Genomic DNA, 64,468 nt, shown 5'->3' on the forward strand with positions numbered 1-64,468 from the left:
TACAATATCTGTCAAAAATCAGTGATTAGTGCAACTCTGATGTTGAGTATGTTACTAGTTCGCGCCATTTTTCGTTGTTTGTGTGTTATTGTTCTTAACTAGGATGCACACAAACAACCAAAACTTGTGTAGAGATGGTGCACTTCGCGAGAAAAAATTGGTAATTGTGTCACGGGTTCCACTGTCGCAACAAACTTGAACTGCAGCTAGCTTCATACAATAACAAACCCTGCCGGTCTCAGCTGATAGGCATTGTTTTTATTTATTTGGAAAAACTGTTGCACATTTCTTTTTCCAAACAAACGAAACGAATTTCTACACTTGCGCCGTGAGCTGTTGTAATTGGTAATGGAATTCAATAAAGTTGGACTTGGTAGAATGTCCATGTGAAAACATTTCTCAAATCATTGCGGTGTGGACGGTTAAATGTAACATTACGAAGTTGCTCGCACCAACTTTAGCACGCAGCTGGAGAAGTAAAAGAAGAAAAGACTAGCCAAGACAAAAAATAAAATACATGTGTTTGATAAACGTTTTTAATGAAATTTTAATATTTATAAATGATTTAAACGTAAACTAAACAAAATACATAACAAAGCTGCTAGTGAACCAGTGCTTGACCGCTAGTGAACCAGTGCTTGTGCAAAAGGCGTTGTGTGTTTTTTTTCCTCTTGGAGAAAATAGTTTTAGATTATTGATTATTTACCATCGCACTGTTGTTTGTATTGTATATTCTAGGGCAATAGCCTTGTCATGGAGGAATTTAAATCCATAACCGCTACCACTTCGGTGGTAAAAATTTCGGCGTGTCTTGAGAAGATATTTAAAAAAATTGTTGAAAGTCGTGAGAAAAAAATTGCCGAGCACAATATTAAAGAAATCGAATTTCTTAAATCACAATGCAAGGCAGAGAATAATATACAGCTGGGGCTTATGAGCTGCCAGACATTTGTTCGCCTGGTGGAAGATGGTGTACTAGAGGCCAGCAATGTTTTGCCAATGTTGCTGTCAATGCTACCCAATTCTAGGTAAGTGGAAAGTTATTCACGTGCTTGAGTGTTTTAAATCGAAAGAGTGCTAACAGTGTACATTATCAGAAGTCTACAGAGAGTTAGATAAAACACAACTGTTTGATGCCTTACAATATAATCTAATGTACAATTGGAAGTGATGGCTGGTTTGTTGATCAATTATTTGGAATAGCCATTAGCAAAACTTGTTTACCAGTAGAACAGGAAAACCATAACAATATCCCTTAGAAATAACATTTTGCAAAAATATCCTATAGAAATGAATTGTTGACAAAATTTCCCATAGAAATGAAATTTTGACAAAATTTCGAATAGAAATGAAATTTTGACAAAATTTCCTATAGAAATGAAATTTTGACAAAATTTCCTATTGAAATGAAATTTTGACAAAATTTCCTATAGAAATGAAATTTTGACAAAATTTCCTATAAAAAATAAATTTTGACAAAATTTCCTATAGAAATGAAATTTTGACAAAATTTCCTATAGAAATGAAATTTTGACAAAATTTCCTATAGAAATGAAATTTTGAGAAAATTTCCTATAGAAATGAAATTTTGAGAAAATTTCCTATAGAAATGAAATTTTGAGAAAATTTCCTATAGAAAGGCAATTTTGACGAAATTTCCTATAGATATGAAATTTTGACGAAATTTTCTATGGAAATAAAATTTTGACAAAATTTCCTATAGAAATGAAATTTTGACAAAATTTCCTATAGAAATGAAATTTTGACAAAATTTCCTATAGAAATGAAATTTTGACAAAATTTCCTATAGAAATGAAATTTGGACAAAATTTCCTATAGAAATGAAATTTTGACAAAATTTCCTATAGAAATGAAATTTTGACAAAATTTCCTTTAGAAATGAAATTTTGACAAAATTTCCTATGAAATGAAATTTTGACAAAATTTCCTTTAGAAATGAAATTTTGACAAAATTTTCCATAGAAATGAAATTTTGACAAAATTTCCTATTGATATTAAATTTTGACAAAATTTCCTATAGATATAAAATTTTGACAGAATTTCCTATAGAAATGAAATTTTGACAAAATTCCTATAGAAATGAAATATTGACAAAATTTCCTATAGAAATGAAATTTTGACAAAATTTCCTATAGAAATGAAATTTTGACAAAATTTCCTATAGAAATGAAATTTTGACAAAATTTCCTATAGAAATGAAATTTTTACAAAATTTCCTATAGTAATGAAATTTTGACAAAATTTCCTATTGAAAATGAAATTTTGACAAAATTTCCAATAGAAATGAAATTTTGACAAAATTTCCTATAGAAATGAAATTTTGACAAAATTTCCTATTGAAATGAAATTTTGACAAAATTTCCTATTGAAATGAAATTTTGACAAAATTTCCTATTGAAATGAAATTTTGACAAAATTTCCTATAGAAATGAAATTTTGACAAAATTTCCTATAGAAATGAAATTTTGACAAAATTTCCTACAGAAATGAAATTTTGACAAAATTTCCTATAGAAATGAAATTTGGACAAAATTTCCTATAGAAATGAAATTTTGACAAAATTTCCTATAGAAATGAAATTTTGACAAAATTTCCTATAGAAATGAAATTTTGACAAAATTTCGTATTGAAATGAAATTTTGACAAAATTTCGTATAGAAATGAAATTTTGACAAAATTTCGTATAGAAATGAAATTTTGACAAAATTTCCTATAGAAATGAAATTTGAAAATTTCCTAAAGAAATGAAATTTTGACAAAATTTCCTATAGAAATGAAATTTGGACAAAATTTCCTATAGAAATGAAATTTTGACAAAATTTCCTTTAGAAATGAAATTTTGACAAAATTTCCTATAGAAATGAAATTTTGACAAAATTTCCTTTAGAAATGAAATTTTGACAAAATTTTCCATAGAAATGAAATTTTGACAAAATTTCCTATTGATATGAAATTTTGACAAAATTTCCCGTAGAAATGAAATTTTGACAAAATTTCCTATTGAAATGAATTTTGACACAATTTCCTATAGAAATGAAATTTTGACAAAATTTCCTATAGAAATGAAATTTTGACAAAATTTCCTATAGAAATGAAATTTTGACAAAATTTCCTATTGATATGAAATTTTGACAAAATTTCCTATAGATATAAAATTTTGACAGAATTTCCTATAGAAATGAAATTTTGACAAAATTTCGTATAGAAATGAAATTTTGACAAAATTTCCTATAGAAATGAAATTTGGACAAAATTTCCTATAGAAATGAAATTTTGACAAAATTTCCAATAGAAATGAAATTTTGACAAAATTTCCTATAGAAATGAAATTTTGACAAAATTTCCTATAGAAATGAAATTTTGACAAAATTTCCTATAGAAATGAAATTTTGACAAAATTTCCTATAGAAATGAAATTTTGACAAAATTTCCCGTAGAAATGAAATTTTGACAAAATTTCCTATTGAAATGAAATTTTGACACAATTTCCTATAGAAATGAAATTTTGACAAAATTTCCTATAGAAATGAAATTTTGACAAAATTTCCTATAGAAATGAAATTTTGACAAAATTTCCTATTGATATGAAATTTTGACAAAATTTCCTATAGATATAAAATTTTGACAGAATTTCCTATAGAAATGAAATTTTGACAAAATTTCCTATAGAAATGAAATTTTGACAAAATTTCCTATAGAAATGAAATTTTGACAAAATTTCCTATAGAAATGAAATTTTGACAAAATTTCCTATAGAAATGAAATTTTGACAAAATTTCCTATAGAAATGAAATTTTGACAAAATTTCCTATAGAAATGAAATTTTGACAAAATTTCCTATTGAAATGAAATTTTGGAAAAATTTCCTATTGAAATGAAATTTTGACAAAATTTCCTATTGAAATGAAATTTTGACAAAATTTCCTATAGAAATGAAATTTTGACAAAATTTCCTATAGAAATGAAATTTTGACAAAATTTCCTATAGAAATGAAATTTTGACAAAATTTCCTATAGAAATGAAATTTTGACAAAATTTCCTATAGAAATGAAATTTTGACAAAATTTCCTATAGAAATGAAATTTTGACAAAATTTCCTATAGAAATGAAATTTGGACAAAATTTCCTATAGAAATGAAATTTTGACAAAATTTCCTATTGAAATGAAATTTTGACAAAATTTCGTATAGAAATGAAATTTTGACAAAATTTCCTATAGAAATGAAATTTTGAAAATTTCCTAAAGAAATGAAATTTTGACAAAATTTCCTATAGAAATGAAATTTGGACAAAATTTCCTATAGAAATGAAATTTTGACAAAATTTCCTATAGAAATGAAATTTTGACAAAATTTCCTATAGAAATGAAATTTTGACAAAATTTCCTATTGATATGAAATTTTGACAAAATTTCCTATAGATATAAAATTTTGACAGAATTTCCTATAGAAATGAAATTTTGACAAAATTTCCTATAGAAATGAAATTTTGACAAAATTTCCTATAGAAATGAAATTTTGACAAAATTTCCTATAGAAATGAAATTTTGACAAAATTTCCTATAGAAATGAAATTTTGACAAAATTTCCTATAGAAATGAAATTTTGACAAAATTTCCTATTGAAATGAAATTTTGACAAAATTTCCTATAGAAATGAAATTTTGACAAAATTTCCTATAGAAATGAAATTTTGACAAAATTTCCTATAGAAATGAAATTTTGACAAAATTTCCTATAGAAATGAAATTTTGACAAAATTTCCTATAGAAATGAAATTTTGACAAAATTTCCTATAGAAATGAAATTTTGACAAAATTTCCTATAGAAATGAAATTTGGACAAAATTTCCTATAGAAATGAAATTTTGACAAAATTTCCTATTGAAATGAAATTTTGACAAAATTTCGTATAGAAATGAAATTTTGACAAAATTTCCTATAGAAATGAAATTTTGAAAATTTCCTAAAGAAATGAAATTTTGACAAAATTTCCTATAGAAATGAAATTTGGACAAAATTTCCTATAGAAATGAAATTTTGACAAAATTTCCTATAGAAATGAAATTTTGACAAAATTTCCTATAGAAATGAAATTTTGACAAAATTTCCTATAGAAATGAAATTTTGACAAAATTTCCTATAGAAATGAAATTTTGACAAAATTTCCTATAGAAATGAAATTTGGACAAAATTTCCTATAGAAATGAAATTTTGACAAAATTTCCTATAGAAATGAAATTTTGACAAAATTTCCTATAGAAATGAAATTTTGACAAAATTTCCTATAGAAATGAAATTTTGACAAAATTTCCTTTAGAAATGAAATTTTGACAAAATTTCCTATAGAAATGAAATTTTGACAAAATTTCCTTTAGAAATGAAATTTTGACAAAATTTTCCATAGAAATGAAAGTTTGACAAAATTTCCTATAGAAATGAAATATTGACAAAATTTCCTTTAGAAATGAAATTTTGATAAAAATTCCTATAGAAATGAAATATTGCCAAAATTTCTTATAGGAGTGAAATTTCCAATAGAAATGAAATTTTGACAAAAGTTCCTATAGAAAGAAATTTTGACAAAATTTCCTATAGTAATGAAATTTTGACAAAATTTCCTATAGAAATGAAATTTTGACAAAATTTCCTTTAGAAATGAAATTTTGATAAAAATTCCTATAGAAATGAAATATTGCCAAAATTTCTAATAGGAATGAAATTTCCAATAGAAATGAAATTTTGACAAAATTTCCTATAGAAATGAAATTTTGACAAAATTTCCTATAGAAATGAATTTTGACAAAATTTCCTATAGAAATGAAATTTTGAGAAAATTTCCTATAGAAATAAAATTTTGACAAAATTTCCTATAGAAATGAAATTTTGACAAAATTTCCTATAGAAATTAAATTTTGACAAAATTTCCTATAGAAATGAAATATTGCCAAAATTTCTTATAGGAATGAAATTTCCAATAGAAATGAAATTTTGACAAAAGTTCCTATAGAAAGAAATTTTTACAAAATTTCCTATAGTAATGAAATTTTGACAAAATTTCCTATAGAAATGAAATTTTGACAAAATTTCCTATAGAAATGAAATTTTGACAAAATTTCCTTTAGAAATGAAATTTTGATAAAAATTCCTATTGAAATGAAATATTGCCAAAATTTCTAATAGGAATGAAATTTCCAATAGAAATGAAATTTTGACAAAAGTTCCTATAGAAATGAAATTTTGACAAAATTTCACATAGAAATGAAATTTTGACAAAATTTCCTATAGAAATGAAATTTTGACATAATTTCCTATAGAAATGAAACACGGTTTCCGTATCCACCACATGAACAAATAGAAAGCTCCCTTAGCCTCAAATCAGTGGTCTGAAGGCTTCAGTAGCGGGATCATTATTCTCTATTTTCCAGGCGTCGGAAACTATAAGGTACTCAACTCCAGGTAAATCCAGATTCTTCAGCATCAATTTAGAGATTCCATCGGGGCCCAAGGCCTTGGATGTTTTGGCGCCACGAATGTTATTTGTAACTTCGCCCACGGTAAATTGTGATGGCTGTCCATCGGCTAGGAGACCACGGATACGGCGAATGGCTCTCCCCATTGCCCTGCCACTCTCTGGAAGCACAATGAATTGACGGTTGAACAATCTGGCGCATATCTTCGGATCATTCACGGTTACGTCGCCAAAAGTGACTGAGGTCCTGTCATACCGTCTACTGGGGTTCGAGAGTGACTTAACAGTAGACTACAGCTTGCCTTAAACGGTGCTTAATTTACATTGCTCCAAGTGTTCCGCCTATGTTCGTTGTCTACTCTGTTTATTTCCAGATTAAGCTCGCTGATTCTGGGGTTAGTGGGGTCCATACAACGAATCCCGTCACGCTCGTCTGCGAGTACCACTGCCTGAGCCGAGAAATTGGGCCGCACTTGGGGTATTCGACCGGCTGGTATAAAGCCAGCGGCTGCTGCGTTAATGATATCTCGAAATTTCCTCTCGGTCACTAGCACATCCGAGGGGAGTGGCAGTTCACTGAAGCGGCGATTGGTATACTCTCTGAAGCCAGCCGATTCTTTTGATTGATAAACGTCCGGCGCTCAGAGGTTATGAAGTCGAGTGGTCGGTCGATGGTGAGAATTATGGGGAGGTGGTCGGACTCCAAAGAGATGATGGCTTCCCAGGATACGTCACTCAGGCGTTAAGGGGATGCAATGGAAATGTCTTGCGAGCTGCTGCACTTCCACGTAATCCTAATGGGGGGCATCCTCATTAACCGAGCAAAACGTGGAGTCTTCAATCTGCTCTGCCAAAGCCATGCCACGCTGGTCGTTACCTAGGGGAAAATGCCAAGAAATGTGATGCGCATTAAAGTCTCCTAGAACTAGACGATTATTGCCAGATAGACACCCACTTATGTCGGGGTTGTAAGCTTGGCCATTAATTGGCACACAGCTACCAACCGGCGGTATGTACATGTTGTATAGCTTTATCTCCGCAGTACCGGACCTGACTTCTATCCCCATTCACTCCATGTAAGGGTCACTCACTAGCGCCAGGCGCAGGCGAGATGGGTCTATATTGCACGGAATGGTGTATTACGAAGGCCAATCTCCCACCTTCATTCCTTGAGCGATCCTTACGTAGTACTTATTGTAGTATCCTTGACAACTGTGCAAGTTGCAGATGTTTGTCAGCTTTGTGTCGTGGATCTTCCGACTCATAAAATCCACAATCTCGTCGATCTTACCAGGGGCACCGTTGCAGTTGAGTTGCAAAAATGATACAATTCCCGGCACTGGCCTGGCAATATTGTGGTTGGGATGCTGCTGTTGCGTATATTGCCGCACGGGAGAGGTCGCGGGGGTCACATAGCCCGGTGACGAGGACGCTTGTGACCCAATGCTGGCTATGTTCGCACAGCACCTTGCAACATATTCAGTTCAGGCACGGGATAGTTGTGGGCACCACACAGGCTGGAACATTGAGGTCCGATCTATGTGGTGTTCATAGCTGTCATGAGAAGCTTAGCTGCGAGCTACCGGGTGTGTCCACAGGTTGCGAATAGTAGAATGCTCCATACGGAGTTGCTGCAACACCAGTTGCGGACAATCAGCGGTATCGAGCGGAGAGTTTCGGATCGGCGGCACCGGTTCTTGCACAAATCCTAAGTGCCTACGATGCTCGATATGACAAGGCGGGTTATTAGCCCCTTAAAATATCAATGGCCACCCTGTTCCGGCGGCAATCGGTCCTTTGGACCGGAACGAACCAGCTAACCTACTTGACGAAATCGCCACCTCCACATGAAAATGTGGTTACAACTACTTCTACTACATATTCAGTATGACTATACTTCCGTAGTGATGTGAGGCCAGAGCAAGATCGGTAATGTACCCACTCCATGCACCGGTTACACCTCACCGACACCAACCGATGATGGAGACGGTTGTGGCAAAGCGAACAGAACCAGGGTCCGGGGTTCTTTTCTACTCCGGCACGGACCACAAGCGAGCGGAGAAGGCACACCGGGACGTGCCTCTCCCATGACGGAAAAAGACGAACACGTACACTGAGGCGGCAGTCCTTGCCGATGAAGGATTCCATCTGGTCAATCCGGTGCGTACAACCAGCTGTCATGGCTGTCTTTGTTGTGTGTTGTTGTTTGACTTTTGTTTGTTTGCTCGCAATAATTTAATAGACATTCTTGCTGTGAAGTCAGTACTAGGCTTTATTGATAAGTCGTTCCCTGCCAATCTTTTGTCCTTGCTTACACATTGGTTTGTTTCTAAGACATTTCAAGAAGAAAGTTTAACTCAAATTGTTATGTAAAATATTTTTATCGAAACTTTTTGTCAACATTAAGCAATAATAAAAACGCACTTATCCCCAAATTGTCTTCTCAATGAAATGAATTGTTTGTACAAAACCTATTCAACAAAATGCAAATGAACAAAACATGGCAGGATTCAAGGATAAACATCAGCATAAATTACTTCACATTTCCTATAACGCCTTCCTGCAACTTCAACCTCTACCAACTCACTTCAGTTCTCCGGTTGTTTAGATTGATACCCATGTTCGTATGTGGCCAATAAACTCGAGCCTGCAAGATAAACAGTTCCATAGCGTTTAAGTAGTAGCTGCCATTCCAACTACCACGACTGGGAGTTCCTTTTACAATTTGTTACTGCATTCTCTCTGCCTGTTGTATTCGAATGGTGATTTCTCTTATTTGCCTATGGGCTTTGGTTTTTTGATTTTGCGTTTTTTGCAAGTCTACGACTACAACACGAGGTGCTTCCTACTACGCTCGTGTTTTATGGATAGAGTTTCCGTTTGCAACTACCTGGCATACCTTGACCAACAATGGTCGTTGGCTTTTCCCAAGTTAATTGTTTATGTGTTAGCCTAGCATGTATGTTTGAAAGAGTGTGTGTATTTGTGTGTGTGTGTGTCAAGTCCTCTAAAGAACAAAAACCCCACATAAGCAACCATACACATAAGTAGGTCGTAAAGTACAATTGTTGGAATTAGATTTTCAATATATTTAAAAAAAAAAAATTGGCCAGAATGTGAAAATTGCCATGCATCTAACCAAGCACATGCATACATGTCTGCAACAATGTTTTGAAATAGAGTATTAAGTCAAAATAAAAAAAAATGCTTTTCGAAAAATATTTGCACAAAAACTCTTAAAAATTATTAAAATTCTATACTTGGAAAATTTTTGACTTAATACCTTATTTTATAACAACTGCACTTCAAAATGTACAAAAACATATTTTGAATGTTTGCCTGATGTGTGGACTTTCATGCTAGAAATGCATGCGTATAAACTATTCCTTTTTGGGCATACAGCACCGAGGTGATTTATGAGGAAATGTTAACTTGTATCATTAATTATGCACATTGGAAAAATAAAATAAAACCTTAATAAAAAAAAATAACAAACAAACCAAAATGGATATGGTATAGCATGGAATGACAAAATCAAAGCTAATTTTGTCAAAATTTCATTCCTATAGGAAATATTTTCAAAATTTCATGTCTATGGGAAATTTTGTCAAAATTTCATTTTTATGGGAAATTTTGATTTCATTTCATTTCAATAGGAAATTTTGTCAAAATTTCATTTCTAAAGGAAATTTTGTCAAAATTTCATTTCTAAAGGAAATTTTGTCAAAATTTCATTTCTATGGGAAATTTTGTCAAAATTTCATTTCTATGGGAAATTATGGTAAAATTTAATTTTTATAGGAAATTTTGTCAAAATTTCATTTCTGTAGGAAATTTTGTCAAAATTTCATTTCTAAGGAAATTTTGTCAAAATTCCATTTCTATGGGAAATTTTGTCAAAATTTCATTTCTATAGGAAATTTTGTCAAAATTTCATTTCTATGGGAAATTTTGTCAAGATTTAATTTCTATAGGAAATATTGTCAAAATTTCATTTCTAAAGGAAATAATGTCAAAATATCATTTCTATAGGAAATTTGTCAAGATTTCATTTCTATGGGAAATTTTGACAAAATTTCATTTCTATGGGAAATTTTGCAAATATATCGTTTCTATAGGAAATTTTGTCAAAATTTCATTTCTATAGGAAATTTTGTCAAAATTTTATTTCTATAGGAAATTTTGTCAAAATTTCATTTCTATAGGAAATTTTGACAAAATTTCTTTTCTATGCGAAATTTTGGCAAATTTTTATTTCTACGGGAAATTTTGGCAACTTTTCATTTCTATGGGAAATTTTGTCAAAATTTCATTTCTATAGGAAATTTTGTCAAAATTTCATTTCTATAGGAAATTTTGTCAAAATTTCATTTCTATAGGAACTTTTCTCAAAATTTCATTTCTATAGGAAATTTTGTCAAAATTTCATTTCTATAGGAAATTTTGTCAAAATTTCATTTCTATAGGAAATTTTGTCAAGATTTAATTTCTATAGGAAGAAATGAAATTTTGACAAAATTTCCCATAGAAATGGAATTTTGACAAAATTTCCGTAGAAATAACATTTTGACAAAATTTCCTATAGAAATGAAATTTTGACAAAATTTCCCATAGAAATGAAATTTTGACAAAATTTCATTTCTATAGGAAATTTTGTCAAAATGTTATTTCTAAGGAAATTTTGTCAAAATTCCATTTCTATGGGAAATTTTGTCAAAATTTCATTTCTTGGGAAATTTTGTCAAAATTTCATTTCTATAGGAAATTTTGTCAAAATTTCATTTCTATAGGAAATTTTGTCAAAATTTCATTTCTATAGGAAATTTTGTCAAAATTTCATTTCTATAGGAAATTTTGTCAAAATTTCATTTCTATAGGAAATTTTGTCAAAATTTCATTTCTATAGGAAATTTTGTCAAAATTTCATTTCTATAGGAAATTTTGTCAAAATTTCATTTCTATAGGAAATTTTGTCAAAATTTCATTTCTATAGGAAATTTTGTCAAAATTTCATTTCTATAGGAAATTTTGTCTAAATTTCATTTTTATAGGAAATTTTGTCTAAATTTCATTTCTATGGGAAATTTTGTCAAAATTAAGTTTCTATGTATATTTTGTCAAAATTTCATTTCTATAGGAAATTTTGTCAAAATTTCATTTCTATACGATATTTTGTCAAAATTTCATTTCTATACGAAATTTTGTCAAAATTCCATTTCTATAGGAAATTTTGTCAAAGTTTTATATCTATAGGAAATTTTGTCAAAATTTCATTTCTATTAGGAATTTTGTCAAAATTTCATTTCTATAGGAAATTTTGTCCAAATTACATTTCTATAGGAAATTTTGTCAAAATTACATTTCTATAGGAAATTTTGTCAAAATTTCATTTCTATAGGATATTTTGTCAAAATTTCATTTCTATGGGAAATTTTGTCAAAATTTCATTTTATATAGGAAATTTTGTCAAAATTTCATTTCTACAGGAAATTTTGTCAAAATTTCATTTCTATAGGAAATTTTGTCAAAATTTCATTTCTATAGGAAATTTTGTCAAAATTTCATTTCTATAGGAAATTTTGTCAAAATTTCATTTCTATAGGAAATTTTGTCAAAATTTCATTTCTATGGGAAATTTTGTCAAAATTTCATTTCTATGGGAAATTTTGTCAAAATTTCATTTCTATGGGAAATTTTGTCAAAATTTCATTTCTATGGGAAATTTTGTCAAAATTTCATTTCTATAGGAAATTTTGTCCAAATTTCATTTCTTAGGAAATTTTGTCAAAATTTCATTTCTATAGGAAATTTTGTCAAGATTTTATTTCTATGGGAAATTTTGTCAAGATTTGATTTCTAAGGGAAATTTTGTCCCAATATCATTTCTATGGGAAATTTTTGGCAAAATTTCATTCCTATGGGAAATTTTGGGGTGGACAATGCACCAGTAATGCCCCGTTTGACTCTCTTCTCAACGTTTCTGAGTGCCTGGGGATTGCAAACATCTCAGCCGGAAAGAAATGAAAACTCTAGGAATGCAACGAAAATCCCTGCCCCGAAATGTGGAACGTTCCCAAGAAGGGTGGGACTACCACAGACCAAAGCTCCCACCCCACCTTCAGATTGCAGTCGGTGAAAGTTCAGGCGGGCGCATAGTTCGTCGCTCCGCCAATGCAGCGTAGACATCTCACTCCAGCAGCCTTCCGCATAACAAACGAATGCTCGAAATCCAAAAAACGCCATGTTCTTTACTCCTTCAGTCTGAAGGCCCTCTCCAAAGCCGCGGACACCATGTACAGGTGCAAAGGTCACAGCACAAATATCATATTCAATGCTACTCTGGGAGCACTGAACACGCCATACTTCCTTCTTCTTGTGAAAAACATCAGCTCTGTCTTTCTACACCCAAAGAAATTTGTTAGTAAAAATAGCAAAAATGGGTGCTGAAAAGGCAGAAAGTCTGCTGGGACAGCAGTAATTTTTTGCTAAAAGTAAACATCTGCTGTTTTTAGACGGTAAAAAGTTGAAATTACCCGTAAATTTCACAAAATACTTCAAACATTGGATGTATGTGAAAATAATTTCGAATATAACTATCCGAGACAAAAATCACCAAAGCTCCCTACATGTGAGACTATGAACTAATTTTCTAAAAAAGGAAGCGGACCTAATTTGGAAGTGCCACCTTTTTGCATGTGGCCATGGTAGGCACATTTCTCTCCAGAATAAATTGTTTTTTTTTTTAATAAATGACCATATTCGACTGAACGAATTTGGAAGGTTCATCTTTCACATTTCTCTCCAGGGCAAATTTGTTTTTTGATAAATGGCCATATTCGACCTCGTTAGGAGATCTTTGTAGATCTTTTTGGACTAATAACCTACATGACTGGATGGAGTATCTCGAGTTCTGTCTGCTGACCAAATTTGGAAGGGCCATCTTTTTCCTTGTGGCCATGGTGGCGACATTTCTCTCCAGGATAATTTTTCTTAATAAATGGCGATATTCGACTTCGTTGGGAGATCTTTTTGGGTTAGTGTTTTACATGACCGGATAGAGCATACCTACAACTGCTGACCAAATTTGAAAGGGCCAAATTTGGAAACTTTTTCAAAAAAAATTTCTTTTGGCTATAGAAAATTAGTTCAAAATCTCCCTTGTAGGGGGCTTTGATGGTTTTTATCTTGGATAGTTATATTGAAATTTGTTTTCACATATAAAGGTTGATTTTTTAAGAGCTATAGGAAAGTTAAAAAAACACATAAAATTCAGAAAAATGCATACAATCTTTATTTGAATATTGACCGTGCTATCGGTCAATATAATTCGATGTTTGAAGATTATTTCATGCAAATGTTGATCGTGACTGCGCCTCAAATGGTCCATCCGCTTAGTCCAATTTTGGCATATTCTTCCAACATTTCGGCCGGTATGTCACTAATAAAAGCTTCATTGTTGTCTTCCAATGCGGCAATTGAAACGGGGTTGTCTGTATAGACATGAGCTTTAACATAGCCTCACAAAGAAAGGCGTTAATCGTACGATCTAGGCGGTCAATTAACCGGTCCCGAACGTGAAGTGAAATGTTCAACGAACTCGCCTCTCAAAAAGTTCATTGTTACGCGTGTTGTGTGGCATGTATCACCGTCTTGTTGAAACCACATGTCATGCAAGTCAAGCTCTTGCATTTTGGGCAAAAAAAAGTTGGATATCATTTCATGGTAGCGCTTATCATTCACAGTTACAGTACAATTCGCATCATCTTTGAAGAAGTACGGTCCAATCATGCCTCCAGCCCATAAACCACACCAAACTGTGACTTTTTCTGTATGCTTTGTTAATTCTTTCAATGATTCTGGCTGATCTTCACTTCAAAATTGATAATTCTGCTTATTTAGATACGCCTTGAGCTAAAAAATGAGCTTCATTGGTTCGTAGAAGAAGCGGGCGATGAACTTTCTCAACGCATTTTTATAATAAAATTCAGAAATCTGCAAGCATTCATGGTTAAATTATAGATAAAACTGAAGATGAAGACAGTGAAAAAAAAACACGAAACGTGCGTAAGCTGTTTAAACAAGTGTCGCCAAAAAAATAATAGCTCAAAAATCACCCTTTATGTCCAAGAAGGCTGTCAAAGTGAAGTCGCCTGTCCCCAAGTTCATCCTATGTAACCCACCACGTGGGCAGGAAACTGAATTGGAAGTGTCACATTCAGGAGCGTACTGAATGATCACAGATGTTGGACACTATGTAGACGGGCCGTAGGCTCGAAATGGGGCGTGAATCCGTAAATGGTCCACTGGCTCTACAGGATCGTGATTAGACCAATACTTACTTACTCCTCAATAGTTTGGTGACGTGCTATGGAGAAAAAGTGCAACATAAGGACCATACAACAGGTTCAGCGATGAGGACTACGCCCACTAGGGCACTGTAGACTATTCTTGATATCCGACCCATTGACATACTGATTAAATGTGATGCAGCCACTGCGGCTATGAGACTTAAGGCGATGGGAGAATGGTTTAAGGATGGGAGCAGCTCATTCCATCGCAGTATAATCGAAGCGACGATAGGAAGCCTGTAAGGAAGGGAAGAGGATTCCGATCGGATACCTGAGACGAACCTTGAGGTCGAGTGCGAGGCACTGCTGCCGGCGTCACAGTCTTGGATTTATGGAACCCTAGTATTGCCATATGGAAGATCATGTTACACGGATGGATCAAAACTAGAGGACAGAGTGGGCCTGGGGGTCTATATAGTGAGAACCCAGGGACTGAGTTTTAGACTGCCGGACCATCATACGGTCCTGCAGGCAGAGATCCGAGCGATCACATAATGCGTGAGGTGGTGTGGTGTTAACGCGTGGACGTCGAGTGTGAACATCTTTACCGACAGTAAAATTGCCATAAGGACAAAAACAACCAGGACGATAAGATCACGAACCGTCTTGCAGTATAAGAAGGAGATTAACGCCTTCTCTGAGGATGGCAAAATCAGTATCGTTTGGGTGCCGGGCCTTAACGGAGTAAGGGGGATTAAAAGGGCAGATCATTTGGCGTTGATAGCTAGAGGATTGCCGCCAATAAACTTGGTTAACTCGAAGCCTTTAGGGTCTACACAGTCCGAGTTAAAGGCGTGGGCGACGAACGCGCATGCAACCCTGTGTAACAGCGTAACGGAAATCCTATAGGGGGATCCAGATCGTGAGCAGACGAAGCTATTACTGAAAGGAAGTAAGAAGGAGGTCAGTATAGCTAAGGATATCATGACGTGACACATAGGACTACGAGCTCACTTATGTAAAATCGGTGAAGCTAGTGACACGTGTAGGGCAAGCGGCGAAGATGATGAGGCGTTGGAGCATTTCCTTTGTCATTGCCCGGTTTTCGCGTCTAACAGTTACTGGCACTTATGTGAGAACAAAATACCAGACATAAACCAACTAAGGGCAGTGGAATGGAAAACAATTTCGGATTTTGTTAGTAGTCCGCAATTCCTAACATGGATTTTCTTTTTCGAGGTAACTTTTTTTTTTTGTTAAGAGTGCACAACAAGCCTATTACTGGTTTAGATGTATGTCCATAGTGTCATGGGGCGGATTAATATCTGCACCCTCTTTCCAACCTTAACATTTCTCCCTTTCTAGCAGCCAAAAATATTGTTTGTTATTATTAAATTTTTGTTTTATCAAGGTTCGATAAAGAATTTTATCTTAAGAATACAGTATACCAAATGGGTTAATTTCCACACTACATTAAATATTAATTTTCCTTCACGATTTATGGTAAAGAGTTTATGTATATACATATATAAATACATTTTTTTTGTAATGAAACGTGTAACATACATATGTATGTGAATAACACAACTAAATGAATTTGTAACATTTGTTTACACCTCCATGAAGAATGATGAGGGCGATATTTACATTTGGTCTAATGTTCGTTATGGTTCTTAATAGACTGTTAAATTCAAAAACCGGAAGTGCCATGATGCAAATTGCCACCCAAACTAATTGAGATTGCGGCACGATTTTTTTGCAGCCATGACCATGTTGATACCCAGCTACGAGTACCTATTCATTTTTGTAAATTCCTAGTAATTTAACAAAAAACCATGGTACGACATATCATAAAAACTCTTTAATTCGACGTTTATGAATCTTTTTGGAAAAAGTAAATGTGCATTAAAATGATGAATACTGTGAATAGGAGTAAGACCATGGGCCAAGCAGAAGTTTTGCACTAAACAACAAAATGAAAGAGTTATAAACCGTGAAAAATACACGGAACAAATTCAAGATAGACCTAAGATACACCAAAACGAGGCAGCTTGCGTGCACTAGAATGGAAAACTACTAAAAAGTATCCTCAAAAAAAAAGCAGAAAGAACGGATTGTTGTTCTGGTATCATATGCGACTAAAGAACAACTCCTGGGTGTTCCTGAAATTTACAGTAGCTCAGGGGAGGAACAAGTCCTTGCTTGCCTAGATAAATGAAGTCTCGCCAGCTTGGTCGTGGTTACGCGCTTTTATATATGAATGGAGCGTGCAATCCCGTGGAGCAGATTTTAGGTCGAGATGGAAAACTTCAATACTAAAAGGTATCTTCAAAACAGGGCAGAAAGAACGGATTGTTGTTCTGGTATCACATGCGACTAAAGAACAACTCCTGGGTGTTCCTGAAACTTACAGTAGTTCAGGGGACGAACAAGCCCTAGCTTGTCTAGAGAAATGGAGTCTTGCCAGCTCGGTCGTGGCTATGAGCTTTCATACAACAGCATTTAATACTGAAAGACTCAAAGGAGCGTGCAATCTCGTGGAGCAGATGTTAGGTAGAAATAGAAAACTACTGAAAGGTATCCTCAAACAGAGCAGAAAGAATGGGTTGCTGTTCTGGTATCACATACAACTAAAGAACAACTCCTGGTTGTTCCTGAAACTTACAGTTGCTCAGGCGAGGAACAAACCCTACCTTGTCTAAAGAAATGAAGTCTCACCAGCTCGGTCGTGGCTAAGAGCTTTCATACAACAGCATTTAATACTGAAAGACTCAATGAAGCGTGCAATCTCGTGGATCAGATGTTAGTTAGAGATAGAAAACTACTGAAAGGTATCCTCAAAACAGAGCAGACAGAACGGATTGTTGTTCTGGTATCACATGCGTCTACAAAACAATTCCTGGGCGTTCAGAGAAGGAACAAGCTCTAGCTTGTCTAGAGAAATGGAGTCTCGCCAGCTCGGTCATGGCTATGGCTAGCTTTTATACAATAGCATTTGGTACTGAGAGACTCAATCTCAATCTCATGGAGCTTAGGTCGAGAGCTCCTGTTCCCAGCGTGCCGACACCGCATATTAGAAGTCTTGTTGGGAGGGGTTTTTGACTGCAAGTTTGGAAGCACATCGGGGCCACAACGATTCATATTAAACAGATTTAAAAAAAGAATGGTAGGCAATTGATAAATCCAAGTTCGATGTAGGCGAGATTGTTTAGAAACTGCTGCCCAAAGAGGAAGTAGAGAGTATCAAAGAAGAACAGCTAAGAAAACTAATGGAATGTCAGCCAAGATTCGACTACAAAGAGCTGTAATAGTTGGCATGATATATCTCGGCCATATTGAGCGAAAAGTTTTTGACTTCACCATACCAAGTGGATGGCAAAAGCTTTTTACTGTCTGAAAATACAACTCTTCCGTGGCCAGTTTAAGCTATCTTCAAGAGGTCCTAGAAGCACTTTGTGTTTTTATAGTTCTAGTTTACTGTTAAGTCTGGTTTAACATCCCTAGAGCGTGTTTAGCAGCAAGAATTTCGAAAAGGTCCGAAATTCCTAGAAAAGGTCTCCCAGGCCTAATTACAAGCGAGACTCACCTGATGTTCAAGAGATTAAACATTAAAACCTAATTTCTGGAAAAAGATCCTGCAACTTAGCCGCAGAACACCAATTACATGGAGGGGCAAAGGATGGTAAACAACTTGAAAGTTATGAATAACATGACAGTGCGAGGAGTCAAGCTCATCAATCAATTACTAATAAAGGGCGGGCAGCAAATTCAAATGGCTCGGAACCCATATTATGTTAGTCCCTTGAATAAAGGAGGAGTGCCCTCTCGCCTCTTCATGCCGTCTTCGAGAGTGAACTAAACTCTACCGTATATTAGGGTGTGTCTCTTTGGCACTGTCTTGCCATGGCGTCCGAAATCCAGGCTTATATTTACGGTGCGCCCTCTCCCACATCGTACCGTCTTCCAGTGAACTCGAATAGTGCTGGGTGCTAGGGTGTGCCTCCCAGCCACCAAACCGCGTATTTTACAGTATAATAGAGCGTGCCTCCTTGTTACCGTCCCCAAACCCCGCGTTTTATGTTTGCAGAGTGCCCTATCGCCTCCTCGTGCCATCGTCTCCAGTGAGCCGGAATAAGGCCATGTATAAGAATGTTCCTCCTTGCCACCAAACCTCGTATCGTACCGTATATTAGGGTGCCACTGTGCCCAATACGCATTTTATGTCCACGCAGTGATGTGACTTCTTTTGTTGCCGTGCCTGAATATCTTGTTGATCTCCTAATGCCTAACCGTGTATTAGGGTGTGCTCACTTGCAAACCGACCCATCGAACTCCTCAGCGACCGTACTTCCAAAACACACCCCAAACCGTCCAGCTTTAAGACTCCATTAAGCAAATCTAATATATAACAAGTAAAAGAGTGCTAAGTTCGGACGGGACGAATCTTAGGAACCCACCACAATGGATTCTGCTAAAATATGGGAGCTATATCTGGTTATAGACTGAATTGGACCTTACTTGGCGCAGTTGTTGAGAGTCTTAGCAGAAAACTATATGCAAAATTTCAGCCAAATCGGATAAAAATCGCGGCTTGTAAGCGCTCAAGAAGTTAGATCGGGAGATCGGTTTAGATGGGAGCTATATCATGTTCTTGACCGATTTGGACCGTACTTGGCACAGTTGTTGGAAGTCATAACAGAACACTTTGTGAAATTTCAGCAAAATCGGACAAAACTTGCGGCTTGCAGGGCCGCAAGTAGTCAAATCGCGAGATCGGTTTATATAGGAGCTATATCCAAGTCAGAGCTTATAAGGCCCATTTGCAATCCACAACGACCTACATCGATATAAAGTATTTGCGCAAAATTTCAAGTGGCTAGCTCTTCGCGTTCGACCGCTATCGTGATTTCAACAGACGGACGGACAAACGGACATGGCTAGATCAACTCAGAATGTCGAGGCGATCAAGAATATATGCTTAGTGGGGCCCTAGATCAATATTTCGAAGTGTTAAAAACGGAAGGACTAGATTAGTATACTCCCATCCTATGGTGGTGGGTATAAAAATGAATTTGTATTTTTTTGTATGTATCTTTGTTTGTTTGAGAGTTCCGTATTGACACAAAAACGGCGGAACCGATTTTCTTGACATTTTCACAGATGGTGCATGATACCGTGATGAAAATAGCGTACTACATTTTTGTTATCTGAAGGGCACGCGGACCCTCCCCCTTGCCCTAATTTTCAGAAACGCCAGATCTCGGAAATGGGTATGCGATTTAAACGAAATGTTGTGTGCTGTCTTAAAATAACTCAAAAACAAAAATTTGGTATCCAAATTTTGGATGGGGCACCTAGAGGGACCACCCCAACCCCCAAAACACCCCTAAATCGGACACATGTACCGGCCATGACAATATGGGACTCAAATGAAAGGTATTTGCGAGTAGAATACGAATCTGATATCCAAATGTGAGACCAAGTTTCTGGGGGTCTCTTCCCCAAAAACTCCCTCCAAAGAGGACAAATTTACTACTACAGCAATATGGGTCTCAAATGAAAGGTCTTTGGGAGTAAAGCAAGAATTTGATTTCAATATTCGGGAAAAGAGCCTATGGGGTCACCCCACCTCCATAAAACCACCTTAATAGGACGTATTTGCTGACCATTGGAATATGAGACTCAAATAAGAGGAATTTTAGAGTAGTACACGAATCTGATATATAATTTCAGGGCGAAGTCACTCAGTGCCCGCCCCATCCCCAAAACCAAAACACCCCCAAACCGGACATGTTTGCCGACTATGGAAATATGGGGCTCAAATAAAAGGTATTTGGGAGTAGACTACCAATCTGATATCAACATTCGGGACCAACTTTCTAGGGGACGTCTCACCCCCATAACAACCCCCAACTAGGACGTATTTGCTCACTATGACAATTTGGGTCTTAAAGAGAGTGGAGGCCCATATCCCAAACCGAACTTATTTGCTGATTTTTGTAATAAGTGGTTTAAATGAAAGGTATTTGAGATTGAAAAACGAATTCGATATCCAGTTTTGAGGCCAATGGTGATTTATTTTCAGGGCTATGTATTTGGAGGCCACGGTATCGCAGAGGTTAGCATGTCCGCCTATGACGCTGAACGCCTGGGTTAAAATCCTGGCTAGATCATTATCAAATTTTCAGAGGTGATTGTCCCCTCCTAATGCTGGCGACATTTGTGAGGTACTATGCCATGTTAAAACTTCTCCTCAAAAAAGGTGTCGCACTGGGCACGCCGTTCGGGCTCGGCTATAAAAAGGAGGTCCCTTATTATTGAGCTTAAACTTGAATCGGACTGCACTCATTAATATGTGAGAAGTTTGCCCCTGTTCTTCAATGGAATGTTCATGGGCAAATTTGCATTTGCATGTATTTGGGGGACCACCCCACTACTCCACTACTACTTGACTTCTTGAGCCCCTAGAAACCGCGATTTGGCTGAAATTTTGCACACAGTGTTCTGTTGTGACTTCCAACAACTGTGGCAAGTACCGTTCAAATCGGTCAAGAACCTGATATAGCTCCCATATAATCTGATCTCCCGATTTGACTTCTTGAGCCATTGGAAGCCTCAATTTTCATCTGATTTGCCTGAAGTTTTGCGCATAGTATTTTGTTAACTTCCAACAACTGTGTCAAGTACGGTCAAAATCTGTGAAAAACTTGATATAGCTCCCATATAAACTGATCTCCCGATTTGACTTCTTGAGCCATTGGAAGCCTCTATTTTCATCTGATTTGGCTGAAATTTTGCACATAGCGTTTTGTTGTGGCTTCAAATAAGTGTGCCACGTACGATCCAAATCGGTATATAATCTGATATAGATCTCATATAAACTGATCTCCCGATTTGATTTCTTGAGCCCCTGGAAGCCGCAATTTTTGTCCGATTTGGCTGAAATTGAGCATGTGGTGTTTTTTTATGACTTCCCACAGTTGTGCCAAGTACGGTTCAAATCGGTATATAACCTGATATAGTTCCCATATAAACCGATCTCCCGATTTGACTTCTTGAGCCCCTGGAAGCCGCAATTTTCATCGGATTTGACTGAAATTTTCCACATAGTGTTAAGTTATGACTTCCAACAACTGTGCCAAGTACGATACAAATCGGTCAAGAACCTGATTAGCTCCCATATAAACCGATCCATGGTGATGGGTTCCCAAGATTTCGGCCGAACTAAGCACGCTTTTACTTGTTTTATAAAACTTTTCATAAATTGTAATTTTTTTTTTGGTATTTTTTTACGAGTTGCATAGTGTAATTATAAGTTTGATTCCCTTTAAAGCCATAAATCATTTCAAACAGAGTTTGCGTAATATAAACAAGTACAAATACTTCTGTTCCTTTTGATTGACTGTAATAGTGCTTGCATTCTGTATTCTCCGATATCAATCAGAAATATTTTGCATAATTTTTCCATTTCGTTCATTCACTTTTTCTTTGTTCAGAGCAATTGGCGCCTGACATTGAACTTGAAATTTTTGTTGTTTTAGAAAATTTCAAGGACCACCTGCGGTCGTCACTTTATAGCTGTGGGTAATAGAAAAAAAAATTATTTACAATAGTCCTTGACTATAAACTCAAATAGGTGGCTAAGCACAAAGAACCTACACAATAGGTACGAGGAGTCAGCAGGAGTCAGCAGCAATGGTTGCTGCTAGCTTGTGATATCGTCGTAACAAAGAAATCAAAAGCTAATTGCATAATAATGAATGTCCTCCAGAAGCCGGCATTATGGCTAGCTGGCTGGCTAACTGGCTGGATGGCTGGCTGGCAGGCTGCTTCTATACTGATACGGCGTCTATAATAAAGAGTAAACGCATATTAAATGCTGATGTGCCTCTGCACTGCTGGTACTTATTTCATGAACTAAAAAGTATAAAGCCCAGAATGGCAGTAAAGTGGTACTTTATAATGATGGCTTTCTTCCCGTAACACTTAAAATGCAATTATTTCTTTTAGCATTTGCTGCGTTTTTCTCTCTCTCTCTCTTTCATGGCACTTATATGAGGTGTAATATGCAATTACCATAAGATCATCATAATAGGCTATGTGTCTGTTAGTTTTTCCTTATAAGATTTGCATGAACTAGTGAAAGTGAGTCTTTGGGTGTTCGTCCTATCAGCAATAGAAGTGCATGTTATATGTAATTGAAATAAACTGTAAATAAAAAGAGTTGGTTTAATATTAAAAGAGTTGTAAGTATGTCGCAGTTGTGTACAATTCCCACCAGAGGCATGTCTTTCGCTACTGTGGAATCACAATGGACTAAAATGGTCTAAGTGAGTCTGTTTAAAAAATTGACTGCCAGCGTATGCTAACCATGTCACATTTTCTTCCCTAGTATCTGGGATTTATACTAAAAGGGGTCAAAACGACTGAAATAACAATTTGCATAACATGTTGGAGTTTTATCCGCTCTAGTGTATAGCATTAAGGTTAAGTTAGGTAAGGTTAGGATTAAGTGGCAGTACCGCTGAACCATCCAGATCGCTTTAAAAAGCCCAATAACTTGCGAATGTTCAAAAATTGCAAATTTCGCCCATAAACATTCCACTAAGGAACTGAGGTAAACTTCTCACATATCAATGAGTGCAGTCCGATTTTCAAGTTTAAGCTCAACGATAAGGACCTTCTTTTTAAAGCCGAGTCCGAACGGCGTGCCGCAGTGCGACACCTCTTTGGAGAGAAGTTTTACAAGGCATAGTACCTCACAAATGTTGCCATCATTAGGAGGGGAAAACCACCGCTGAAAATTGTTTCTGATGGTCTCGCCAGGATTCGAACCCAGGCGTTCAGCGTTATAGGCGGACATGCTAACCTCAGCGCTACGGTAGCCAGTTTAACTTTACCGTGTCATATTTTCTTCCCTAGTATCTGGGATTTACACTAAAAGGGGTAAAAATAGCTGACATTACAATTTGCATAACATGTTGAAGTTTTTTCCACGCTAGTTTGAAGCATTAAACTCAATTCACTCTTATAGCCATGGAGCAAACATGTTGCTAAGCCTTCCGACTAGGTGGTAAACATTCCTAAGCATCACCAGGGATTGATTCTGCGTTATCCTGTCCATTCCCTATTCTGAGCACACTAACTGTATCAGCTACGAAATTTCCTTCTTTGTAGCTGCAGGAGGATGTGCCTGTACCAAAGCCATCGGTTTGATGTATTGTCTTTTTCCGGACTTCATTCTGACTCCTGTACGTCTCGATTCACTCACAATCACGTCTTTCCATTTCCTTTTTCTTTCTGCGGAATAGATGTTTCTCTTTTTCACCCGATACCTTGCTTCTGATTGCAGAGTTGCCCTTTATGCCACATTCTTGTCTTTAGTAACATTTCCACATTCTTGATCTACCATGGGTTTCCTGGGGGAGGCTTCTGGTATCCAAGCACGGATGTTGCGGCTCTTTCCATGGAGTGGGCAATGGTTTGCCACACTATCTTTCGTCTGCTTAGTTCTTTTGAATATCCCGATACAGGAACTCTGCGACTAAGGTGGGGTGTGGGATCTATTCTAGGTCTGAGTCGAACTAGACCTAGCTGGGCAGTTAAACAGGTGACGTGTGTCGTGTGGTCCCAGGTCACAATCTCACAATCGGGACATATATCCTGCACGTTGACATCAATCCTTGCTCTGTAGGAGAGGTCTGCATCTGCCGGATCGTAATTGAGCCGGAATTACTGTGGTTTGCCGTGAGAGGTCAATTTCTTCAGGTGCGTTGGGTGGCGATCGTTTTCCAAGAACATTCACCCGATAGCTATTCAGCGCATCTGCTACCGTGTATTCATGAAGGTTTTCAAGACCCGCATGATATGCCATTAGATCTAGAGGTTTCTAGTTGTAGTACTCTAGATTCTGAAGATAGACTTTGAGGCTACTGGGGGTGGATACCTATCCACAAGATGATTATTGGGATGGTTTTTCCGATAAAAGTTCCGAAGGTATTCCTTAGACAGATTGTAGTTATCTCTTCGTACGGGTAGAACCTTTGTCTCCTGATGAAGGTGGTCCACGTGAGAACTGAGGAGACATCGCGTCACAGTTCGAAGAGCGGCATTCTGAGAGATCTGAATATTATTTCACTGCGTGTCATATAGCTGACCAGACCACACTGGCGCGGAAAAATCTATTATCCTCAACCCATTATCGGACTTTATCTCGTGGAGGCTAAACTTTCCGACTGTTGGACCAAAGATGTTTTCCTTCCCTATGTTCCCGTTAAAATCATCCGCTTATGATACGATCTCTATGCAGTCTTGAGGGTGTGTAATGGAATAAATAGGTGAACAGTGCCGCGGGTATCAACCCGCCTTGGGGAACTTCTTGTTTCACTCTACGGTGATTCACATTCTTATCCCTAAATTCCACAAACGACTGGCGACGGCCTGGTTGGAGATTCCTGTTGACGATGTCCTCAAATAGCTTGACATGGCTGACCGTGTCAAATGCTTTCAATAGGTCCAGTGGCACCAGGAACCTATCACATGGCCTTAGCTGATTAAAGCCAATACAAACATGTGCGGTGATGGCATGCAAATCAGTTGTGCCACGTCTTCTTCGAAATCCATGCTGATGTTTGACGAATGGAAATTCTTAAATGAGGCACGGGAGAAGTAGTCCCTCAAGCGTCTTGGAGATCGGTCTTTGCGACTTTCCCTTAGTCGGGTATTTTACAGGAAGCGAGATCATTCTGCCCATCTTCCAGACATCCGGTACTATAAGAGTGTTCAAAGACAGGTTGAGGACAGTTGTAAGGTATTCGACTCCACGTAGATCCAGAATTTTCTGGTCTATTGGATGACTTAGCGCCACGTATGGCATTCGCAATTTCGTTCATGGTAAATTGTGATGGCTGTCGGTCGGTTCGAAGACCAAGGATGCGACGGTAGGCTCTCCTCCTAGAACTTTTCACTCTCGAGATGCTTAATAAATTGACGGCTGAAGAACCTGGCTCATTTTTTGGTTCAGGTACAGTTACGTCGCCAAATGTAACGGATCATCTTATCTTCAGGGTTCGAGAGTGCCTTAACAGAAGACCACAGCTTGTTTCACCCATTGTTTCCGGCACCCATCGTTTGGGTACTGGGCCATAACGGAGTAAGGGGGAATGAAAGGACATACGATTAGGCGGTGAAGGACTGCTGTCAATGAACTTGGTTAACCCGAAGCCTTTCTAGTCGTCACAGTCCGAGCTAAAGGCGTGGGCGACGAATGCGCATGCAATCCTGTGGAACAGCGAAACGGTCGGTAACACGGCGAAAATCCTATGGGGGATCCAGATCGTGAGAAGACGAGGCTATTACTGAAAGGAAGAAAAGAGGAGGTCAGTATAGCTATTGCTATCATTACGGGACACATAGGACTACGAGCTCTTCTTCTTCTTTAATTGGCTATGACAGAACATTTGTTCCACTAGCCGAACTTAGAATAACGTTCCAAGCGCTTCGATCTTCTGCGCTCATTCTAAAATCTCTGACACCAAGTTTCGAGGTGTCTGCCACTACTTGATCTTTCCATCGGGTTTTTGGTCATCCCGGTTTGCGTGTACTACCGTGTTTGCCTTCAAAAGACTTCTTTGCTGGAGCTTCTTCATCCATTCTGGCAACATGACCTAGCCAAAGCAGCCGTTTTATTTTGATACGTCGTCATACAGCTCATAGCGTCATGGGGCGGATTAATATCTGCACCCTCTTTTCAACCTAACCTTTCCTAACCTAAAAGCTTGTTTCAACCGGTACCTAAGTTATATAGGTTCAAGTGTTCCAGTCACATATTCCGGTTACATTCGTTCGCTACCCTGTTCACTTTGAGATTCAGCTCGCAGATTCTAGGATTAGTGGGGTCCGTGCAACGATTCTCATCGAGCTCGTCTGCCAGTACCGCTGCCTGCGTCGGATATTTCAGTTGCCGATCCGCAGATCAATGCCGTTTTTTCGTTTGAGTAAGTCGTCAACGTTAGGGAAGTCCGTCTTAACGATTCTTTTGTTTCTCAGAGTAATTTTTTCAGTTTTCTGTGTGCACGTTACTCGCCCAGCGCCCCAACCTCATGAGTTATGTGGTATCACACAATCGCGAAGTCGCGAGCTGCTTGCTTCAAGATTCGACGCTTGCTTGCAGCCGTCCCTAACCTGGGAACAAATGCTGATGTTGGCCATTGGTTATTTAAAGACGCCAATAATTCGACTTGTGGTTTTATGTCAGTGCTATCTGATCCCTCACTGAAACTCTCTTCACGAAGAGAAGAGAGAGTCTCAGAAGAGAAAAGAGAGTCTCAGTGATGACGGCCCGCGGCCGTAATTGCATCTACTCCGCATAAATACGAAGATTTTTTCCACTATTCGCTATTCCTGTGAACGTGCCCGGTGGCTTTCAGCTAAGATGCCCCAGATCCCATTAAACACCACACAAGTCGGTGCTCAAAGTTCTAGCCTGTGAAGTACTCACAGTTATGCCGTTTCGGCCAATCCAAGTTTTCATATCAAGATAAAGTCCGATGTAGCCCATCTTGGAACTTAACCTTTCTAAGGACAAACAAGTAAAAGCGTGCTAAAATCGGCCAAGCCGAATCTTGGGAAAGTTCGAAGCCATCAATATAACTTCCAACAGATGCACAGAATCATTTGTACCATGGAAGTAGTGTAATAGTCGCAGAAAAAAAGTCTGTCAAAAACACATGCATTGGGAAAAAGTACATCTAGTAGACAGGATTGTCGAGCGTGGTTAATGTTGTTATTGTATTGGGTTGCCCAAAAAGTAATTGCGGATTTTTTAAAATAAAGTAAATGCATTTTTAATAAAACTTAGAATGAACTTTAATCAAATATACTTTTTTACACTTTTTTTCTAAAGCAAGCCAAAAGTAACAGCTGATAACTGACAGAAGAAAGAATGCAATTACAGAGTCACAAGCAGTGAAAAAATTTGTCAACGCCGACTATATGAGAAATCCGCAATTACTTTTTGGGCAACCCAATATCATAGAGGCGTTTTCGCATTTAATACGATTCAAATATAACATACCAACGCACGGCCTTTGAACCCATCACACCTAATATGGTTGAAAAGTCTTCTAACCAAAGACGAAGCGCGTGCCATAGTGGTTGATGTGTGTTGCTATCTCTGGCTTGTCGTGATGATTGGATAGCAAATGCCAACTTAGTCACAAAAAAACGACAGATGGACTATCAGCACAGAAAGACAAAATGCTCCGATCTGGCAACGTGTCCGCAACATTGGATTCTTATGAGTTCATTTTAAGATTAATGCCAATTGTTAAATGTTTGCTAATTTGAGACCTGTAGTACTTATGTTTCAAACTCCAACCTACTTTTGTAGCTGGGAACAGTAGGAATCCAATCTAGAAATCCTTGTCGCCCATATTGCTCACTGACCCCAAAAATTCAACACCCAATAAAATGTTACTGACACTGATTCAAGTGGAATGTGGAAGTGGTCATCAATTTCGTGAGATTATATTAATTAGGATTTGAGGTCGAGGACATTTCACACGTACATAAACCATCAGGTTATTGTAAATTCATTGTCCTTAATACCCTAAAAAAAAGTTAACATTTTTCATATGGCCACAACCAACAAGTCCTTGTTGGATTTGTTGTTTGTTTGTCTCTTCGCACCATATCTGTGGGTTTGCATGTTACCCCCCAATGGATTTCAAATTAATTTACACATGAAATGAACAATTGACTTAGATTTTTTTTTGGAGAGGTGTATGAAAGTCAACGACAATGGCTACGACAACAACAACCTAACAGGCCACAAAAGAATTCGTGACGTGAAGTTGGTTGAACAATACTTCCGTTTATTTTGGTTTGGACTTTTAGCAAATCTCATTGAACATGGCACGAGGTGATGAGTGAAGTGAGCCAAGTTGCCATACCTTGGGGTTTGCTAACAGGTTTGGGATATTAATGTCCATTTCGAGAAAGAAAATCAGTCCAATAAAAATCCGGTATGACTGGGAAAATTCGTAACATTTGGAAAGAAGTCCGCAGACTTACTGCCTGTCCCACTAACCTTGTGTCACTGAAAATGAGTGGGTTTCGTTCGCTTTTATATCGTTTCAAGATATAAAATTAGCCCATTAAAATATGGGATGACCGGGAAAATTCGTAACGTTGGGAAAGAAATCCGCAGACTTATTGCTTGTCCCATTTTTCCATTCCATTATTTTATGTCAAAACCAGCTGATTTCTTAAAGGAAAAACAGGTGTTTGAGTGAGTCGGGGAACTTACTTGTGTCACACAAAGTTCGTGGGAAAGCTTTTTCGGATGTGTAGTACACACATTTTAAGGAATACAACATGGTGACCAGGAGGCGAGACGTAATCCCTGGAATCTTAAGTACTGTAAAACAGTAAAACGGTCGGTAGGATGACTAAAGCCCTTTGCTGTGATAAGGACCAGGTTTCGGTTGTAAATAATTACGACGAAATTTGTTGATAGATTTGGATCCTCCAATGATAGAAAGAAATCAGCCGGTGTTGTAAACAGTTTGCCTTCGACTAGTTGCCTTCGACTAATTGCCTTCGACAAGTTGCCTTCGACAAGTTGCCTTCGACTAATTGCCTTCGACTAGTTGCCTTCGACTAGTCTGAGCCCAGATAATTTGATTCATCTGCATGCTCCGAACTTCATGAATTCTCCTTCTGCTAATCCAATTTCTAATGGGGAGCAATTGTCAATCCCTACCTCTGATCCGGCTCCAAATGGAGACAATTTGTCTGCACCTACGGCAATCGATATGGAGTCGACTAAGTCGTCTATTGATGCTGCGCCTTCTAGAGGTACGGTCTCCGACCCACCTTTTATTGTGCTGGATCGCCCACATTGGATTCAGCGGCTGTGAATAATGATAATGGTCCATCTAATGAGCTGATTGTTATTGCTCCGCAGAAGACACTATTTGTATCTAGGAGTTACGGAGTTACTTGAGATCTAAGATTGTTGCTTTACCCCGATAATTACTTAAGTCTTTAAATTTAATTCCTCTTAATCTCGCGATATTTCTTCTTTTGAGGATTATAGTTCCGAACAGGTTGTTGGATACTATAGTTGGTAGATTATTTTGGTCTAATGGTATCTTGGCAAGGGAGTTTGTTTTTGGACCCCGATCCGGCCCACCGATTAGGTATTTTAATACTAAATTGATAACTGTGTTCCTCAAGAGCTTTTACCGCGACTTTTCAATTAATGTCAATATAGTTGGCTCGGAGAGCCCAGACAATAGTAGATTGCCTTTAATAAGAAGGTGGTCAGGATGACCCATGCCAATTTACTTTGGTGCTACTCATTCAACATTGAACAGGGGCCCATTATAACCCAGTCAAAATGGTGAGTTGACCCAACCGTAAACCCGGTTTCGAGAAGGTCTGATACTTGATTATTTGTGGGTTTACGTCGGACCCAAGAATTAGGTCAATATGACCCGCTTTAAAAAATTCTGGATCTGCTAGTTGTAACCCAGTATAGCTCTCTTTAATTCGCTAGGGCGCAGATGTTGACGGCTAAATCAGATGCTGCAAAGGCATGGTTTGCGCAAAGACCATTGCCCGTTGAGTACGATCTTAATGGAATGAATTGTTAATGGACAAAATATCTCATGACCCATTGGCGTAGGAGTAAGTCCCTAGCCTTTTCACTAAGGATACACATATTCGGCTGTGTCCGGCACATGGATCTAGAAGAACCCGTACTGGGTTTCGACGATACTCTATGTCGATTTGTACGATAATCGTAGGAACTAGTGTGACCGTAGGTTGAAACGACAACATCGGTATGGCCATGGGAACGGAACATTGGATCGGATCGACGGGACATAGGTTGACCGTAGGTTGAAACGACAACATCGGTATGGCCATGGGAACGGAACATTGGATCGGATCGACGGGACATAATCATTTGAACCATTTTTCTGGCTTTGAATTTTTTGGGAGTTATCTGAGGGGTGCAAAAGAGTGCGATGATCACCTGGCATTTTTTGCACCCACTCGAATTTGGACTTGTGCCACGGAAATGGTTCCCTTCAAGTCAATTGCAGCAACAACGTTTTGAGATTACAACTCTGAGCTTTTTTTCGTGGAACATTCGGTGAAAATCGTAGCAGTCCCTCAATTTATGATTTTTATCACACAGAACACCTTTCCTCTGATTCCTTTAGGAACTCGAGCTTTTCACGACAGTGGTTGGAGCTTTCGGCGGAGCCGTCTTATTCTTATCACCGACAAGTGTTTTTTCAGTCTCCCGAACTGGAGCCATTGGCGTTTTCTTTGCCACAAGGGCACTAGCTAGCGGAAGCTCTAGTGCAATCTCCCGGATAGGAGCGGCTTCCGTATTTGCGGCCGTAGTGACCGTATTCTTCTTTGATCCATCATTATTATCTCCAATTGGAGCCATGGGAACTTACCACTAGTTCCCTCTTCTCGTCAGTCATTGGAATATCGTCCTCCAAGTCAGGAAGGTTAGTGGCAATCTTGATCGTCATGTTTTCCATTCTGCGAAAAAAGAGAGATGACGTTATATAAAAAGGAGTCTCCTTATCGTTGTGCTTAAAACTTGAATCGGACTGCATTCATTGATATGTAAGAAGTTTGCCCCTGTTCCTTAGTAGAATGTTCATGGGCAAAATTTGTATTTGTTGTTTTGTGAGGTGATTGTTCGCTACGAATGACCACTAAATCGTCCAACTGTATATCGCGTTCCGGAAATTTCCTTTTATGGAGACCTTTTAAGTACTCTTCTTACCACCGAAGGCAGAACTGTTGAGTATTCGCTTTCATTTTTCTTTACCGGTTAACTGTATGCAACGGAGATTCGTTAATTATGGGCCCCGGAGGAGCAAGGATCGGATCCAATTAGAAAATGGGATACCGAGATGTTTTCTGATGATTATCAGGTCTTTAAAACTGCACAAAAAACGGGGTGGAATTTTAATAGCAGTTCATAATTACATTCCTTCGGAGATAGTTGATATTTCAGCTGAATTGGATATTGAATTTATCTGTGTGAAATTGGTTTCTTGGGTAACACTATTTGCCTAACCTGTTCTTATATTGCACCCAATTCGAAACTTTGGGATTTATTAATGCTATGCTGATCTCATTGCTAAGGTATCTCACTTACTTACGGAAAGTTCTTCATTAATTTGTATGGGTGACTTTAACCTTCCAGTTATTTCATGGATCTCCGGCGACAATGGGTTGGACTATGTCGCCTCGACTTTTTAGGATAAGATTTTTGAACTTTGTTTGTGTGTGGCAACACACCCTTTTTCTGTTCTGCGGCGGATTGTGTTGCCGCGTGGCACCATGTTATATGCGGCATTACCAGAGGAGTCCTTCCTTGTTGAGTTAGGGGCACCCTTCCCGGGACCCCATGTATATACGGATGGGTCTAAATTGGATTGGGGCACTGGAGCAGTAGTCTTCATTGAATTCCTTGGAATCAGAGAATCTTATAGACTACTGGCTGGGTGGAGCGTTTTTCAGGCGGAGGTCTTCATGATCCTGAAGGCACGGAGACCAGATGATGTTGATGCGCTAGCGGCCGGCGCTGAAGGCTCTAGCGTCTTGCCGCGTGAGGTCAAAACTCTTTAGAAGATGCAAAGAGCTTCTTCGAACCATGGAAAAAGCTGTCAGGCTATGCTTGGTCCCAGACCTTCAAGGTGTGCCGGGGAACAAAGCAGCAGACGAGCTGACCAGGAATGCATTGCAGATTACCGCAAGTCTTGATATAGAATCAGTGGGATCTTCACTGTGCGGGCTTCTTGGTAGAGTGGAAGCCTTCTATGCGCGAACAAGCCGTGGATGGTACTACAGGTTGTAGGGTTTTAAAGCCCCTGTGGTCGAGTATTTCGCGAAACAGGACGTCGCGTAGCCTGGGGCTGAGAAAGAATGATTTTGGACTGCTAATAAGAGTCCTGACTGGTGGTGGTGTGGATGGTACTGTAGGTTTTTGGGTTTAAAAGCCGCAGTGGTCAGTATTTCGCGAAACAGGACCGTAGCCTTGGGCTGAGAAAGAATGTATTAGGACTGCTAATAAGAGTCCTGACTGGTCATTGCAAGGACAGGTCTTTGACATGGCGCTGGGTACAGGGAGAGGTAGACTTCTGAAGAATGTGTGGTGACGAGGAGGAGTTGGAGGCGGCGGAGCCTCTGTTGCGTCACTGCCCCGAAATTGCGAGGAGAAGACAGTAAAATGGGAGAACACCTCTTTCCTAGCCAGGATTTTCTCAGTATCGGTGTCTGCTGGTCGCGAAAGCCAGGCAATGACATACACAGAAAGAAAAATGTTTATGATATTAATGACTTTGTCATAACATTTATGAAAATTATGTTTAAATACGTCCCAATGAAACTTTTCATAATATTTATGAAATACGTGTCATAAATTTCAATTCAATGCATCATGTCATAATATTTATGAAAATCGAACATAGTTTATGAAAAGTTGTCATAACATTTATGAAAAACTTTCATAACTTTTAAGAAAAAATTCCCTAAATTAAAAATAATTTTTATTATATTCATGAAACAATATTCTACTGTTTATTAATAAAATAAAAACAAAAACTTTGACATTTAGTTAAATTTATTGAGATAAAATTTGTGCATAAATCTAAGTACTGTGTTGTTGTTGTTGTAGTTACACTTGCATGTTGAAGGGGGTAACGATTCTTGACCAGCCTCTGGGAAGGCTGGATCGTTCCGATACATAAAACCGACACTTTTCACTTCACTAAAAAGCTAAAAACACCCTATACCTTCAATAATTTACATAAAATGAATGACGCAGAGATCTAACTGTGCATGTTGTGCATTGTTGTAACGTAAAACATGCATACAGCAGCTATGCGTGTGTGTTTCTTTTGAACACAACAGAAGCATGTGAGCAAAAATTGACAACAAACGAGAAATAGTGGTAAAATGCTGAACCTCTTCTGAGTATACATTAAGTAGTTTACTTGAACTTGACTTGAAAAATTCCCCCGTCAAATTTTCATTGTATACCTACGTGGACCCATTTTAATGACATAATTTTTATATTTATGTAAAAATTATTAATGTTATTACATATATGAGACAAAGTTTCATAAATATAAGAACTTTTTTTCATAAACGATCAGAGATTTTCCTAATATTTATGAACAAAAGGTTATGAAACCCGATCATTACATTTATGAAGGAAAATACTCTCTGTGCGGGAAATGCTCCAACCTTTCACCATCTTTCCCCTGGCATGGGATAGCTGTGAGCACAACACAAGCTGGAACATTAAGGTTCGACTACATAGTAGTGTTCAGTTCATTACTGTCACGAGAAGCTAAGCTGCGCATGCACAGGTTGCGGATTGGCGCGAACAATCAGCGGTATCGAGTGGAGAGTCTCAGCAAGAGTCCGGGCGGCACCAGCTCTCGCACAAATACTGAGTGTCTATGATGCTCGATATGACAAGGCGAGTTATTGGTGCCTTTAAATAACCAATGGCCACCCTGTTCCCGCGGCGATGGGTCCTTTGGACCAGAACGAGCTTGCTCACCTACAGGAGCTTGACAAGGATCGCCACCTCCACATGAAAATCTGGCTGCAACAACAACATCTTCCCCACATGCCCGATTTTTCATAAGTGAGCTCGTAGCCCTATGTGTCCTATTATGATACCGAAAGCAATACTGACATCCACCTTACTTCCTTTCAGTAATAGCATCGTCTGCTCACGATCCTTATCTGCCCATTCGATTTTCACCGTCCTACTGACCGTTTCGCTGCTCCAGAGTGTTACATGCGCTTTTGTCGACCCTTGAAATGGACTGCGTTGACCCGAAAGCCTTCACTGCAAATAATCTGCTCTTTCATTTCCCCTAACTCCAATTTGACCCGGCACCTAAACGAGAAGGCGTTAATCTTCTTCTTACACTCCAAGACTGTTCGCAACCTTACCGTTCTGGTTGTTATTGCTCTATGACCAGTTTATTGTGCGTAAAGATGTTCACGCTCGTCGTTCTCACCACACCACCGCACGCATTCCGTGATCGCTAGGATCTCTGCCTGCAGGAGGATCGCATTATGGTCAGGCAGTCTAAAACCGATCTCAGTCTCTGGGTTCTCAATGTAGACCCCTAGGCCCACTCTGTCCTCTAGTTTTGATCCATCTGTATAGCATGAACTTTTGAGATGACAATACCAGAGTTCTGATAATCCATGACTGTGGCGCTGGCAGCAATGTCTCACACTCGACCACAAGGTATCCGATCGGAAACCTCTTCTAATCTATCCGTACCCTCCCACTTGTCCTAATTTTCAGAAACGCCAGATCTCGGTGATGGGTGGTGAGATTTTAGCGAAATTTTGTCCGCTCTCTTAAAGTAACCTAAAAATAAAAATTTGGTATCCAAATTTCGGATGGGGTACCTAGGGGGGCCGCCCCACCCTATAACCTACCCAATATATATTAAGACCAATCCCGACAATATGGGACTCAAATGAAAGGTATTTAAGATTAGAAAACGTACCTGATATTCTATTGTCGGACCTATGACGCTGTACGCATGGGTTCGAATCCAGGCGAGACCATCAGAAAATTTTACGGCAGTGGTTTTCCCCTCCTAATGCTGGCAACATTTGTGAGGTACTATGCCATGTAAAACTTCTCTCCAAAGAGGTGTCACACTGCAGCAAGCCGTTCGGACTCGGCTATAAAAAGGAGGCCCCTTATCATTGAGCTTAAACTTAAATCGGACTGCACTCATTGATATGTGAGAAGTTTGCCCCTGTTTCTTAGTGGAATGTTCATGGGCAAAATTTCCATTTTGCATTACCCCAACCCCAAAATACCCCTTAATCGGACATGGTCTCAAATGAAAGGTATTTGCGGGTAGAATACGAATCTGATATCAAAATGTGGGATCAAGTTTCTGGGGCTCCATCTCTTCCCCAAAACACCCCCAAACAGGACTTATATACTGGCCATGGTAATATGGGGCTTAAAGAAAAGGTATTTGAGTGTAGAATACGAATCTGAAACCCAAATATGCAACCATGGCAATAAGGGACTCAAATGAAAGGTATTTGCGAGTAAAATACAAATCTGATATTGAAATGTGGGATCAAGTTTCTGGGGATCCATCTCTTCCACCCACACCCCCAAACAGGACTTATATACTGACCATGGTAATTGGGGCTTAAATAAAAGGTATTTGAGTGTAGAATACGAATCTGAAACCCAAATATGGGACCAAGTGTTTGAGGGCCGCTCCCCCTAAAGAGGACAAATTTACGACCATAGCAATATGGGGCTCAAGTGAAAGGTCTTTGGGAGTAAAGCACGAATTTGATTTCAACATTCCGTAAAAAGTGTTTATGGGGCCATAACACCACCCATATAGGAAATATTTGCTGATCATTCCAATATGGGTCTGTAAAAAGAGGTATTTTAGTGTAGAACAGAGATCTGATATATATATTCAGGACCAAGTCACTGAACTGCCGCCCCATCCCCCAAAACACCCCCCAACCTGTTCATGTTTGCCGACTATGGAATTATGGGGCTCAAATTAAAGATATTTAGGAGTAGACCACGAATCTGACATCAAAATTCGGGATTAACTGTCAAGGGGACGCCCCACCCCCATAACAACCCCCAAATAGGACATATTTGCTCTCCATGTCAATTTGGATCTTAAATGGAGTCGATCTCGATATAGATAGTTTTTAGGGCCCATACCCCAAACCGGACATATTTGCTGACTTTGGCATTAAGGGGTTTACATGAAAGGTATTTGAAATTAGAAAACGAATTTGATATTCAATTTTGATCCCAATGGCAATATGGGGTTCAAATAAATGATATTTGAGAGTAGAGCACAATGCTGATATATTTTCCGGGCTAAGTGTTTGGGGGACCACCCCACTCCCCAAAACACTTCTAAATCAGACATATTTACCGACCATGTCAGTATCGGACTGAAATAAACATTAAAAGGATAATTTTGTTCCATATAAAGAAAGGCGCACCGGTGCGGGCCCGGTTCAGCTACTTTTCCATAAAATCTAAGGTTTGACAAAATTTTCGTGCAATTAAGTGTTTCTCACAGTGGCAACTCTGGCAATGAGAAAAGCACATTCCGCTTAAGTTGTTTTCTTTGAAAAGGAAATAGAAAGTCGTTATGTGAAGGCTAAAACATTTCTATGTAATTAACATCCAACTATGTGCTCTAATTATGGTTGGAAGGGGGTTCCTTGGATTTGTTTGGGGGATATTTACGTTTTTGTTATTAATTAATGCCCGAGATTTTAATGGCAGTTATTTCTTTTACGTTTTTATTTGCAGCCCCGCACAGTATACAACCATTACGGAGGGTATTGTCAGTCTCCTGCTGCTGAATTTGAAACGCAAGGCGGGCAGCCTAAAGGAAAATGAGAAATTCCAATCGCAATTTGGCCTTAAAACACAACAACATCCCATGATTACCCTGTTGCAGAGTTCGGGTGTTAACATGAACGATGTAGCCAATAAAATTAATGGAATTTGTAACCATCACGATAAACAGTAAGTAATTGTTAGTTGGCATTGGATTTTGAACAACAACCCCATTTAAACGGAAACCCTTTCTGTGTGTGTTTTGTTTGGCTCATTTACAGAATCAAGGACTTTAGCATTGAATATTTGCGTCCAGTTTATTTATACATACTCTGTAATCCACAGACTTTGCCGGATTCCAAGACCATATGGACTGGCTTGTTGGCCTTGAGCAAAAACAATGCGGAAGCCAAGGCCTTGATGCAAGAAGTTTTGGCTTGGAGCAAAATTACCACCTCACAAAATTGCCTTTTCACCTCGACCCTATTGATCGAGGCCATTGAGCATTTCTTGAGTCAAAAGGATTTCAAACAATCAATTGAACTGTCAGTATTTCAAATATTGGTCATTAATAATCTGGTCAAATTCGGCATAGATCCTCGCCCCAGCTTACATTGCACCCTGAGAGTGCTGCACTCGACGCGAGAGCACTCGCAGAGCCACTACAATGTCATGTTGGTCTTGCTGGCGGAAAGTTTGCATTTGCTGGCGCCCAGCTATCTGCCGGATCTCCTGCGTATCATAGCCTTCATTGTGGTGCAGGAAAACTGTGGGCATCAATACATTCTGAACATGTGTCTCGATGGCATCATCCAGTGGATGTCTCAGACTGCATTCATACCTGCAGATGGTTTGGCTGTGGCCCATCAAATTGTGCGCAAAATTTTGGACATAACCAAGGGAACGGCCACCACCACGCCGGTGTTCACCAAGCAATTTGAACCTGTGGCCATACGCTATCTGCATGCTGACATTGCTTTGGCATTTGATTTGGCCAAATTGGTGGAATCATTCGATGAGTCGGAGGATAAGGAAGTGTGTACCTTTGTGGATACCTTAAATGTCAAAGCGAATACCACATTCTGCCAACGCTTGCATTTATTTTTGCGTGCTTTGTTTCTATCGCGAGAACCCTCGGTGGATTCTTGGTTTAAGATCTACGAGGTTATACTGGAGATAATAAAGGTCAATGCTGACATAGCCTATGATTTTATGATGACCTATATTTTCAAATTGGCTGGAGAGCATAACCCAGAACTACAAATGGAGCTGCTAAGGGGTTTGCCCAGCTTTGCCATATCAAAGGTATGTGAAATGATTTTGCGTATGATTTTTTTTTTGTTTTGATTAAAGTGGTCTCTTTTCTTATGTTCCAGGATAACATTCCCATTATTTTGAATACCATACGAAATTTGTGCAACTATAACCCCACATTCAGCATGGATTTATATTTGAAACTTTGGCGTGTGGAATCACGCACTTATCCCTTTTTGGTTAAGCTACTGTCATTGCCGGCGAAAGATGTAAAAACCAGCAAATGGGAATTTGAAATAGCCAAGACCTATACAATACGGGAAATATGCTACGAAAAGTAAGTTTTTAAATTTATTTTTATACCCACCACCGTAGGATAGGGGGTATCTTCATGTAGTCCTTCCGTTTGCAACACATCGCTATATCAATTTCCGACCCTACAAAGTGTATGTATTTCGGATCGTAGTAAAATTCTAAGACGATTTAACTATGCCCGTGTGTCTGTCCGTTTGTCAGTCCGTCTGTTGTAATCACTCTAGAGCCTTCAAAAATTGAGATATTGAGCTGAAATTTGACACAGATACGTCTTTTTGATGCACGCTAGTTAAGTTCTTGAACGGGCCAAATCGGACCATATTTGGATATAGCTGCTATATAGACCGATCTCCCGGTTAAGGGTCTGAAGCCCAAAAAAGCTTTATTTTTTAACCGATTTTGCTGAAATTTGAAACAGAGGGTTATCTTAAGCCTCCTGATATCCAACCTAAGTATGGTTCAGATCGGACTATATTTAGGCATAGCTGCCATATAGACCGATCTCCAGATAAAGGGTATAAAGTCCCTAAAAGCTTTATTTTGTAATCGATTTCGCTGAAATTTGAAACTCTGAGTAGTTTTACGCCTCCTAACATAGGACCCAAATATGCTTCAGATCGGACTATATTTAGATATAGCTGCCATATCGACCGATCTGCCGATAAAGGGTCTGAAGCCCATAAAAGCTTTATTTTTTAACCGATTTCGCTGAAATTTGAAACAGTAATTAGTTGTACGCCTCCTAGCATAGGACCCAAATATGGTTCATATTGGACTATATTTAGATATAGCTGTCATATAGACCGATCTCATGATAAAGCATCTAAAGCCCAAAAAAGCTTTATTTATGAACCGATTTCGCTGAAATTTGAAACAGAGTGTTATCTTAAGCCTCCTGATATCTAACTTAAATATGGATTAAATCGGACTATATTTAGATATAGCTGTCATATGGACCGATCTCATGATAAAGCGTCTAATGCCCAAAAAAGCTTTATTTATGAACCGATTTCGCTGAAATTTGAAACAGAGTGTTATCTTAAGCCTCCTGATATCTAACTTAAATATGGATTAAATCGGACTATATTTAGATATAGCTGCCATATAGACCGATCTCCAGATAAAGGGTCTAAAGCCCATAAAAGCTTTATTTTTTAACCGATTTCGCTGAAATTTGAAACAGTAAGTAGTTTTACGTCTCCTAATATGGGACCCAAATGTAGTTCAGATCGGACTATATTTAGATATAGCTGCCATATCGACCGATCTGCCGATAAAGGGTCTGAAGTTCATAAAAGCTTTATTTTTTAACCGATTTCGCTGAAATTTGAAACAGTAAGTAGTTTTACGCCTCCCAGCATAGGCCCTAAATATGGTTCAGATAGGACTATATTTAGATATAGCGTCATATAGACCGATCTCATGATAAAGCGTCTGAAGGCCATAAAAGCTTTATTTATGACCCGATTTCGCTGAAATTTGAAACAGAGGGTTATCTTAAGCCTCCTGATATCTAACCTGAATATAGATTAAATCGGACTATATTTAGGAATAGCTGCCATATAGACCGATCTCCCGATTATGGGTCTGAAGTTCATAAAAGCTTTATTTTTTTTACCGATTTCGCTGAAATTTGAAACAGTAAGTAGTTTTACGCCTCCTAACATAGGACCCAAATATGGTTCAGATCGGACTATATTTAGATATAGCTGCCATATCGACCGATCTGCCGACAAAGGGTCTGAAGCGACGTTTTTATCCGATTTCGTTGACATTTGAAACAGTAAGTAGTTTTAGGTCACCCGCCATCCGGCCCAAATATGGTTAAAATCGGACTATATTTGAATATAGCTGTCATATAGACCGATGTGCCGATTAAGGGTCTGAAGCCCATAAAAGCTTTATTTATTACCCGATTTTGTTGAAATTTCAAATACAAAATTCAACAGTGACTTAAATTTTTTAGACCATTCAATATCCGTATCGAATTTGGGTGCATAAGTTATCCAATTTTCATCGGATTGTGACTAAAGGGGGTTTACATATATACCCGAGGTGGTGGGTATCCAAAGTTCAGCCCAGCCGAACTTAATGCATTTTTACTTGTTATTTTTTTTTATATATAAAATTTTGTGTTCTTTATATATTGTGTTATTTGTATGTCAAGCATGCTTTGCTAAGTCTGTATATAACATTTATTTTGCTTTAACAACTGGTTTTTATTTTAATCAACATTTAATTTCAATACTAAAACAAGAAAAATTTTGGCAACGCAAATACGCCTAGCCAAAATTGAAACCTTATTAAACATTTATTCGGTTATCTCTTCTCTACCAACCAAGAATGACCCTCATGTAGTATTTGAATAACCTAGATTCAGTGGTTACTATTAGGTATTCTAGATCATTCAATCACGTAACCATATAAATCATATATTGGTTGAAACCGGCCTTCTGTGCTAAGCCTTATTGTACAATACACGATACAAATTTTAACTCCGACCCATTAACCCACTAACGCCTGTCCCTCAATTCCCTTGGTCGATTGTAAAAAATTTTCATATATTCATTACTTACAGCATTTATATTAACACAGTATATACATAGATATTTTTCCTATCGATGCTAGCGGCAAAGTAAATTTTGTTTGCAAAATTCAACAAAAATAAGCGATATTTATGTATAAAAGATACATTGCGCCTATAGAGGGCGCAATTTTCATCCGATTCGATTCAAATTTTGTACAGCGATTTTTCTCATGACTTCCAAAATCAATTTTTTTTTGCAAAATGTAACTAAAATAAGCCATATTTATGTACAAAAGATGCATTGCGCCTATAGAGGGCGGAATTTTCATCCGACTCGACTTAAATTTTGTACCACGATTTTTCTCATGACTTCCAAAATAAAATGTTTTTGCAAATTTTAACTAAAATAAGCGATATTTACGTATAAAAGATACATTGCACCTATAGAGGGCGCAATTTTCATCCGATTGGACTTAAATTTTGTACAATGATTTTTCTCATGATTTCCAAAATCAAAATTTTTGCAAAATTTTACTAAAATAAGCAATACCTATATATAAAAGATACATTGCGCCTATAGAGGGCGCAATTTTCATTCGATTGGACTTAAATTTTGTACAATGATTTTTCTCATGATTTCCAAAGTAAATTTTTTTTGCAAAATTTAACTAAAATAAGCTATATTTATGTATAAAAGATACATTGCGCATATAGAGGGTGCAATTTTCATCCGATTGGACTTAAATTTTGTACAATGATTTTTCTCATAATTTCCAAAGTCAAATTTTTCGTAAAATTTAAATAAAATTAGCGATATTTATGTATAAAATATACATTGCACCTATAGAGGGCGCAGTTTTCATCCAATTCGACTTAAATTTTGTACAACGAATTTTCTCATAATTTCCAAAGTCATTTTTTTTTTGCAAAATTTAACTAAAATAAGCGATACTTATGCATAAAAGATACATTGCGCCTATAGAGGGCGCAGTTTTCATCCACTTCGACTTAAATTTTGTACGATTCTTCTCATGACTTCCAACTGACTTTGTTAATTTTGGGTTTAGTCGGTCTCTGCATTGAAACTGCTTCTATAGAAGTCGATCTCCTGATTTTTACTTCCTATTTTCGTTTGAAATATCGGAAATGGGATATTAACGATAGTATCGATACTATCGATATTTATTATAAGAAATCCAATCCCATGGCAGTCGGTTGTACGCACCGGATTGACCCGACGGAACCCTCATCGGCAAGGGCTGCCGTCTGAGTGTACGTGTTCGTCTTTTTTTCGTTATGGGAGAGGCACATCCCGAAATGCCTTTTCCGCACGCTTCTGGTCTGTGCCGGGATTGAAAAGAACCCCGGAGCCTGGTTCTGTTCGGTTTGCCAAAACCGCCTCCATCATCGGAAGATGAGCAGAGTGATCCCGCAACTGAAGCCTGGAAAGGATCTGAGAAAGGGGAGTCGTACAGACCGATCTCCCTTTTCTCACCAGAAGCCAAGACGCTTGAGGTCCCTCAACTCTCCCCGAACCTCGCTGGAGAATTTCCCTTCCCAAAATTTAACTAAAATAAGCGATACTTATGCATAAAAGATACATTGCGCCTATAGAGGGCACAGTTTTCATCCACTTCGACTTAAATTTTGTACAACGACTCTTCTCATGACTTTCAACTGACTTTGCTAAATTTGGGTTTAGTCGGTCTCTGCATTGAAACTGCTTCTATAGAAATCGATCTCCTGATTTTTACTTCTCATTTTCGTTCGAAATATGGGAAATGGGATATTAACGATAGTATCGAAACTATCGATATTTATTATAAGAAATCCAATCCAATGGCAGTCGGTTGTACGCACCGGATTGACCCGACGGAACCCTCATCGGCAAGGGCTGCCGTCTGAGTGTACGAGTTCGTCTTTTTTTCGTTATGGGAGAGGCACATCCCGGAGTGCCTTCTCCGCACGCTTCTGGTCTGTGCCGGGATTGAAAAGAACCCCGCACCCTGGTTCTGTTCGGTTTGCCAGAACCGCCTTCATCATTTGAAGACGGGCAGAGTGATACCGCTACTGAAGCCTGGAAAGGATCCGAGTAAGGGGAGTCGTATAGACCGATCTCCCTTCTCTCATCAGTAGCAAAGACGCTTGTGACATTACTCCTCCCAAGCCTCGTAGGAGAATTTCCATTCGCCGAGCATCAACATGAATTTCGAAGACTGCATAGCACAACAACAGCTTTGCATGCCATCACCGCACACATTTGCCGTGGCTTCAATCCGCCCAGGTCACGTGATAGGACGGTCCTCGTGGCACTGGACCTATCGAAGGCATTCGACACGGTCAGCCATGCCAAACTATTTGAGAACATCGACAACACGTCCCTTCAGCCAGGCCGGAAACGCTGGGTCGCGAAGTATCTGTGTAGCCGCCAGTTATTTGTGGAATTTAGGGATAAGAAATTGAAACACCGTAGAGTGAAACAGGGAGTTCCCCAAGGTGGAGTGATATCTCCGGCACTGTTTAACCTCTACCAATCCTCCATTCCACCCCCTCCAGAGACGGCATAGTGATCATATCATATGCGGACAATTGTACAATCATGGCATCAGGCCCCCATCCATTGTTGACATCTGCGATAGGTTAAATATCTACCTCAACGAACTTCGAAAATATCTACCTCAATGAACTACATGCACGCATGAGGTGTGTAGGAAGCTGAAAGTGATGATCGACGAAGTGACAATTCCGACCATCAAGTGTCCCAAAATACTTGGTGTCACATTTGATAGCTCTTGCACATTCTCCCCGCATGCCACAGTAATTTGCGATAAATTCAAAAATAGAAAAAAGGTCTTTAAGTCCTTTTCGGCACCACTTGGGGTTCTGACAAAGAAACCTTGTTGATCACGTACTCTGTTGTGCTTTGAGTGCCATTCACAGCGACCATCATCCCCTTCCGTGATGGCTGTGGCCTCCTTTTGGAAGTCACAGTCCTCCATGAAGACTCAGGGGCCGTGCGCGCTTACTTCGTTCCTGTTGCAACTTTGTCTACCTCCGCAGGACACTGTCTGGAGTCTCCATTGCGGGATGGCTGGCTTGGCTTTACTTGGCTTCGAGTACTTGAAAGCGGGGAGCTCTTTTTTATCTTCAGTATTTTAGCAGTGTTATGCTCTTCGGGAGACCTGATTCTTTGTCCAGCTTCCGTAGAAGTGCTTGGAATGTCAGTTCTATCCCTTCCAGCATACTGCACTTTCGCCCGATTTCATACTCCGGTACATACTCCTCTGCAGGTACCTACTCCTCTCTCTCCTTCGTCGTGCACCGGATCGCTTTCTCGGTCTGCTTGTGAGCTTAGCAAAGCAATCGCTCACTTCTGCTGTCATCCCGATGCCCTCATCTGTCGATTCGGCTGCGATGACTGTTTCATTGACACAGTCGCTGTCTGAATCCGAGTCAGAAACACCACCTTTACTTAAAGGCTGGGTACGAACTGTGCATCCCTGTGATTTATCCGTCTCTTCCTCATTAATTAGTCTGACGACTAGTTTTGCGCTTCAAGCATTACTCTAGACTACAGGTGCCAAGGCACCCACATCTATAGGAGGGGAGGACAACATGCTGCGGTCTGACTCCACCACCGCAGATGTTGAGTCTTTGGAGTCCATTTCTAGCCTACTCCAAAAGGCTTTAACATTTTTTTCGTAATAGGTAGTACCTATTCCGAGATACGGATATATATTTATTTTTTCTTTGAGGAGCGAAATAAAAACACGTTCGCTTCACTGAACGGCTACAAGGCCCAGAAGCCTTAAGGCAGATCTCCATAATCTAGAGCGTGAGGTTCAGCGCTACAAGAGAGAACCTCTAGATCAAGCGGCATATCAAGCAGGTCTAGATAATATTCATGCAGACACGGTAGCAGATGCGGTAAATGGCTACCGGGTGAATGTGGCTCTTGGAGAACGACCGCCTCCAGTTTCACCTGAAGAAATTGACCTCCCCCGGCAAATTAGAGTAGTTCTGGCTCAATTACGATCCGGCAGATGCAGCGGCCTCAATTCCTGTAGAGCAACGATTGAGCCAACGTGTTTAACTGCTCAGCCAGACCCACTCGTCTCAGACCCAGATCCCTGTGGACGCGCCCCATCTTAGTCGTAGAGTTCCAGGATCTGGACACTCAACAGAATCAAGCAGACGAAAGATAGAACACAACACACTGCTACAACATCAGCAGCAATCGATTTGCCCGTTAAAGGTCTGAGTCCATAAAAGCTTTATTTATTACCCGATTTCGTTGAAATTTTAGATGGTGAGCTGTTTTAAGCCTCCCGACATTCGACTTAAATGTGGTTCAGTTTGGACTATATTTAGATATAGCTGCCATATAGACCGATCTGCCGATTTTGTGTTTCAAAGCCATTAAAGCGGATTTCTTGCTGATTTCGCTAGAGCTGTGAACTGTACTTGAGTTCTCGGGACCTGAATAAAATATGATCGAGACCAGCCCCTATTTAGATATAGCTAGGATTATGGTAGTGGAGTAAAAAAATTGGATGATTTTAATATCCATGGTGGTGGGCATACAAAGTTCGGCACGGCCGAACTTAACAAACTTTTACTTGTTTTGTTTCTTTATGTTTTTGTGTAATTATTTTGCATTGTCTTGACTAACCAAAAAATTATTTAATCCCAACGCTAAAGAAGGATTTAAGTGCTTTTATAATTTTAAGTTTCATTTCATTTTTGCACGGTGTTGTTTGTTTTCATATATGTTTGTGTTAACACTTAGTGTTTAATAAGTCATATTTTAAATGCCTAATTTTAACTCACACTTGCCACGCTTGTTCTAACTCCGCATCCCCGAAAAGTTTAAGATTTTCAGCTCTGAAATTACTTAGATCAAATATTCATTCATAGGCCCACCCAGCATGGCTCTGATCTGGTGTCACACCTTTCGGATGTTCTTAACAATTGCACAGATGATGCAGGCGATTTGCCAACATCATTGGCCCTGGATGCCATTGTGGCTCTATGTGACAGTCATACGGTGAACATAACCTCAACGTGGCGTGTGCTTAGCAGTAAATTTCGACATGAAAAACGTCCACGCGCTCTCAAATCCCTGTACAGATTCTTTGCCCATGTACCACAGTTGCAGACACCTACCTTGGAATTTGAACAATTGGTTGATGAAGCGCTGGATCAGCTATGGTTGACTATAAGTCGTTCAGATTCGGATCCTGAGATGATACGAGAAGCTTTGGCTGCCCTGAAAAACTATGAAATTGGCTCACTGCTAACATTGAAACATATACCGCCACAGCTGAGACAAGGTTTAAATGTGGCTCGCGAGTATAAAGGCCCTCATGGCCGTGAGATAGTGGATTTGGAGCAGGAATTGGTGCCGGGAGAAGTGTGGGTGCAGTTATTGCAAAAAATTCGTCCCGAATGTGGAGCTGCTGCCGCCGATTTGATAGCCCACCATATTTATGCAGAAATCAATGAGTATCGTGGAGGTCTCTATCGTCTGCCGGAGGGTAAACCTGAGCCACGCAAGCTACAGGGTTTATATCCACAAAGTCCTTTGCGGGCGGTGGTCAACTATTTGGTCAATCAATCGCGTTATGGTGATCATGTCAACGAACCCATAGCGGTAACCAATGCCTTGAGAGCCATTTCCAAGAAATTCGCCAAACCCATACCACCTGTTGACTGGTGCTTCCTGCACTCCTTCTTCCATTTGTCCTTTGAGTCGAGAAAGTATTGCATACTGATAGCCAAGAATCAATTGCTGCATTCGGGCACCGCCAAGCGTCTAATGGAGAATTTCCTGATGGACTTTGAGCCCAACTGCTTTGAGGAGGATCTGCTGTTGCTGTTCTCTTTGCTGCCAGAAATTTCCAATGGCGTCAGTCTGACCATACTAAAAAGTTTCGCCGAAAAGGTGGCTGTCTATTGTTTCAAAGAATCTCAGTTGGCTGGCTTTAATGAGGGTTGCCTCTTTGAGAAATTTTTGGATAGTGCAAAGTACATCTTCACTGGCAAATGTGAAATTCCCGAAGTTTTGGATATATTCACCCTTATAGTGGAGCGTTACATGGATTCCATGGATGTTGATTCGAAACTATTTGAACGCTACACCGAGGCGGTGGCAGTATTACCCAACAATGCCATTGATGGCTTGACCTTGCCTTCGAATTGGTGGGAGACACCCATAGGCAAGTTGAAAAAGGCCACAATTATACGCTCCTATTTGGTGTTGTACAACAACAATCTCAGCAATCCGCTGAAATGGCTAAATCCCATTATAGATGCCTATGCCACGCGCAAAGAGGATCAATTGTTTTTCTTTAGGCATTTAACATCCGTTCTCTATGCCTTTAACAGTGATGAGCAGTCCTGCAATTGGATTATGGAAATGTTCATACAAATCCAGGCTCTGCTGGCTGAATCCTCGAATAAGGAAAAATTGGAAAAGGTTTTATATCTATTGGATATTTTTATACTCTCCGTAGATGTTTTGTCCGGCTGTGCCGTACTATTGGGTAATTTGGAAGTGGTGGCTACACAACGTAATGAACGATTTCAGATATTCCCCGAGAGTATGCAGTTTTTATGTGATCATGTCTTCTGGAAGGATCAAGAAGCCAAGGTGACATTGTTTAGTGACTGAAAGCACTTTAGTTTCAGGTGTTCTATAATCTCTCTTCCTTTTTCTTCTTCTAGATCTATGAGTTCCTTTATAATCTCTATAAGAATGCCGTCATACCTGATGTTTATGCTTCCATTTTTAAAGATGCCATCATATGTTCCCGCAATAAGCCTTACTTTGATGCCAAAGGCATTTGGACCAAATATGTGGGAATGCGTAAATGAGTTGTGTGAACTTCATGACCTTTGTATGCCTCTGATTGAGTTCTTATTAATATTCCAAATGTGCACATACAAATATATAGAGGAATAACTGCCATTTTTATATGCTTTGTATGTTTTGTTTTTGTAATCATAAGCAAATTGTCAGTAAATAAATGAAGTAAATTATTTACCGTAAAAGAAAACCTCGTTAAGGTATCAAAATGGCTCAAAATTGTGTTCAAGTTTCAAATATCTTTAATTTGGCACTATATTTCCTCATTGGGACTACATGTCCGCTCGTGGGGTTTTAAGAGTAAAGCCGGCCTTTAAATAATCGATCTTAAATTGGATGTTGGATTCGTACTCTACGCAGAGGTCGTATACCTCTGCGCCCCCTATCACTGGGGTTAGCATGTCCGCCTACGATGCTGAACGTCTGTGTTCGAATCCTAGAACATCAGAAAATATTTTAAGCGATGGTTATCCCATTATCATTGAGCTTAAACTTGAACCGAACAACACTCAGTGATAGTGGTAATTTTGCTTCTGTTTTTTAATGGAATGTTCATGGGCAAATTTCAATTTGCACCTTACTGTAAACACCTTCCATTTAAATCCCATATTAACCTATTCGATCAATTTGGAATGCCCAATAACTTGGTCTCTTTAATATTTCGGGCTCAAAATTGAATAGAAAGAGCAAAGTCCCTTTTATATTTTCTGTAAACGGTTTCAGCCCACTAGTTCCCAGTTGGCCCAAGTGGGCCATTTACTATGAAAAATGCGGCATCATATGGAAAAATTATAAAATTTTGCCAAAAAATAGCCAATATTTTGGTTTCTTTAATACTTAGAGCTACAAATTGAATAGTTTTGGAAAGAGCGTAGTTCCTATTATACTTCCTGTAAACGGTTTCAGTCCACTATTTCCCAGTTGGCCACAGTGGGCCATTTACTATGAAAAATGCGGCATCATATGGAAAAATTATCAAATTTTTCCAAAAATGGCCAATATCATGGTTTCTTTAATACTTAGGGCTACAAATTGAATAGATTCGGAAAGAGCGTAATTCCTATTATACTTCCTGTAAACGGTTTCAGCCCACTATTTCCCAGTTGGCCACAGTGGGCCATTTACTATGAAAAATGGGGCATCATATGGAAAAATGATCAAATTTTACCAAAAATGGCCAATATCTTGGTTTCTTTAATACTTAGGGCTACAAATTGAATAGATTCGGAAAGAGCGTAGATCCTATTAAACTTCCTGTAAACGGTTTCAGCCCACTATTTCCCAGTTGGCCACAGTGGAACATTTACTCTGAAAAATGGGGCATCATATGGAAAAATTTGCCCACTATTTCTCAGTTGACCACAGTGTGCCTATTTCTTCTATTGGGTGATGAATTAAATTCGACATCCATATTTCTTTAAAGACTTGTATTTTACAATACTTACAATAAAATTTTTATTATTATTTAATTTTTTGCCATATATTTTTATATTAGGATTTTTCCATATTTGTATATGGTTTTTATTACCTTTGTATTAGGATTTGTATACCCTCCACCATAGGATGGAGGTATACCAATTTTGTCAATCTGTTTGTAACACCTCGAAATATGCGTCTAAGATCCCAAACAGTATATATTCTTGACATGACATTCTAAGTCGATCTAGTCATGTCTGTCCGTCCGTCCGTCTGTCCGCCCGTCCGTCCGTCTGTCCGCCCGTCTGTTCTTCCGTCCGTCTGTCTGTCGAAAAAACGCTAACTTTCGAAGGAGTAAAGCTAGGCGCTTAAAATTTTGCACAAATACTTTTTATTAGTGTAGGTCGGTTGGGATTGTAAATGGGTCAACGGTCCACGTTTTGATTTGATCTAGCCATGTCCGTCCGTCTGTTCGTCCGTTCGTCTGTCTGTCCGTCCGTCTGTTTGTCCGTCTGTTCGTCCGTCTGTTTGTCGAAAACAAGCTAACTTTCGAAGGAGTAAAGCTAGGCGCTCAAAATTTTGCACAAATCCTTTTTTGTTAGTGTAGGTCGGTTGGGATTGTAAATGTTCCAAATCGGTTTATATTTTGATATGGCTGCCATATCAACCGATCTTGGATCTTGACTTCTTGAGCCTCTAGAAGGCGCAATTCTCATCCAATTTGACTGAAATTGTGCAACTGTGCTAAATATGGTTCAAATCGGTTCATAACCTAATATAACTGCCATATAAACCGATCTGGGGTCTTGACTTTCTCAGCTTTTAGAGAGTGCAATTCTTATCCGATTTGGCTGTAATTTTGCATGAGGTGTTTTGGTCTATAAATATATTTGGTGGGTTTCGGGAGTGCGGTGGTCCCCCTAGATATCCCATCCGAAATTTGGTTTTAGGTTACTCAAAGAGAGCACACAAAATTTCGCTTAAATCGCACCACTCATCTTCGAGATCTGGCGTTTCTGAAAATTGGGGCAGGGGGGAGGGGCCGCCTCCCCTTCAGATATCAAAAAACGTTGTACCCTATTTTCATCATGGGATCATTGTGCATCATTTGTGAAAATTTCAAGAAAATCGGTTCAACCGTTTTTGAGTCTAAAAGGAAAACATAAACAAATAAACATCCTTCTTCAATTTGGCTCAGATCGGTTCAAATTTGGATATAGCTGCCATATAGACCGATCTCTCGATTTTAAGTCTTGGGCCCATAAAAGGCGCATTTATTGTCCGATTTCGCCCAAATTTGGGATAGTGAGTTGTGTTATGTCCTTCAACATTATTCTTTAATTTGGATCGGTCTAGATTTGGATATATCTGTTATATTAACGGATCTCTTGATATGAGGTTTTGGGCCCATGAAAGGCGCATTTATTGTTCGATTTCGCCGAAATTTATGACAGAGAGTTGCGTTAGGCTCTTCGACAACTTTTTACAATTTGGCCCAGATCGGTACAGATTTCGATATAGCTGCCATATAGACCGATTTCTCGATTTTAAGTCTTGGCCCAATAAAAGGCACATTTATAATCCGATTTCGCTTGACACAGTAACTTATGTTAGGCTTTTCGACATCCGTGTCGGATATGGTTCAGATCGGTCTATATTGAGATATGGCTACCAAAAAGAAAATTTTTTTGTTCCACAAAATTGAACAATGACTTGTACTTATTTTTGAGTGGTCATATCAGTGTCGAATTTAGTCCAAATCGGGCCATATTTCAAAATAGTTGCTATGCCCCCATAGCATAAATTATGCATTTTTCACCGGACTATGACGAAAGGTGGTTTACATATATCCCTGAGGTGGTGGGTATCCAAAGTTCGGCCCCGTCGAACTTAACGCCTTTTTACTTGTTATATAAAATATATATTTTCACATACATTCGAAATATTGATCTGAGACCGTCTTGACATTCGAAGTTAATGTAGCCATGTCCGTCCGTCTGTCGAAAGCACGCTAACTTTGGAAGTGACAAAGCTTTTGAAATATTGCAGAATATTTCCTATTAGTGTTGGTTGTTGTTGTTGTAGCTGTGCGTTGTACACTGAGGCGGCAGCCCTTGCCGATGAAGGACTTCATCGGGTCAATCCGGTACGTACAACCGGCTGCCTTGGGATTGTGTTGATCGTTGGGGATTGTAAATGGGCTATGTTTTGACATAGCGGCCATATAAACCAATCCCGTCTCTTGACTTCTTATCCAATTTGTCTGAAATGTCTGCATGAGGTGTTTTGTTATGACTTCCAACCACTGTGCCAAGTATGGTCCAAATCGGTTGATTACCTGATATACATAGCTCCCATATAAACCGATCTCTGATTATAATTTTTTAACCTCTAGAGGGCGTAATTCATATCCGGTCTTTCTGAAATTTTCTAATATGACCTTCAACATACTTGCCAAATATGTTCTAAATCGGTCCATAACCTGATAAAGCTCCCATATAAACAGCTCTCCCGATTTTAATTCTTGAGCCACTATAGGGCGCAAATATTATCCAATTTGGATGAAATTCTGCACAATGGCTTCTACTTTGGTCCCCAACTGCCAAACCAAGTACGGCCCAAATCGGCCCTTAATCTGATATAGCTGCAATAGCATAGCAATTCTTATCCATTATCCTTGGTTGGCCTATAAAGAGATACCGGGCAAAGAACTTGACAAATGAGATCCGAGGTGAAGGGTTTATAGGGTTCGGGCAGGCCGAACACGCTTTCACTCGTTAGTATTTAGAGCGCCCAACAAGCCGATTCCTGGACAGATACATCCATAGTGGCATGGCAGATTAGAATTCAACCTAACCTAAGCTTCTGTTTTACGCCTAGACGTCTTTCGTCAGCCCACGACCACTTTTATATCACTTTCTTCAAGACACAGTAATGTAGTTGTTCATAGCCATATTTCAACATAGTGGAGACAGTGCAACACCTTCTGGTGTCCCTCTGCTCTATTTTAACATATCTTATTTTTTGTTATGGTGGATTTTTTTTTATTTTGTTTTGCTTAATTAACTTAATTTATTAAACTTTATGCTAAACTTAATAGTAATGATAGGCTCGTTAACTTTAAAGTATCTTAAAAACTGTTTAAATACTATAGATATCACGTCAAATTAATTTTTCTATATACAAAATACTTAGTCCTTCTTCCAAGTTCTCCCCCAACTGAATTTTATATCAAGCCATAACGTTCGCGAGCATCTAATTTTTGTAAACGGCGACGATAGAAATTTTTTCTCATAGAGCTAAATTTTCCTGGTGACAATTCCGCAGCATATCTTGAATTCATAAAATCTGCATGACTTGCCTTAGAAACCGAATTCCTTCTTCCAAAACGATATTGTGAAGCTGCAAAATGATTTTTCTTTGTCACATATCTTCGGCCATTGTCTTCTTCGTCGTTATCCACTGAATTGGAGCGCAGCAGTCGTGGTCTACGTATTGAATCCTTAACGAAACCTCTGGACCAGGCTATTGGATCAAGACTGGCATCATAATTGTTCTGATGCATGCCCCAAGAGTAGGGATAAGCCAGGGCTATGGCTATAAATGCCAATAAAATTGTGAGTAATGGTATTCCACTAAAACACATTTTGTTCGTTTTATTAGTTTTTTGTTGCTTGAAATTTGAAAAGTTCTTTACTTGCACATGCGTTATGTGCTGAGTGTCACTGACGAATGATGCACTTTGAACCTGGAGAAAGGTCTCTTATAGTCAGTGGCAGTGCGTTAATGTGTAATTGCAAGGGTTGCCGTCTTCATAGTTTTTAGCTGGTGGGAGGTATTTGAAATTTTAGGAATTTAATATGGATGATTCAAGGAACAGAACATTGGGCGAATTATAGTAACAGAAGTCTGTCCCGAGGAAGCCATGGTTTCTACCATTTCGGTCAATAGAAATATGTAGTGCTATGGATAGTTATTGGGAGAAAAGATAAAACATTTGACACCCTGTCAGACATTCAAACATTTTGCCAAAGCATGAACTATTATACCGAGAGTTCTGATGTAGGTCCATCACTCTGAGCGATGAAGAAAACAATTCAGTGACAGAAAACTAGAGTGTGTTGAAGATATTTATAGACCACTAGCCGAACCGGGCCCGCTCCGCTGTGCCATCTTTAACTCTCTAATATCTTTTTAGGATGGGGACACTTCATCCTGAATGTGGATATCGAATTCGTGCTACTGTTACCTATGTCCGTATTGTATTCTATGTCCGCGTTCGAATCCAAGCGAAAACTTTGGAAAAAGCGGTGGTTATCCCCTTTAACGCTGGCGACATTTGCGAGATACCATGCCATGCATGGTCATGTAAAAAATTCTCCCCAAAGAGTTGTCCGAACGGCGTGCCGCAGTGCGACAACTCTTTGCTATATAAAAAAGTCCCTTATCATTCGGTTCCCAGGCCAATTTTCACTTTACTCCCAAATGCCTTTCCTTTTAGTCCTATATTACCGTATTGGTAAATATTTTTTCGGTGGTGGGATGGCCACCCAGACACTTGTCCCTTAAAGTAAATATAAGCATCGTGCTCTTTTTCAAATACATTTTATATGAGCCCCATATTGGCATGATCGGTAAATAAGTTCTGTTTGAGGGTAAGACCCCAGCGTCTTTTCCCCTAAAATGAGTATCAATTTTCCGAAAATCAATCAATTTCCACCCCAAATAGCTTTTATATAAGTCGCATATTACCATGGCCGGTAAATACGTCCGATTAGGGAGGTATTTTGGGGTAGGGTGGCTCCACAAATACGTGGCTCTTCGTTTTTTTCTCTCAAGCACCTTTCGTTTGAGATCTATATTGTCGTGATTGTTCTATATTCGATATCTTAAAATTATATAGACTATGTGTTCTTCTAGACAAACATACACAATCTGTGAAAATTTTAAGCAAATCGGTTCAGCCGAATCCCACATTGTCATAATGGGTTTTATGCCCATTTGAGGCGTTTTTGGGGGGGTGGGGTAACCCCCTATACTTCAATCTGATTTTATATACCAGATTACTAGTCTACTCCCGAATACCTTTCTAGTTAGCTCCATATTGACGTTGTCCAAAATGTTTGGGGGAGTTTTATGATTGGAGCGGCCCAATGGCTACTTAGACTCGAATTCTAATACAATGTTCGTATTCTACTCTTCAATACCTTTCATTTGATACTCATATTGTCCCGATCGGTCCACTTTTGATTTTGAGTGGTGTTTTTGACATAAGGGAGAGGGTCCGCCCCCTCCCGAGATCCAAAAATTATTTAGCCTATGTTTATTTTCAGACCAACCTACACAATATGCGAAAATTTCGAAAAAATCGGTTCTGCCGTTTTTGAGTCTATACGGAACAAACAAGCATACTGAGTCCCATATAGCCGTAACTCGGATTGTGCCCATTTTGGCCACTTTTAGGGAAGTGGGGTGACCCCCAATACCTTGACGTGAATTTGTATGCCAGATTCGTTATCTACTCCCGCATACTGTTCATTTGATTCCCATATTGTCCTTATAGGTCCACTTTTAATTTTGGATGGTGTTTTTGGGGTAACGGGGGAGGGTCCGCCCCCTTCCGATATCAAGAAATTATAAAGCCTATTCCTCCTTCCTGACCATATTCGTAATTTACTCCCGAATACCTTTCATTTGAGTCACACTTTGTTATGATCGTCAAAAAAACCTATTTTAGAGGGTTTTTGGGTTTGGGCTTGAATACCATATTGTCATTATCGGTCCACTTTTATTTTTGGGTAGTACTTTTGTGGTAAGGGGGAGAGTCCGTCTCTCTCCCGATATCAAAAAATTGTATAGCCTATGTTTCCTTCCGGACCAACCTACACAATCTGTGAAAACTTCAAGGTAATCGGTCCACTTTTATTTTTGGGTAGTACTTTTGAGGTAAGGGGGAGAGTCCGCTTCCCTCCCAATATCCAAAAATTTCATAGCCTATGTTTCCTTCCAGACCAACCTACAGAAACTGTGAAAATTTCAAGGTAATCGGTTCAGCCGTTTTTGAGTCTATACGGAACAAACAAACATACAAACACAAATTGATTTTAATATATATACGATTTTTAAAATAGGCGGTATCCGATAGTAATTGTGACCAACATATCCCATAACCAAGCCAAAATGCCGCCTAGCCTGAATAAGGCAACATAACAGGTATCATGTATATACCATGGCAGTAGCGTAATTGCGTAGACAAAAATCTGGCATTACACAAAAAACACATGCGTTAGAGAAAGTACAGCTAATAGACAAGGTTGTCGGGCGTGGTTAATGTGGTATTTATACCATAGAGGCGTTTTCGCAATAACTTCGGTCTATGTACAACATACCAACGTACGGCCCTTTTAGCCTTCACACCTAATATGGCCGATGAGTATTTCTAAACCAAATTACGAAACGCGTCCCATAGTGGTTGGTGTGTGTTACGATCTTTGGTCTTTCTTTTACATTTCCAAAGAAAATCTCTTTTCATCGAAATTGTCTCGAAAGAGAAACAAACTGTAGGTTAAATTAGATGAGGTTAGAGTGGAGAGTTTGAGTCTATGTTTTTAACAGACTTACATAGACAATTTTAGTCCATTGTGATGCTACAGTAGCCACAGAGCAAGCCTCTGGTAGGAATAGAACCCAAGATCCCCGCACTGGTAAACCAAGCACCCTACCAACTCGACTACCGGGGCGACCAAAAATAACAAGGCACCAGTAGTCGATGGGTTACCAAATTTGCTATTTAAAACCAGAGGAGACTTAAGAGGGTAGCCTCAGGTACATAATCTTACATAGACGATTTAAGTCCATTGTCATATCACAGTAGCGGTAGACCAGGCCTCTGATGGGAATCAAATGCAAGACCCCCGCACTGTTAAACTGAGTACGCTACCAACTCGGCTACCGGGACGACCAAAAACAAACAGTACTCGATTGAAAAATAACAAGGCACCAGTAGTCGATGGGTTACCCGATTTGCTATTTAAAACCGGAGGAGACTTAAAAAAAAACAAGGCAACAGTAGTCGATGGGTTACCCGATTTGCTATTTAAAACCGGAAGAGACTTTAGAGTGTAGCCTCAGGTATAGAAAGGCTTATTTTTAAGAAAAAACTACGTTCACATCTATTAGAATGGTATTAGGCTTGGAAAATCCACTATTGTCCAGATATTCAAGCCTAGAAAAGAGTAAAAGCTCACAAATCTACCATGTTGCTGCCTGGTTCCCTGAGCCATTTTCGGGCCTTTTGAGTTAGGATCGATTTTTGTGATTTGAAGACACACCCTTTCGGAAGAAGAACATTTTATGTATCCTATTTTGTTTTCTTGTTTTTGGTCTTTAATATGCTAAATATGCCCTATTTCAGTACATTTTGCGTTTACAATGGCGTATGGAACAAGATAGCATTACACACCGTCAAAATGTTCCCCGTTTTCGAGAAATCCTTGTTCGGAAAAAATTGCCAATGGCAACACTGTTCCTGGCTGACTTCTTGCAAGAGAACAAAGGTGCAAATGCATGCGTTGAGTGAGTGTGAGCGCATGTGCAACACTTCACCTTTTTAAAGTCCCTCAAAGATTAGATGTTGTAGTTGTTGTTGCATTTTATACATGCGTTTTGTTAAGAATGTTTGTTGGTCTTTTGTACTTTACATGAGTAAGAAAAATCGTTCAATGTTTGTTCTTTACTTTTGTGGGATTTGTTGTACTATGGTTGTTATACTTGTGTAAATGTTGACTCTCATGTTTTTGAGAAAGTGTGATTTTATTTTAAAATGAAGAGTGCTGTCAATATGTACAATTTTATTATAATCTTATAATCCCCATCATTCGATGGGGGTGTACTAATTTTGTTTATTCGTTTGAGACTTAAGTTACTTTAGGTGGCCATTTCAGAACATTTAAACCTCTTGTCGAACGTGGAATAGATTTCCAAGCGTCTCGATCTTCTGCGCTCCTTCTCTAATCTTTGGCACCTGGTTTCGAGATGTCTTTCTCCATTTGATCTCTTATGGACTTCGACTGTTGTCTATTCTAGTATGGTACAGATCGTAGTTCATGCGATGCTTTTATTCTCTATTAACGCAGACTTGTCAATATAGTTTATGAATAATTTTTCTCTCAAACACTCCAAGTACTGCCTTCGCAAGTACCGACGTTTCGCAGTCATACAACATCATGGATACTATCCCCTGTACGGGATAGCTGTGAGCACTACCCAAGCTTGAACATTGAGGTGCGATCTGTGTGGTGTTCATTGCTGTCACGAGAATCTTAGCTGCGAGCTACCGCGCTCGTCCACACGTTGCGGATAGTGGAATGCTCCATCTGGAGTAGCTGTAACTGCAGTCGCGGACAATCAGCGGTATTGAGCGGAGAGTCTCTGTGAGAGGTCGGGTGGCATCGGCTCTTGCACAAATACTGAGTGCCTACGATGCTCGAGTTATTGGTGTCCTGATTTCGCCTAGGAACTCCTCTTCGCTCTCCTGGCCTTCTTTAGCCTGTCAAGGATCTTACGATATTCGCCCCAGCCCTCTGCAGTGTTCTTCCTCTTCGCATTGCTAAGGATCTTCCTGCTTGCTTTCCTTAGTAACTTTAGTTTAGGTGACCGAACATGCCCTCCGAAAGGCCTTATTCAGGCTCTCCGTAAAAAAAATCCGCTGCGTACTTCAGTTCCCTTGTGCCCGATATAGGGACCCTAGCCTCTTCATATGTTCCCTGAAACTATCCCAGTTCAGACTTACTCGGAATCCTATACGTTTTCCTTCCTCCTCTCTTGTGCTCAACCTGAAAATATATCCTGTTGTGATCCGAAAAGGTGCACGCGGTGACTACTTTCCAGTCTATGACTTCAACCAAGTCACTATTCGTTACAAATGTTATGTTTATAACCCGTTCCCTGATCTGGTTGTAGAGCGTTGAGGTATATCCCAATGGCCACCCTGTTTCCGCGGCGATCAGTCCTTTGGACCGGAACGATCTTGCTCACCTAAAGGGGCTTGACGAGGATCGCCACCATCGGATACTATCAATGTCTTGTATGAAGTGATTGTTATCAGACGAGGTGTGGCTTTGTTCCTGAACTGCTTGCTCAAGCCAAAGTAGCATATGTTAACCCATATTATCCTTGGATGTATTTCAAAACTGGTGAAGTTTGTATACCCCCATCCCATGGTGGGGGGTATAAAAGGTATTAACTTTGGATACCCACCACCTCTTATATATATATTAGCCACACTTCATCAAAATGCTATGAAAAGAGCACCCTTTGTTAACCCATAGCAGATATTTAGAAATAGGGTCCGATCTGAACCAAACTCAGCGCAGACACCGAGAGGTCTAACATACTGTGAAATTCAAGACCGCAAATCGGTCGAACGGTCTATATGGAGCCTATACCCAAAGATGGTATATGAACTATAATTTTAATAGCCCAAAGAACATAAATCGGGACACTGGTCTTTATGATAACCCCCAAAGATCCAAATATGGTCTGATATTCTTCTATTATATATATGAAAATGTTGCTCTTTGTTTGTTTGTTCCGAATAGACTCAAAAATAACTGAAAATGTCATATGTGAAATTTCAAATCGGTTTTGAAATTTTCACAAATGGTAGAGTTAAGCTCCCCGGTGAAAATAGGGTACTTCATTTTGTGATATCCGCTAGGGGGTCGACCCTTCCCCTAACCATAATTTTCAAAAACACTAGATCTCCGAAATGTGTGCATCAATTTAAGTGTATGCCACCTTAAGGTAACCCAAAAACACGAAATTGTTATAAAACTTTGGGGTCGAATACGTAACCGAGGGGAACGCCCTACCCCAAAACGCACCCAAATGGACATGCTTACCGATTGGTACAATATGGGTATCAAATGAAAGGTATTTAAGAGTAGAGTACGAAATTGATATAACAATTTGACTTCACGTGTAGGTAGGCCCGCCCCAGCCCCAAAAAACCGACCAAAAATGGCATGTTTACCGATTGGGGCAAAATGGGTATCAAATGAAAGGTAATTGGAAGTAGAGTATGAAACGTATATTAAAATTTGGGGTCAAGTGCCATGGGGGCGCCCCATCCCAAAAATTACCCCCATAATGGACATGTATTTAGATCGATCGAGACAATAAGGGATTCAAACGAAAGGTACCTAAGGGTAGAATATGAAACTTATATAAAAGTTTGATATCTATTTCCAGGGGGGTCCCTTCACCCCAAAATTATGCACCAAATGGACATGTACACCGAACGGTACAAGCTGGTACTCAAGCGAAAAATATTAAAGAGTAGAAAACAAAAATTATATAAAAATTTGGGCCAATCCCAGGAAGTCGGCGGACATCAGGTAATAAGCGCGCATTTAACGACTCAAGAACATTAATCGCAAGATCGGCATATATGGGGGCTATATCCAAAAATGGTCCGGTCTAAACGTCGAAGAGCCTAACACAGATGGCTGTCAAATTTCAGCGAAATAGGTAATAAATGCGCCTTTTATGAGCCTAAAAACATAAATATTAAATTAAATTAAATTAAATATTGAGCTGAAATTTGGCACAGGTACGTCTTTTTGATGCACGCTGGTTATGTTCTTGAACGGGCCGAATCGGACCATATTTGGATATGGCTGCTATATAGAACGATCTAACGATAAGGGTCTTTTTATCCGATTTCGCTAAAATTTGAAGCAGTAAGTTATTTTTAGCCTCCTGACATCCGACCTAAATATGGTCCAGATCGGATTATATTTAGATATAGCTGCCATATAGACCGATCTCCCGAAAAGGGTCTGAAGCCCAAAAAAGCTTTATTTTTTATTTCGCTAGAATTTGAAATAGTGAGTAGTTTAAGGCCTCCTGACATCCGACCCAAATATGGTTTACGTCCTCCCGACATCTATCCTAAATATGGAATAGATCGTCCCATATTTAGATATAGCTGCATATAGACCGATCTTCCGATAAAGGGTCTGAAGCGAATAACAGCTTTATTTTTTATCCGATTTCGCTTAAATTTGGAGCAGTACGTGGTTTTAAGCCTCCTAACATCCGACCCAAATCTGGTACAGATCGGACTATATTTAGATATAGCTGTCATATAGACCGATCTCAAGATAAAGGGTTTAAAGCCCATAAAAGCTTTATTTTTTATCCGATTTTGCTGAAATTTGAAACAGTAAGTAGTGTAAGGCCTCCTTACAGGGGACCCAAATATGGTTCTGATCGGACTATATTTAGATATAGCTGCCATATAGACCGATCTGCCGATAAGGGGACTGAAGCCCATAAAAGCTTTATTTTTTATCCGATTTCGCTGAAATTTGAAACAGTGAGTTTTTATGAGCCTCCCGTTATCCGACCTTAATATGGTTCAGATCGGTTTATATTTGGATATAGCTGCCAAAAAGACCATTATTTTGTGCCGAATTTGGATACTTAAGTTATCCAATTTTCACCGGATTATGACTAAAGATGGTTTACATATATACCTGAGGTGGTATCCAAAGTTCGGCCCGGCCGAACTTAATGCCTTTTTATTTGTTTAAGTTAATTTGTTATATAGCTTAAAAATCATATCTCAAAGCTATCACATGAGATACAACATTTCCAACCCAACTTTCCACAGGTGGATCAACCCAAAAGATTCACATTTTCTTCCCATGTCAACCCAAATTGTGGTAGTTTTGGGCGATTTTTTGGGAATTGGTTGAACCCCAATTGGGGGTGTAATTTTTATATCAAGTTTGTGCTCTACTCTTAAATACATTTCATGTGTACCAGTAAGAAAACATGTCCGTTTGGGGTGGGGTGTCCCCCAGGTTATTCTACCACAAAGTTGTATACCAATTTGGGTTACCATAAGAAGTCATTCAAAATTTCGCTTAAATCGATGCACCCATCTCCGAGATCTGGCGTTTACGAAAATTATGGTAAATGGGAGGGTCCACCCCTCTTTGGGTATAATCAAATGAAGTACCCCAGCGGGCAGCCAAACTTTACCATGTTGAAAATTTCATGAAAATCGGTTCAATAGTTTTTTAATCTGTGCGAAGCAAACAAACAAAGCGCAACACTTTCATTTTCATATAATAGATGTTTTTATTTCCATTCAACTATGGTATGTTATGCCTGTTTCATAATTCCAGGTGATTTTTTGCGGAATTTCCTCAACTCTTTTTAGGTAAATTTTCGTCAAGTGTGAAATTTGCCAATTGTCTGTGGCAAACAATAGAATCTTATAAGGTGCTAGTTTCAACTCTGCAATTTTTATGTGTCAAACAATAGAACCTTCAGTCTCACTTTGTTTTTCTAAAGAAACAACAGGAATAGAAATAACCTTGAAATTTAATGGCATCAGTTATTAGCCAATGGTTTCGAAATACAAAGCAAAGGGTTAGCTCAAATCTTTCTACAAGGCATGCGCTAGCATCTGTTCATATCTGGGACAATAAATCTATGCATTGAATTGCCCAACAATGGTCACACACCGAAGCCTTTGTGAGATTGCCAAGGCATACATTTCGCACCTTTAACCCAATTACTCATTGTCGTAAATCACATCTGTGCTGTAGTTGGGTGAAAATGTTCATCCATGAAGCGGATGGTATGGGTTGCGCTGTTGTAACTCATTGAAAAATATTCCAAGATTCTTTATGAGTATGGTGTCATTCATAAATGCACATGGTTAAGAGTGTAAAAAAAATTGAAGGAAAGTTTGAAATTGGGTTAAGTCAACCTTTTTATACCCTACACCATATGGAATATGACTTATGTGACATGAACGTTTATAACGTTAATCGAAAAACTGGGCAGAACTTTGGATACCCTCTAACTCCGGTACATATGTAAACCACCTTTCGTCATAATCAGGTGAAAACGCATTATTTATGCACCCATAGCAGCTATATCGAAATATGATTGGATTTGGACCAAATTCAGCACGTACATTGAGTGGTGTAATAAATAAGAGTCACTGTTCAATTTTGGTTCTATATTGGTCTTTTTGGTAACTATATCCAAATTTTGACCCATCTGAATCAGGATAGGAGACGGATGTCTGAATCTTCAAATTTCAGCGAAATCGTATATTAAATGAACTTTTAATGGGGCCAAGAACTTTAATCGTTCTATATGGCAGCTCAATCCAAGTATGGACCGAAGGATATCGAGGGGCCTAACACAACTCACTGTCCTAAATTTCAGCAAAATCGGACAAAAATTTCACCTTTTATGGGCCTAAGACCTTAAATAGGCCAATTGGTCTATATTAAGATATAGTCCGATATAGACCATTTTCTTAAAAAAGAATCTGTGCAATGTTGTAGCTCAATATCTCTAATTTGTAAGACTGTGGCGTGGTTCAACAGACAGACAGACAAACAGACGGACGGAACAGACTAGCTGGACCGACCCGCTTCATTGCGCCTTCTTTTACTTTATGTGGAACAAAAATATCCTTTGAATATTTATTTTCAACAATTAAAGAGCTTAGTGAATTCCATGCTACGAAAATAGCAAATGTATATCGCTCGAATAGCAGTATAACAATAAAAAAGCCTTTATCTGAATCTCAAATGATCATTATTGGTCTATGAATTCGCTCGGAGGGTTTAGGGTCATTTAAGATGTTAGATGTACTCCATTCGTAAAAGACTTTATTTATTCGTATGATGTCCGATTTAGGGGCGTTTCCGGGGGTGAGGTGAAATATCAGCATCGTGCTCTTTTCTCAAGTACTATTTATTAAAACCCCATATTGCCTCTGGTTTAATTGAATTGGATGGACGTCCCCCAAACATTTGTCCCTAAAATTGGTTATCAAATGCGTTTTCTAATCTCAAATACCTTTCATTTGGGCCACATATTGTCCTGTAAATTTTTTAAATTTTTTACCCTTTGGGGGGCGCTGCGCCAAAAATATGGTCCTACATTTTGATATCAGATTCGCATTATACTCCAAAATACCTATATTTGAGCCCTATATTGCGGTGGTTAGTAAATAATTGCTGTTTAGGGTAAACCCCCAAAAAATTGGTCCCGAATACCTTTCATGTGAGCCCCACATTGACATGGTCGATAAATATGCCTGATTAAGGATGTTTTGGGGAGTAGGGTGGTCTCCCAAACACTAAGCCATGAAAATATATTAGCATTGTGCTCTACTCTCAAATATCATTTATTTGAAACCCATATTGCCATTGGCCTCAAAATTTGATATTGAATTCATTTTCTAATCACAAATACCTTTCGCTTAAACCCTTTAATGCAAAACTCAGCAAATATGTCTGGTTTGGGGTATGGCCCCTAAAAACTATCAATTTCGAGCTCCACTCTCATCCACTCGCTCCAAATTGGTGAGAACGACAATATTCACATTAGATTCGTGGTCCCATAGTCGATAAACATTACCGGTTTATGTGGTATTTTCGGGGATGGGGCGACCACTTTATACCTTTTATTTGACCTCATATTGCCATAGTCAGTAAATAAGTACTGTTTGGGGAGTGGATGGACCCCCAAAATCTTGGTGCCACATTTGGATATCAGATGGTCGGTAAATATATCCGATTAAGGGATGTTTTGGGGGTTGGAGTGGTTCCCCACACACTTGGTCCGACAATTGGATATCAGATACGTTTACTTATCTTAAATACCTTTCGTTTGAGTCCCATATTGTCGTGATTGGTCTATATATATTTGGTAGGTTTAGGGGGTAGGACGGTCCCCCAGGCACCCCATCCCAAATTTGGTATCCAAATTTTTGTTTTTAGGTTACTATAAGAGATCAGACCAAATTTCGCTTAAATCGCACCATCCATATCCAAGATC

The 64,468-nt window shown here is 38.8% G+C and overlaps 2 protein-coding genes across 3 annotated transcripts; one reads left to right on the top strand and one right to left on the bottom strand.

The window, feature by feature from the left end:
- Positions 1–260: 260 nt before the first annotated feature.
- LOC106080441 (focadhesin) lies at positions 261–48,280 on the top strand. Of its 2 annotated transcripts, XM_013241838.2 has the most exons (7): positions 262–345; positions 739–1,028; positions 37,179–37,397; positions 37,490–38,513; positions 38,585–38,799; positions 46,222–47,956; positions 48,031–48,280. In XM_013241838.2, the coding sequence occupies exons 2-7, from the start codon at positions 754–756 to the stop codon at positions 48,178–48,180; spliced, it is 3,618 nt and encodes a 1,205-aa protein (XP_013097292.2). In that variant the 5' UTR covers positions 262–345; positions 739–753; the 3' UTR covers positions 48,181–48,280. The 2 variants fall into 2 exon arrangements, with proteins under 2 accessions (XP_059226450.1, XP_013097292.2); XM_059370467.1 differs by having other exon boundaries at positions 261–1,028.
- A 4,534-nt stretch (positions 48,281–52,814) lies between these two features.
- LOC106095736 (uncharacterized) lies at positions 52,815–53,234 on the bottom strand. The gene has a single exon (XM_013263059.2). The coding sequence runs from the start codon at positions 53,232–53,234 to the stop codon at positions 52,815–52,817; it is 420 nt and encodes a 139-aa protein (XP_013118513.2).
- Between the last annotated feature and the right edge of the window lie 11,234 nt (positions 53,235–64,468).

This window comes from Stomoxys calcitrans, chromosome 5 (genome assembly GCF_963082655.1).
Source record: "Stomoxys calcitrans chromosome 5, idStoCalc2.1, whole genome shotgun sequence".
Classification (NCBI taxonomy): Eukaryota; Metazoa; Arthropoda; class Insecta; order Diptera; family Muscidae; genus Stomoxys; species Stomoxys calcitrans.

Excerpts from the sequence above, each read along its gene's own strand:
- LOC106080441 (XM_059370467.1), top strand. The coding sequence starts at position 754 with ATGGAGGAATTTAAATCCATAACCGCTACCACTTCGGTGGTAAAAATT. Across the intron at positions 37,398-37,489 it reads TGTAACCATCACGATAAACA|AATCAAGGACTTTAGCATTG; the intron begins GTAAGTAATTGT and ends GCTCATTTACAG. Across the intron at positions 38,800-46,221 it reads CGGGAAATATGCTACGAAAA|GCCCACCCAGCATGGCTCTG; the intron begins GTAAGTTTTTAA and ends ATTCATTCATAG.
- LOC106095736 (XM_013263059.2), bottom strand. The coding sequence starts at position 53,234 with ATGTGTTTTAGTGGAATACCATTACTCACAATTTTATTGGCATTTATA.